General features: G+C 40.6%; 2 protein-coding genes across 3 annotated transcripts; one reads left to right on the forward strand and one right to left on the reverse strand.

The window, feature by feature from the left end:
- The first annotated feature begins 2,188 nt into the window (after positions 1-2,188).
- GNB4 (G protein subunit beta 4) lies at positions 2,189-39,455 on the forward strand. The gene is made up of 10 exons (XM_088132476.1): positions 2,189-2,498; positions 26,826-26,932; positions 28,809-28,847; positions 29,683-29,789; positions 31,005-31,068; positions 32,454-32,616; positions 33,196-33,262; positions 33,360-33,561; positions 34,175-34,391; positions 34,911-39,455. Exons 2-10 carry the CDS (start codon positions 26,876-26,878, stop codon positions 35,015-35,017), a joined length of 1,023 nt encoding a protein of 340 aa, XP_087988602.1. The 5' UTR covers positions 2,189-2,498; positions 26,826-26,875; the 3' UTR covers positions 35,018-39,455.
- A 1,932-nt stretch (positions 39,456-41,387) lies between these two features.
- On the reverse strand, positions 41,388-70,747 carry MFN1 (mitofusin 1). Of its 2 annotated transcripts, none has more exons than XM_007422796.3 (18): positions 70,369-70,747; positions 67,164-67,285; positions 64,941-65,076; positions 63,185-63,347; positions 60,168-60,292; positions 58,926-59,034; positions 57,442-57,549; positions 56,039-56,192; positions 55,799-55,866; positions 52,273-52,394; positions 50,856-50,982; positions 47,976-48,080; positions 47,629-47,731; positions 46,216-46,376; positions 45,556-45,711; positions 44,853-45,049; positions 44,550-44,684; positions 41,388-43,118 (listed from the first exon to the last, which is right to left on the reverse strand). In XM_007422796.3, the coding sequence occupies exons 2-18, from the start codon at positions 67,279-67,281 to the stop codon at positions 43,037-43,039; spliced, it is 2,169 nt and encodes a 722-aa protein (XP_007422858.1). In that variant the 5' UTR covers positions 67,282-67,285; positions 70,369-70,747; the 3' UTR covers positions 41,388-43,036. The 2 variants fall into 2 exon arrangements, with proteins under 2 accessions (XP_007422858.1, XP_007422857.1); XM_007422795.3 differs by having other exon boundaries at positions 46,147-46,376; positions 70,369-70,745.
- Between the last annotated feature and the right edge of the window lie 1,097 nt (positions 70,748-71,844).

Raw genomic sequence — 71,844 nt, forward strand, 5'->3', positions numbered from 1 at the left:
ACCATAAATTCACCAAACAGGTTCAGTTCACACCACAGGCTAAGCCACACCAAAACCAAATCAAGATAACGCTACCCAATAGCATGTAATGCAAATGCATCTGGAAGGTCCTGGTTATGAGTGGTGTGTGAGCACAACCATTTTCCAACCTGAAGTTCTGTTTTGCCAAAACCATTGTAATTGAACTGTTTTCGTTTTTATTTGCTGTGAAAACCATTTGATACCATTCTGCAATTCTTGAGCAACTTGAGCTACATAGTTTCAACAAACACTTATATTTTGAAGGCTGAAATCAGAACTTTTTTGCATATTAAGCTAAGATGGACGGGCAGATTCCACCTAGAGTAGTATTTGATGAGAATACAACTGGTGGGATTTGCACTGTTAAGAAACTTTGGTCAGTCTATTATAATCCATCCAAAGATCTCCCAGTACATCCAGATTTATGTTCTGCTTGCTTTCAGTACTGTCATGGTGGCAAAACTATTACTGATAATTTAAATTGGTTCTGATGCTTTTAATTTTTATATTTTATCGAGACTGCTAGGTGCTTTTAGCACCAAGTGCCTTTCAGCAGAATAAGTAGTAGATGCCAAGACAGTGAATAAAACTTGAGACACAAAATTTGGGGCAACATCTACGTGGTGTGCACTCCACCAGTATCTGTCAATAAAAGTAACAACTGTTTTGAGGGCATTTCTGTTCTTTTTCATCCACAGATGTATTCAAGACTAGATGCCCCAAGTCTCTACAACCTACAGTAGCACTTTCCAAGCACTTTGGGCTAGTTTCCAGAATTCCAAGCCAACGTGGCCGATAATCTGAAGGAGCTGTAGACCAGGGAGTTGGCACTCCAAAAAGGTTAATTGAACAGGTCCCCGTTGCTTGATATGTCCTTGCTTGACCCACACTGTCCTTTTATTTGTGGTGGCATGAAAAGCCAAGCCAAATGTGTATCACGCTGAGAAGAAGAGAAAAGCTCTAGTGGATCAGGGGAAGAGCTTATGCACTTCAAGCTTTCTGTGTCACAGAGTTGTCAAGCAGATACATTAAGGAAGTTCACATGAGCAGACAGGAAGGATACATGGCCTTTCCATTCAGCTTTTTCCAACAGCTGTTTCTTGCACTACTGGAGAATATCTGTAGCTCAGGATTGAACTATAGGATTCTTGGTGCTCTCTGAGCTTGCTGGTTTTCCTGCAGACATTTATTACCAGGCTAAGTAACACCATCAGTGCATGGGAGACAGGGGTTTGCTGGCTGTTTATATGTGGTGGCTTGTCCTGCCAGTCTTAGTCGTTTCCTCCTTGAGGGTTCCTTGATTATGGTATTGTTGCTTCCCTGTTTATTTGGTGCCGCTTCCTGCTAATCTGGGTGTTTCCAATGGTAGGATAACAACCAAGCTCAGAGAACACTAAGAACTCAACAGCTGTTTCTTGATAAGCTACTTCAGATTGCAAGCCTGACCCAGACTGCCCAGAGTTACTGCCAAGGCAGGGTTTAAGGGTCCAGGAGGCAAATGCCTCTAAAAAAAACAAAGCATGATTCATTTTGGAAGGTGTCCAGATGAAAGAAACCTTGGAAACCTAATGCTGTTTGCAAGCCACATTTATCCATATTTACACAACTACGCTTTGCTTCTCCCAGATACTTCGCCTCTGAATGCAAAGGCCATACGCTCTCTCTGTCCACTCAAGCAAGCTTTTTGAACGGATCTGGACAACCAGCTGGCTAAACCATAATTTCTTTACCCATTTATTTCGTTGGCACTAAAATGGAGATTCCACGCAGCTTGCTAGTTTGTGATGTAGCCTGTTGGAGAAAGCCAGCTTAGATACAGCCACCTTGAGTTGCCTGCTAGAAAGCAGGGAGGATATAACAGACATTGGATTATAAGCTCTAGTTGCCTGGTTGCTTATCTGCAGGATATGCACGCGGTAATTAATAAGATCCTTGCAATGTTGCCCTGCACACAACCCAAATGCCTTTACATCTTTGCAGAAAGAGGATTCTCCCCCCCCCCCGACCCTTTTCTCTTAGTGACCGAGGGAAGAGCTTTCAGATTTCTGGAGCAATTCACCCACCCTAATTACACCTCCGGCTCCAGTGAAACGCTGGGAGACTCTGGACTACGCCCTGCTAGACTCAGCTGGGGAAGAAATCCTCGCTCCTTACGGGCTCAAGTTATCCCAGCAGTGGGAAACGCGCGTCCTCTCCCCTCTCTCTCTCTCCCTTTAATGCCGTTGACGTCAGAGCCGCGAAACCATAGCAACTGTCCATCACGTTGGATGAGCACACGAAGGAAGTGGGAGAAAAACGGATCTAGTTCAGCCGAGGCTTCGGAGTGCTCGGGCGGCACAATGGGCGCGCTTGCTTTGTGACATCCCCAGCAGAGCCTTGCAAAGCGGGGCAACGCGCGGCAGAAGGCACGGACGACGGCGGGGGAGAAATCGCAAGTATCGTGCGCGGAGCTCTTCGTCGCCCGGCTTGAGAAAAAGGTGCGCGGCGCTGAGGGACCCCGAGCTGCCGCCGAGTCCAGGTCGGCGCCGCTGCAAGAGCCGCCCCGGGCGTCTCTCCTTGCACGGGGACATCCACCCACGTTGCCGCCAAACCGAAAGCGGGAGGAGAAGGTGGGGGTTTAGGGCCAAGCCTCCGCCGCCGCCTCCTCGAACAAAAGAGGCTGTCACGGCACGTAGCCCAAAGTCTGGCCACGGCCATTTTTTTTAACAAAACCTAGGTTCTTTTTCGGGGGGGAAGCCCCCGGACCCTTAATCTGCTCGCGCCTGACCGCCGCGGGCTTCCGCGCTGCCTGCGCGCGCTGGGCAGCGAGCGGAGGCGCTCGCGGGGCGCTTTTAGGGCATCGGATCGCCGCGTCCCTCCCGCCTCGCCCGGACTTTCTCCGCAGCCGCCGGCGTTTCGCGGAAATCCCAGGGGCGGATCAGAGAGGACAGCGGTGGGCGTGGCGAAGCGCTCTGCCGCAAGGGAGGGTGGCCCCGTCCTCCCTCCAGCGGGGCACCTGTTTCAGATTGCGGGCTGGGCGCCCTGGAACGAGCCTCTTTGCGCGTCCCAGGTTTTGGATTAGCAGAAGAGGACAGGGCAGACCGCTCGCTTGATACGTTGCTGCTACAAGTGGTTACCATCCAGCCTACCCCATGTCAGAAAACGGCCAGGTTCAGCTGTTTAGGTCCCCCCCCCCCCCTTTTTAAAAAATTATTCAGTGTTCGTCTAATTTCTTTTCTTGGCAACTTGTCCAGTGTGTCTTGAACATGCTTGCTCAATGCATAGCATTGCTTTCCGTCCGTTTTGGGCATTCCGTGAACGAGATGGCGGTCTGGGAAGCTCGCTCAGGCTGGATCAGAAAAAGAGGAGAACCCAGCAAACAGGTGCCTGCAAGTTGAGGCGGCTGCCACACAAAATCAGGGTGGAACACCGTCCGCATTCATCACGATCTGGAATCCCCCCCCCCAATCTAGAATCTTTTCTCCTTCCCTTTCGCAAAACGGGGGATTAACGCCAGTAGTTTCTGGCCATCTGTTGGTTGGGTCAAATGTGGCTTTCCTAGAATATCTGTAGAATTAATCTCTGGACTATGAACATTGCAGGGGAACCAGACCTATTACAGTGAAATGACACTAATTTGCAACGTAGCATTTGAAACACTAGTTCTCCCAACATGTAGTGTTGCATTCTGTCATTTTTGGTACTACAATGTTTTAAAGGTGTTCTCTTGGCGCTACCTAGAACGAGAATCCTGTAGAGCGTCCATGAACGTTAGACCCAAAAGTCTTGTAATGGGTATTTTTTCCCTACTTATCCCTGGTTATTAGGACTTAGCTCAGGTGTGAAACATTTTACAAATACATTTACATTAGCTGCAGGTATTGGCTTCTAAGGCACGCAATTAATTTTGGACATGAATTCTACTAAACTGATTGATTTGTTGCCCACAGATGGATAAACAAATAGTCCCAACACAACAGCCTTGTTTTTCAAAATGCAGATCTGTTTGCAGACAATATGGTGCCATTCTCCACCACTTCTGGCAGATATGATGCAGCAAAGGTGCTCTGCAGTGTAGTCTGTCAAGTTACTCCTAGCGTAGAGAAGCAGTTTCTACCATATTGGTTCCAGAGAATATGGAATGCAAGCTAGTGGGCATTATTAAGTCTTTATTGAAGCTTTGCCAGTAAGAGAGAGATGACAGTCTTCCACGTCACATACAGTGTAATGCTACAAGAAAGGCAAGAAGAAAATTATTATTATTATGTGTTACAAATGTTAATGGATCAAGGCCTTCCCAGATGATTCTTGCTTTGTGCGAGAAGCACACAGTTGTTGTGGAGTATCGAAGCATATTTCAGGGAACTAGCCTGTTGCAGGACACAGCATTTATTTACCTTGTTTAATTTAATTCAAAATAGTTTCCTCTAGGATCTAAGTCAGACCCCTTGGGTGAGCCAACACCCGTTAATATATACGTGCATAAAGTTGTTGATCCCCTTTGTTGTTAAATATAGGTCCTAATTGTTTATCAGTTTCCCCACTTTTTTCTTCTGCTTAGAAAACACTTGTATAAAAGGTAGCATTGCATTTTGGATGTTGCAACCTATTTTGATGCAACAAGACCAAACCTCCTATGAGGTTAAATGGAATACTTTTAGCTGTACGGTGGCTTTTTTGAAGCATTCGACTGCAGCATTAGACAATTTTAAATCATTTTCTCACATATTCCTTGGGGCTATGTGTTTTTTACTATTGTCTTATGAACTCAGGGGATTTAATTTACCTCTCATCAGGATGGTGGGGATATTTTTTGTTTAAAAGAAGCTTTGGCACTGTACATCCCTTCTCCTTTATCATGAAAACAATTTTTCTGAGATTGGGAAGGCTTAGTGTATGTGCCTGGCACCGGGTCATACTTTTATGAGTGTGGTGGAGATTTGTACACATATAAATACTTCCCTAAGACTTCAGTTTTAGCCAATAGCAATAAATGGGCCTTGCATCCAAGTAAACGTGCAAGACTGTACTGCAGCTGATTAAAAATACTTATTCCCTCCATAGTTGATTATGCCTTCCTTTTGATGGACCAATGAGAGCTCTGCCTAAGTCAAACATTTTCACACTCTTAATCTCTATTAACACGTTCCACCATGCTTAGGGCAACGAGTGGAAGACAAAGCTTGGCTGGTTCTCTCAGTTCTGTTCTTGACATTGGGCACGGTGCCATATTCTGTGCCAACACATTAAATACAGGTCTCCAAGGGAAAGGCTACATATGTACAGCTCTAGGCCTGATTAATTCTATTCCACACGATGAAGCCGGATTGATCAGGTTACTAACTGCCCAGAAAATATATGCATGGAGCTGTACAATACAGGTGTAGACTTATCCTTTGCAGACACCCGCTTTTCATGATTTCCTCTGTAAATACGATTAGACAGTCTCAGAAGTCCAACTTCAATTCAGTAAGGTACCTAGATAGTGTATGACCCATCCTGTGGATGATTACTCCCAACTAAGATTCATATTTATCTTTAATGGGTTAGATTCCCAAGTAAGATTTCAAACGTTTATACTCTTTCAGTAGAAATAGAGACAGGTATGGGAAACAAGCTATATACATCTATTAATTTTTTAAAAAATCTATTATAAACATTTTTGTTAATTCTCATATCAACCTGAATCTGCTTCTCTCTAGTTTTATTCTATTAGTTCTGCCCTGAGGAGCTGCAAAGAACAAGTCCATAACTTCCTTATGACAGTCCTTTAGATGTCTAAAAATTGAAGACTGCTATCATATCTCTCTTCAGTTTTCTTTTCTGCAAATTAAACATACATTTTTTAAAAACTGTTTTTCATTGGACTTTGTTTCTTGGATAGCCCTCATCTGAACTTTTTCCAGTTTATTGAAGTCTGTTTTAGACTGTAGTGCCCAGAATTTGGCTTAGTATTCCAAGTGGGTCCTGACCAAGGCAGATTAGAGTGAGATATTTACTTCCCATGATCTGGATTCTATGCTTCTGTCAATAATTTCAAAACAGCATTTGCCTTTTTAGCAGTTGCATCACACTTTTGGCTCCTTTTCACATGTACTACTGCCAAACCAAATCTCCCCCATTCTGTACCTGTGCCTCATTTTTTTTTTTTCTCCTGAGATACAGGACTCCTTTTTGAACCTTTTTTGTCTTCCCGTGTGTTAGCCACTACTCCCAATTTTGTGTCCTCTGCAGATTTTGTAATCATCCGCCTACCCCCTTTATCCAGATCAGTAATAAAACTGCACAGGGCTAAGAACAGAACTCTGCATATAACAGCACTCTCATTCATCCAATCTAGCTGTATCATCCAATATAGCTGTATCATCTAGCCCATATTCTACCATTTTATTAATGAGGGTGTCCTCAGGAGAGACTTTGTCAAATGCTTTGCAGAGGTCAAGATATACTGTTTCTACAACATTCCCCCAATCTATTAACTGTCAAAATAGGAAATAGTCTGGCATGATTTGTGACGAACCTGTGCTGGCTTTTGTTACTTGTTGGAGGCCTAAGCAAGTGCTCACAAACATGCTGTTTAATGTTCTGGTCCAGGACCAGAATACGGAGAGGTCTGTAATTTCTTGACTTTTTCTCCATCCCTTTTATGAAGTAAGGGACATTTTCATCTCTTTCTATCCTTGCAACTCATTCTTCCAACATACCTAAACGTTAATTCATATATGGCCTTTTGTTCTTCAAACTTTCTCACCATTTTCTTTTTGAAGACCTTATCTACTCCATCCAACTACTGTATGACTTTCTCTTCCTTTTCCCCTCTAACCTCTTCCTTTATATACTTGTTTTGCAATTCAATCCTCACCAAAGCACCTCAGCCTCCATTCATTTGTGATCCTCTCTCTTTTTCTTTTATCTCAAACACATTGCCACTGTATTTTGCATATGAGAAAAACGATTAAAGGAAAGGCAGCCTGCTTTGCTAAGATTAACCCAGCAAATAACAGTAACCAAAAATAAAAAAGCATTTCTTTTTCCCATATAGGAAAGGAAATACCAATTAAATGTGTAGATTTGTTTCATTAATAATGGCAAGACCTTTTAAATCGATTTAAATGTTTGGACTAATCTAACCATTTAAGGCTGCAATCTACAGAAAAGTGTTTCATTGCAAACGTAGCAATTAGGCTGAGAAAGAAGCGAGGTTTCATTAGCTTGGTTTATCCATGGCTTATTGAATAAATGACAGTTGGCCGGGTTTGCACAACATGCTGAACCAAAACCACATTATGGTTTCGTCAGTGCATCGCGTGAGACGAAATTTTACTGCCTTCCTCACCGTCGTAACCCAGTATATATATCCCTAGTTTATGCTTAATCTCATTTTGCGACCCGCGGTATCCGTCCCCGGGGGAGAAGCGGCATGCAAAGGGTTATTATATTAGCATGCATGATTAGCGTTACTAATAAAGACGCCATCAGCATTAGTAATTATTGGATACCCTGAATCGGTGCAGACCGATTCAGACACATTTCGGACGGCAGGAGAGGAGCCGGGCCACTTAGATCCACCAGGCAAGGCTCGCCTAGCCCGCCACGCCCCCGAGCCTCTTTTTCCAGGCTCTGTCGGGGAAGGGCGGGGTTGCAGAAGAGACGGGCGTCCCCTCCTCTCCGCTTCGGCTGCACCTTTCGGGTCTTTGTCCCGCTCCGCTCCTCTGTGGCGCGTTCCATTAGGAACCGCGAGGGGGGAGGCGCGCCTAAGAGCACAAACAGCGAGGCTGGGGCGGTACCACCTCGCGTAGTAGTGACGAGGAACGGGAGGGAGCTAGCCAGTCGCGGCGCCTTAAAACTTGTAGCCGCGGGCGGTGTTTTGATTGGCTCTTTCGCCGGCGGGGGCGGGGACGAAACCGTGACTGACAGGCGCCCGGCCGCGCCCCTTTCCCTTCCTCCTCTCGCTTCGGTTTGGCGGTAGGAGGCCCGGACTGGCCTGTTCGGCTCTTGGCGCCCTCCGTCTTCCTTTCGGTGAGGTGGGAGAGGTAGGTGGGACAGGAGCCGCGGCCGTGCTCGGCCCTGGGAGTCGCTGAGGCGGTTCTCTCAGGGCAAGGGCCCCTTTCCCGCCCTTTTTCAGCCGGGGGGGCTTGGAAAGGCTGATCGGCGGCGCCCCTCTCTCTGGGCTGAGGGGGGCGAAGAGGTGGGGCGTGGAGGGTGGAAAGGGATTCCCGGAGCCGCCTCCCTTTGCTCTTGGGCTGGACTACAACTCCCATCTTTCCCGGCCACAGCACACCCCTCCCTCTGCTGGGTGGGGATGATGGGTGATTTTAGTTTCTCAGAGGCCTGGGGGCAGAGGCCGGCATTGTGAGGGGAGAAGAGCCACCTTTAGAGGTCCTGGGAAGAGACGGGAGAGGGGTGCACGTGAGAATGAGGACCTACCCCAATGCGGATCAGCCCTGGCTCACAGACCGACGTTGAGCTATCCCAGGATCCGGATGGAGATCTCCCCCTGCAAGCCTTGAAGTTCAGGGAGAAGCCTTTCCTCACCCAGGCCTACCTCTTGGGTTGTTGTGTGCCTGGGAAATGGTGGAGGACAAGGGCCCTGCCAGCCAGACCCGTTGCTGTGGGAAGGTTGGGGGGGTTAGAAATAAACGGCTGCCTCGCCTGTGCAGAGCACACAGTAGTTGACTGTCGGTCCCAAGAAGAGGCTGGTGCGGGGTTGTGGTGTGCTGGTTTGTAAAAAGCCTTAGTGGAGACATTGTGAGCTGTGTGTCTTTAGGTCCTGAGACACCCTTGTGGAGAGAAGCCTTGGGAGTTAAACCATCAGTGTAACACTGGTTCCCTTGTATGTTTGCATTGGTTTCTTCCTTTTTTCTGTCATCATTTCCGATGTCATTAAAGCATTATTCATCCTTTCTCCAGGAAGACATAGGGTGGTCTATATCAAGTATACAGTTAAAGTGAGAATTGTAAAATATGTGATTGCGGTACTTGTTTGGATTGTGGCTGAATGAGTATTGGAACCTATTGAATAAGCTTGACATGGCTGGGTATGAGCAATCCAGCATGCTGTGCTGTCTTGAGACTTTCATAGGTGAATGCTTGATCGCAATGATGTATTTCTGTTAGAGCAGAGGTTGACTAGTTTCAAAAAAAGCAGAGTAGTCACCTGTCCATAGAAATACTGGCTTTGAAATGTTAGAGGGTTGCCACACACTTAAAATCAACAACTGTATGTGCAATGTATATTTCCTGACTTTACCCCATTTGTAGAAAGTACTGCAGTACAACAATGGTGGTGGTATGTGTGAAATTGTTGTTACTGTTCTGAAAAATCAAAGCAGTTCTTTGAGGCTTGTGGCCAGCCTTAAGGTGTGGGGTGGCTTATATCTGTGGAGTTTAACCAAAACGTATTTTATTATGAGTACCTGTACCCATTGAATTATGTAACACAGATTTCCCATCCCCTTAGATGGAAAATATTTGGAATGTTAAGATTAAAAAAAAAATGGAAATCTGTCCTATTAAAAAAAATCTCTCTTACAAAATGGCGTACTAATCTAGAATTGGAATTACATCTTAACCATTAAGTTATAGATAAATTTTAGGATTCTTAATGTTTCTATTTTTTATATTTTTGAAAATAATTTTATAGCAAACAAAACGGTATAACTGATGATAAAATCAAAAGAAAAATGTGAGTGTGTGTATAATAGAGATAAAATGTTTATTAAGTTTAAATGGCTCTTTTTTCCTTTTTTTTAAAGTTTTGGTCCGTGTTTTTCTTTTGTTTTGCAGCATTTAAAGCTGTAAGTACTATTTTCCAATAAAAATACATTTAAAAAATGAGCAAATTATTTCATGATTCCAGTAATTTGACAGTTTTTCATAGTTTCAACATGTTTTAAATTCAGTAGTAGTGTTGTCATGGCTTGTTGCAAAATGTTTGCTTTTAAGAATGGGGAAGGTCTGGTTAAATGTGCAAACACATATTTGCACCATGAAATTTTGGGTCAAATTGATGCTTAAAATATTGTACTCATTCATGTGGAGAATGACATCCTTGTCTGTTATGTGTGTTGCATCCATGCTGAGTCACAGCAGGCCATTCTGCACATAAGGGTTTTCTGAAGTTAGACAGAACATTTATCCTGATAAATTGGTACAAATATTTACTAATACTATTCAGATTGGCTTCCTTGCTCCCAAGGGCTTTCCATCTAGGCATTGCTCAGCATTTCATTTGTTAAAAAGTTTTTATTACACTTGCATGTCTAACAGGACTTAAAGATGGATAACAAAACATTAGAATCTGTAGTAGTACAAATTAAAGCAGTAATCCAGAAGAAAAGGATAACAACCAAGTAACAGAAACAATACTATAGTAAATAAGAAATGGGTATGTCATAGATGTTTAGGTGGTCACAGTGGCCTTTTTTAAAAAAAGAGCTCTTAATGCCTAAAATCCAGCAGAACAGAATGAGCATTTCCATCTTGATTATGCAGTGTTCTTCCTCTAGAAAGATAGCATACTTGAGTATTTCAGAAAACTTTTAGAAGTGTCTGACTAATTTTTTCCAGCTAATGTTTAGGAATGGCCTCCTTTGAAAGGCCAGAGCCCCTGTGGAAAACAAAATACTTTGCAATCAAATATGTTCTGATGAGTTCTGGGAAGATACTAGAAATAGAGAATGGCATTGTGAAATCAGGAGTATAAAACACAGCAATCCTATCAGGCTGACTGCAATATTCATGGTAGCTCCAAATCTAGGATTGGGTGGAGCTGTGGCTTAATTGTCAACTCAGGGACTGCAGGGACTGGGAATGAGAAACAAACTAGAAATAGGGAAAAGAACAAGCAAATCAGATTAAGATAGGGTTGTTTTTAGGAAATGGTGGAAGTAAGTAATATGACTTCAAGCTAATACTTGCATGCATAAATAATAGGATGATGGTATTACATTGTGTCAGACTAATTTTGAGTTCAGGGGTTTGGAACACTTGGTGCATGATGCCCTATTTAGGGCTGTGGGAAGGGATGCTATGTGCAAGATGGAGACCCATTTCTCTTTATTGCCTCTGACAACATGGAAGCTAGTAGTGCTTTCAAATAGTGTGGGTGTGGGTGGATGGTCTTATTGTTTATGAGGATAAAACAACAGACTTCTTCCTCTTTGGAATTGGTGTGCTTTTAAGCTTTTCTAAAAGGTATTGTTTGGCCTAATATTTGATTTCAGTTTTGGACAGTAGCCTTATTTAATAGGCTTTTATTAGCCTTTCTAGACAGTCAGCTAATTGCACTACAGCTGTACAGTTAATGATCTGTTAGTTTTGGGGGGAGGGTTGCACAGAGTCCAGACATTTTCTTTCAGAGAAGCACTTCAGTTTCAGGGACATTTTTTCTTTTTCTCCCTCTTCCTTTTGCCCGTTTTTTCCAGTGTTACAACATTACAGCTTGAGTGCTAGAACAAGGCTACGTCGTTGTCACAGGCACCTATTAAATAGATAATTCTTGCAATTAGAATATAGCATTTTTCATATATGTAGCCAAAAACATTATCACAGCTTTTAAAAAAAAAATCTATGTATTGAAATTGCCAAAATATACAAAAGGTTCCAGTCATTTTAGGCAACTATAATTCAGTCTTCAACCTTCACTTTTTTAGGGAAGATTGTTGAGAAAATGGTGGGGGTGGTAATTGCAGATCACCCTAGATGAAATAGTTCATCTGGATCCCTTTCAATCTGGGTTCACACCGGTATGGACCCAAAACAGCATTGGTCGCTCTGGTTGATGATCTTTGGTGAGATCTGGATGGGGGAGAATTGTGCCCCTCCTGGTCTTTTTAGATCTCTTGGTGGCCTTCAGCAACATCAACCATGGTATCCTGAACTGGCTGCAGATAGGGAGTAGGGAGGCATAATTATATAATGGTTCCGCTCCTTCCTAAGTGGGCAGTGCCAGGCAGTGGAGGCTGAGAGGTCAACCTAGTGATTGCACCATATAGAATATCACAGAGTTTAGTCCCTGTCACTCCTGAACTTTAATATTTACATTAAGTGATTGGAGGAAGTCATTCAGTTCAGGGTGTGGTGTCATCAATATGCTCATCTCCACCTGGTCTTTGCTGGAGATATTGTGGTACTATAGTCTTTTTCTCAGTGTCTGGAGACTTGGGGGTTTAGATGGAAAGGAACAAGCTGAAGTAGAATACTTGCAAGATGTAGAGGTGCTGTTTGTGCAGAAACTCATTTGGCTCTGTATTGGCTTTGTGGGCAACTTTGAACAGGTTAGCATTCCCCCTTGGAGGACTAGGTTTTCCTAGACTCACAATTATTGCTAGATAGGCAGGTAGACACTGGGCTTGGCAGGGGAGGGAATGTCCAGTGGCTGGTGCACCAATGGCAACAGTTACCTATGTCCTTATCACTTTAGGATATATTGTTGAAATGCACTTTACATGAGGCTGCTTTTGAAGATTGCTCAGAAGCTACCATTAGTACAAAATATAGCAGCCCATTTATTGGCAAGTGAAACCTGCCATAATCTTATAACCCTGGTGTTGTAGGCTCTGCACTGGTTGCCAGTAGGCTTGTAATTACAATTCAAAATGCTGACCATTACTGGTGAAGCCCTTAACAGCTTGGTACCTGGGTACCTACTGGACTTCCTGCTTCAGCTAAGACTGATCCATCTAGTATGTGTGTCCTGAATTGGGATATTGAAGGTCCCCCCATCTGAGACCCAACAGGGGAGGGAGGCAGTTTTATGATTTTAGTTAGCGGAATGGCCAAATCAAAGCCCGGATCTAAATCCCATTGAGATGCTGTGGGGTGATTTGGAATGGGCTGTGCATGAAAGAAACCCCTTAAATATCACATAGCAGAAAAAAATCTGCATGGAGGAGTGGGAAAAAAATCCTCCCAGTCAATGTCAGAGACTGGTGGACAGTTATAAGAAATGCCTACTAGAGGTTGTTTCTTCAAAGGGGATAATACCAGCTATTAGAGCCAAGGGTATACTTACTTTTTCCACAGAAGGAGATGGCATATCTGTTAATTTTTTGTTGAATAAATGATTGCAAAATTATTTTTTCATAGTTTTTTGTTCAGTTACATCACCTTTATCTTTCTATGCTATTTGAATGAAGATAAAATACTGATATGCCCACGTATGTTAAAAAAGAAAAAAACTTTGCATGGGGTATACTTATTTTTTCACATAACTGTATGTGGAAGAGTTCCCATTTAACATTGCCTTTTTCATACACTTGTAGGGGAGTGAATGAACAAATCCGAAGTAACAATAGCGTAAATGGGAGAAGTTCATGGAAACACTGCTTGAAAACATGTTCAGATTTGTTTGATTTGGGAAAATGTGTTATATGCAGGGTCATTCTCATTCAGGTGACTTCTTAGCTTCCTGGTGTTACTATACAAAGCATCTTACCAGGCCTGCTGTGTCCAGGCGAACACCCATAGTGCCCTTTAGTTACAGACAGGATATTACAAAACAGATTATCTGCTCATATGAGTACCTATTAGATATTGTGCGTGAAAAGTCTTTAATGTCTATTGCAACCATAATTCATCTGAAAGATTAATGTATAGCTGTTTTGCTGTGGCTACCTGCCAATCTTGTTATGAAACAGTAGGGTTCCATTTATCAGCGAATATAGAGTTGAAATGATTTGAAGAAAAGGAGCAATTAATATTCAAATATTGGAATAGGTTTCCAATAAGATATGAGGAAACGAAGTATTAGCTTCTTAAATTGACACAGCATAATAACGCAGCTGGAAAAAGATTAGGTGATGCCGATTTATTTTAATGCAGCTGAAATAGTGTGAATGGCTTAAAACTGTCATTATGGCTCATTTTTATAGTGATGCCAAGATATTCTTTAAGTGTTAGGTAAGATTATGAAAATGCCTAATTTATTGTAACATGATTATGATTTTCAGTTTAATGTTGTGGCCAAGAGACTGACCTATGAAATAGTAAATGCATGTTTCACAGTTTATCTTCACCATGAACTGCATTTTGGGCAGAATGCTAGTTTTTTTATCCTTAGCTTTTTAATTGCAATATGGGGATAAGTACCAGAATTCATACTGAGTTGTAGTGTAATATTGCTTGTGAAGTGTTTTAAATAACCTGCAATAGCAGTGGGTTCAAAGTGAAGCATTTACGCCCCATTAATTTTGGAGGGAGAGTTAAACATGAGCTTAACTTTTTTTACCTTTTCCACATGTAATATCATTCCAAAAATCCTATATGTGTGTATTACTTTTATACCATTCCTACAACTTTTAGGAATATAGCATTGTAGAATCTGAAGAAAACCACTCAAAGAACTTGCTGAAATTTGTAGGAAACAGATTGCTTTTTTTTTTTTATATACAAAGAATGGTGGCTTTGAAGTGAGTGACTTTTGATGCAGCTTTATTCTATTCTAAAATTCTGGAAATCTTACAGATCAATTTCATTAGGAAATATCTCCTGTCCAGCTCTGTTTTGTTAAAGACTACCTAACTGATCTTTTATTGTCAGTCTCCCAAGGGATCTTTGTATCTCACAAAGGACTAAAAGAGTTTTAGCAGCTGAACCTTGTATTTTTGATATGGGGACTAACAATGATGTACTGTACATCTTCTTATTCCTAGCAAACCACTGAAGGAATCTTGATGCAACTTAACACCATTTCTGTACCTGAACAGGACCTGGTTTGCAATGTGCATAGATAGTAACCTGGAACAGAATTGCCTCAAAATTAGCAAGGCTCCTTCCCTTGCTTGGTGGGATTTTTAGTAATTTTGGCTGATGAAGAATTATTAAACTGAAAACTGACAAGTAGTTTGAAAACCTTCAGTTGACTTAATAAAGGTATTATTGTCTCAATATGAATTTTAAATTATGGATAATGTTCTTGATATGCATCCCTGAGTTCAAAGGATGGAAGCATTACCGTGGTGACCAAAAGATTAAGATGTGGATCAGGAAATACTTGATTCAAGGATCACCTTGGCTATGAAATCAGTAAGTGGTCTTAGGCAAGCTGCATTCTCAGTTACCCTCCAACTACAATACATGGATAATACAGGCTGCTTTAGGAATTGCTGAGATAAAGCTGGAATTCATAGGTTTTTTAAAGCTTTTTTTAAAGGCTGCAGTATGTCGATTAAAAAAAAACTTTTAGCAGTTAATGCTGCTGAAATGCTTCAGCTCCCAATGTTAAAGAAACATGTCAAGTATTTTGTAGATATTTATGTACCTACTATAGTATGTTGCAGACATTCTTTAGTTTGCAGTAAATTAAAAAAGGCTATCTATGAAACAAGCATTTAAAAAATAACTCTAAACATTTTCAAAATTTTAAACAATGAACACACATTTTTCTAATTCACCTGTAGTAACTTCTTTTTTGTATCCTAGCCCAGTACAAGTAATTTACTTTGTTATATTGACTTAGTTACTTATTTAAAGAGAAAGAACCCTGATGTGCTTCCCTTCAGTCTGCTGTTTCCTCATCCAGTAATGTGGTAATGAGTCAACAGTGTGAAGAATACAAGACTGGGTTTTTGTCCTCCACCCACAGATAGAATATCTGACTATGGCAAAATCGGTTAGGTTCAGACTTGTGGCTAGATTCCTTACTATCTCAAGCTAGTTTGTGAGAATGGTTGAGTCATGTTGCTGTTTATATCAATAACATTTCTCCTTGTCATGTTTTAACTGTGATTCATTTAGAAGTGACTGACAGACTTTGAAATATAAACAGCATCCCCTTGTCCCTTTGAATTCCTAACTGGGTAAATTGTGGGCATTGCACTTTTAAATGTTAAAATCTTGCTTTTGTTTGCTAAAACTTAATCTGAAGGACCATAGGCTTTGGCAAAATAAATTGTAATTTGTTTTTAATGAGATGAAAATCATTGGTACAGTGTCATTCTCTTTAGCTAAAGAAGTTGATTGCAGAGTTGAACACTTCCTTTCCAATTTCTGCATAATTTCTTATTTCTTTTATTTAGCATTATATCTATTGCAGCACACTTATGCTATCTATTTTAACAATGAATGTAATCTGGACTTCTGGAGAAGCAATGGCTGATTGAATGACCATGGGAGAAAGAGGAGCCAGTGAATGGCTTGACTCCTTGGAATTCCTCTCCAGAGCAAGGAGAGGACCAGAATCATCCACAAGTGCTCCATACAGGCACTACCCGCAAGGAGACCATAAGACAGCAGTCTCTGGCAGGTTTTAGAGCTCTGGGAGCTGGGGGAAAGTCATCTCGCCTAAGCCACGATTTGGTGCCTTCAAAAGGATACTGGGTTCATATATTTCCTTTCTTAATCACTTTAGGAAATTGCTTGTTAATGGCTTTTTGGATGTTAAGAACCTTCAGAAGGGTAAGCTTCATTACACCAGGTGAGTTTCCTTCTCTCCTTGATGAAAGAAGTTTCATGCAAGTTAAGGACTTAAAAAAAATTTTTTTTTTTGAATAAACAGCAAAAGGGTGACTAGAACATTGATTTTGGAAAGTTATAAATGGATTAAGGGGCCAGATGGACTTGAAATAAGATTTTGAAATTAATTACAAGAATATTTCCTGTGGGTTGTTTAAAATTTTACAAAAAATATATATGAGGATTTTGAAACTAACTGTTAGAAACCTTCCCATGGCAAAGTGTTTTTGATTAGGGGGAAAAAAACATGATAAGAGGGGACTTTGAAAGCTGACTAGAAGGAACCAGAAAGAACTAAAGAATATAATTAAAGGAGAAGAGACTCATTAATACAGATTGGAGCAATATTATTTGACTGTGGAACAATTCAAGAATCTTTGGGAAGAATGCATTCAGAAATTACTCTTAAGATTGTCTGCTATTATAAAAATGGATTCAAAAGTTATGGTAGAGGAGTGATTTTACTGGATAAAACAGAGGCTGATTTGAGTGTAGATCTGGAAATGGATTTAAAAATGTCAGGCTACAAGAATGATAATGGAAAACGATGTTACACTGGATTTACAAATGAAACCAGCTGATGTCTTAATAATTAAAGGGGACAAACAATAAATCAGAAGCGTGACTTGGATAGCTTTCTTATCTTGGGTTTACAAAAGAGACGTGTTAAACTTGTGAAAGAGTTCCTGAGAGGAGACAAAGAGAAAATGATAAGAAATCAACTTGTGGGATGCTATTTGAAGGGATTAAAGATCAAGATTCTTAAAAGTAAATGGAAGGAATGCAGAGTGGGTTTATTTGATCAAGGTTAAAATATACATGTCGTTTCAGGTAGCTCTTAATGGGTTTTTCTTGAGTAGGTCTGAATGAAAGGCTTTAAAGATTTTTTTAGAGATAAGAGATGGGAAGAAGAGATTTTTTTGTATTTTTAGAGAAAGTGATAAGTTACTGTGTTAAAAGTAAAGAGAAGGAATATGAAACTGATTTGATTAAGGTTAATATATATATATATATTTATATGTATATGTTATTTCTGGTAACTCTTAATGGACTTTTGCTGATTAGGACTGAATGGTGAGGCTTTATAATTTGTTTATAGATAAGAGGTGAGATATGGGAAGAAGAGATATTTTATAATGTTAGAGAAGGTGATAAGTTACTGAAATTGTTTGTACTTGTCTCGATGAAGGGGGAAGTCATTTCTTTATATATCTTTTTTCTTTTTTTCCTTTTCCTTTTCACTTTTTCTTTTTATATTTTTCTTAGCTTGTATTAGTTTTTTCTTTGTATTTTTAAACTTTAATAAAATTATTATAAAAAAGCAATGAACATGATCTAAGTAGAGGAATTTGGTTTATATTGACCAAGAGTTGGCAACTATTTTAATTTAATTTCATTTATATTTTTGTTACTTTACAAGTTTTTGGTTTTTGTATTTGCTTTTAACATTTGTATTTGGTTATTTCTTCCATTTTTAGATTAAAAGCAACTATTTTGGCATCGTAGGAACTTTTAGAATTCTGAAGAAGTTATCTGTGGAAGTATCTCAAAAAACTGGCAAGGTGGCATGGCTACTCATAAAAAGCCTGTATCTTCATCTTTATAATTAATTTTAAAATTGGTTTCTCTCCAAATCCATGCTACATTTACATTCTCTCCTACATTTTAAATTAAATGTGTCTTTTCAGTTAACTTGGTTACCTGGGAGAGAGGACAGTTTTGGTGATATGAGATCTTATCCATTATTTGGGAAAATGGTTGCGGTCAGTGCAACAGCGAAGAACAGGCAGAGGAAGAGGAGAGCTATTGTATGCCTGGGGCAGCCATTTCCTGTTACTATTTAGTTTAATCTTAACTTAACCATGGATCTTTGATTGTATTATTGATTATTTTATAACATGTTGTTAACCACTGAGAGTCTTTTGAATATGGTGGTTCCAAACTAATACATAAATGTCATTGAAGGGGAGAGATTTGAAGCAGTTGTGAGGGGAGGAGTCAAGGGAACTGGTGAGTTGAGGTGCTGTCCATGGTCAAGGTGCTCTATTCATGGTAGTATAGTGGTGTGAGAGCAGCAGCATGGACAAATTGTATTGATTTGCTGGCAGGGGGAACTTCCACTACTAAAAACTGGCTGGAGAGGATGCAGCCTCCAGAGGGATTAACATGAGAAGACAAAGGAGTAAGTACCAGGATCATGGAATACTTTTCTCTTATCCCTAAATTAAGAATTTGGCAGTATGACTTTTTCTTCATGGGTCATACTTTGCAAAACAGCCACTTAAGGAACTTTCCATAAAAAATTTGTGTCAGATCAGATGGATCTGTTCAAGATATTTTCTCCCTGTTTGGAGGTGGGGAGCTAACTAACATTTGCAGGGGCCAGAAACCAAGCACTGGATATATTCAAGGTGTAGGCAGCTTAACTAAATTTAGTTACTGCAGTCCCCTAAGCTTCAGGGACACAGCTTTAAAACAAAATGAGACTCTTTGGAAACATCAGTCATTCAAAAGAGTATGTCCTAGTAACTCATATTAAGCAGTTGCAGTTTATGACATTTATTCTTGTTCTTCCCTCAACAGACACATTAGGTTTGCCAGTTTCAGGTGCCGTTGTTTAGCCAGACTCTTCTCTTTAGAATACAGTACTCCCTTTCCTCTTTGCCTTCCATTTCAGCTTGAGGGAATGGCTCAATATCTGCCTGGGCAATAAACTCATTCAAGGCCAGGCTACACTGAAGGGCAAGGGAGTTTTTGCCTTTCACCATATCCTGTGGTCTCATTTCTAGTTACCAGACCAGGCTGTAGAAAATGGTTTAAAAGTAGCCTAGTGCAGAGAGATTTGAAAGGTAATACTTTGGATTCACTTCCAAAGAAGAGCTTCAAAGCGTGTGAGGCATCATATTGCAGCAGCAGCTGTTGTTGTTACCATCATCATCATCATCATCATCATCATCATCATCATTTTATCCCACCCTTTAATATATAATTTAAGGCAGCAAACATACCTAATACTCCTGCCTCCTGTTTTTCCCCCAACAACAACCCTGTAAGGTGGGTTGGGCTGAGAGAAAGTGACTCACCCAGCTGGCTTTCAAGGCTGCCTAGAATTCACAGTCCCCTGGTTTCTAGGCCAGCAAGCAGCTGTGTTCTCTTTCAGGGGTGGTTGCCCAAGCTAAATATGCTTTTTAGTGTTAAAAGTCTTAAATGTTGATCTCCAAAACTAGTACATGTGTCTGTAATAAACATTTATTCTTTAAGAGCTATATGTTCATTGCTGTCACATGCACCAGTTTAATGCTTAATCCAAATAGTGCCTGTGTTGCAAAATCGTCCCTTCCTCCCCAATCAAAAAATACCATCTTCAAACTGATAAGTGGTAGTTATTTAAAAAAGCACTCTTCTTAATATGAATTTAGTGTTTTTTCTCAGAACTTACTGAATGTGCCTTTTGAGCTCTAGTACATAATGTGATAACTTGCCTTAAAGTATTTGCTGTCTTGTTTTAGTTGCTCGAGTGATGACATTTTTTTCTTCTCTGACCCTTTGTAAAGATGATAGACTTCATCTTGAATTTTTGAGTTGTCACTGTAATCACCAACAAAAGACAGCTCTCATGGGAAATGCTATGAACTATATTATGAAGTATTTATCTGAAACACTTTAGCAGAACTTCACATGAAGTTTTAAAATATTTTAGAAGTGCTGTTACAGTTTAAAACATTTGGATTCTCATAGCCTAATATATGGAGATACAGTTCCAGAAAACTATTAATACTTTTACATCCAAGTCCTCGAAACTTTCTTATGCACTATAACTGCACAGTGGTTTGGATTGAAATGGAAAAAGGTGCTTCTAATAGCATGTGGGTACCCACATAGGGCCTGTTGGCAACTCTTTAAAGCAACAGTGTCTTTACCCACGGGCTAAACTCTCCTTGGAAGAAAAACAGCCACTTTAAGGAGTTGCCAACAGGTCCTGTATGAGCCCACACACATACTCCAAAACATTGTTCTCCCTTTGAATCCAAAGCATTGCATAGCCTTATTGCACACTTAGATAGCTTTGTGGTTGATTGGCTGGAGAATAAAGTGTCCGGTTATATGTTGCTTGTTCAGTAGCATGTATCTTACTGAAATTAAGTTGTGAGGTCTTTATAAGTGTTAGAGGTCCTCTGGTATAGATTCCAAGTTGATTCTTACTGATAGACTTTTATTTTAGGTTTTTTCCAATGTAACAAAAGATCAGTAGCCTGAAATGTATTTTCTGAGTTGGCATAACAAAAATTTGCCTACCAAATATAGGTGAGTTTCTTTTTATAATGTTTAATAAGTAGGTCCAGTCAAAGGCCAATTTTGTGTGTTTGTTATATATTACAAATTTAGCATTCACATTGAGAGCAGTTTTTTATTTTATTTTATTTTATTTTATTTTATTTTATTTTATTTTATTATTTTATTTTACTCTTTGATTGCATTTTACAAATGTAAAAAGTTCTGTATCTTTGTGCTTCTGAGCTGTTATAGCTGTGCGCTAAATGGCTCAGCTCCATGTTTTTCTTGTCGTTTGGGGAAATGCATCTTATGTGCTTATATAATGCTTATATTCCAGCAGTATGGTTGTTACTTTCAGATGTGATACTGGTTGTGTTGGCTAAATTTCTGCCACTGGAAAGCTAGTAAAGAATTACTTCTTCACTACCTGATATACCATAATACAAATGTTTACATAGCACATCAAGCCAAATCAGCCACATTATGGCTCAGCACAACTTATGAACTCAACATTGGATGTGTATGCATCTTATGGCATCCCAGCGGACAGGCAATGTCGCATTTAGACATTAATTTAGACATCAGAATTCCAGCAGTACCTTGAAAAGCCCAAATACTTTTGACTAGAGAAGAATGATGGGTAAAGGAAAAAACAAGAATGAGATAGGATGATTTGCTTCCACAAAGATCCTATATATTCAGACATGCTGCCTTCATTTCGTAGGGGCAGTTAACAAAATGATGCTTCTTGAATTGCAAAGCGTTGCACTACTTTGTTGCACCATTTGCCTTTTGCACATCTGCTTGCTTTACAAGTATTGGAATTAAACATACCCACACGGGGTCTTGTTTATGGCTGTTGCTGGGATAAGATTTTAGTTCATAGATGGAATACTTCAGGACTAGAACTTTACTCTGCAGATCCTTAAGGCTGCAGGAATGTGTTCTGCTCATGTCAATTTGTGTCTCTCTTCCTCGGCCCTTAGATCTTACCAAGAAGGAAGAGTTCAGATAAAAATCTATCACCTCAAATGCTCTGTTCTTTGATTTTCTTTGTCTTTGCATTTTAAAGACATCTGTTACAAGGTCTGTTAACTTGTGTCTCATCTTGATGTAAAATAAAATGTAACTAAAAATTCATTATTTTTATTTAAAATCTGAATGCTTAAATCTTACATTTTATTTACCATTTCTTGAATTGGGCTATTTGTGGTAAATTCAGGATTTATCCAAAGTAAGAGTCTTCTGAATGTATCTCTTTCCAAAGAGGTTTGAATGATTTGGGGGCCAGAAAGGAATGGGCTTTGAATATGCAAGAAATGTATACCTTTATCTCCTTTCCTGAACAATCGATGTATGAAAAGTTTTTAGCAGCAGTAGAGTGTAATTGTGATTATTTCTAGCCAAGGAATAACTTCTAATCACAGTGCCTTGGGATAGGATTTGAAAGGAACTTTCCAAAAGCTGTGTTTTGTGGCACCGTGTCTTACAGCAATGCTTGGGGCTTCCAAGAGAGCCAGCATTAGTTGGAAGATATCTGTATGGATTGCTGCCCTATCAGTAGATGCTGCTCTCATCAATTTCCCAGCCAAGATAGGGAGTTCCATTGAATTCTCACAATCTGAGTATAACTAGCTCAGCAATTTCAAGGCTACTTGAACAAATCCTATTCACTGTATCCTGAAACCTATTGTCATATGGTTATAGTTGTTAATGGCTTTTCTCACTGTAGATCAAGGGGGGTTATATGAAATTTAGAATTTCCAAAGGAAGGTTTGGTTTTGTACTCAATCGAAGTTGGGAGCCTCTGAAGTTGCTGGAACTGAATGGGGGTAGGGGGTCAGGCTCTGGGTTGAATTTTGCTTTCTGGGCCACAGTTTCCTGTGTTTTGTTGTCTAGCTGCAATGGAGGCATGGTGCCACAGAGCTCTTTGAAAATGTGCACAATATCTTCAACCTTAAAGATCAAGGACACACCTAGGCCTGTTTCCTGTGTTTATTTTTGGAGAAACAAAGGCTTCGTCAAACAGTAAAAGATTTCTGTGACATTTTCCAAATGAGAAGTAATATTGACGTGAAGCTGTGGCATTTCTAATCTAGGCAGCCATCATTTCCAGGGGCAAACATTCATAATAAAGAGGGTGTATAGCGTTTGGTTAGGTGCTTTCAACCTGTATCCCTTGAAGTAAAACAAAACGTCTGGTTGTGGTTAAGTGTAAGAGTAGGAGTTGCATTTCAGACAACATGTAAATCAGGCAATTTTTTTTGTAGATGTCTAATTCATATGACTATGAATTAATCTATGAGTCTATAGAACCTAATTTTTCTACAACAAACTTAAATTATATCTCAAGAATTGAAGATGTTAGAATTTTCCTTAACTTGGTCTTGTTAAACAACGGGAAGGTAGAATCCTTTGTTCTGTGACATGGGGAGAAGTATTTTGGCTTCTAAATGCTCTTGTCTGAACCTAAATTCTCTCATGATTATCCAGGAACTTTCATTGATTCAAGAATCCAAGGTGGAAGGAGGAGAGTCAGTCTCTGTTGATCAACAAAGAATGCCTTTAAAGACATAATTGCTGGATAGATAAAGCTGTATGTGTGTGGCTAGACATTTTAACTTTAAAAAGCATTTTATAAATGCATATTTTGTTTATTCATACTTGCTGTGACTGTTATCAGAATAGTTTGCCGTGTCTCTGGATGTATGGGGAAAAGTAATCTAGATCTCTTTATGTAGAAGCAAAAGTTGGTTTAAACTTTATTGCAAGCACATGACCATGGCAGCATGTTGTCTTAATGTAAATAACTTTTAGTCCTTGGTTTCTGTGGTCTTTTTGAAGATGGGAAATATGAAAATATATTTCTTTTTAAAATGAGAAAATGAGAAAGTAAAAGAAAGACTTACATAGCACTCCCACCTCCTGTTTTTCCTCACAATAACCCTGTGGGGGAGGTGGAGCTGAGAGAGCAACTGGCCCAAAGTTGCAAAGTGAGCATATTAAGCATTTAACATTTCTCCAGTTACTAATTAAAATTAACATCTTTTAAGGTGAAGCAGGCTTAATACATAGATAGGGGATCATCTGAGAATTCTAGAGTAGTTTCCAGGGCAATTCCAGTCATAAAATATTTCAGAAGAAGGCACTGGCAGATCATTTCCATAATGCTGCCCAGATTCAATCATCAGGTTTGAAGTTTGACCAGAGGGCAGCCTTATTTGTTTTTTTTAATTGCTGTGGATTTCTTAAAGATTAGGGTCAAAGGTGGGAAAACATTGGGGTGGCCCTCAGAGAACTGCACAGAACCACCCCCTCCCACAGAGAAACTTTTACTACTGCCTGGACCTAACCATTTGTCACCTCCTGGGAGATCTTAATCAGCCAGGAGGAATTGGGATCTAAAACACAGCTACCATCCCATGCCAAAACCAGAACAGCAGCCTCCAAAAATCCAGGTAAGCCACATCCTGCTGCTAATGCAGTCCTGCCGAAGAGTCCAATCACAGCTCCATCCTCACTACCATCGTCACTGCTGCTGCCCGGGAAATACATGCCAGAACTGCTTCTGCCATCATGTTGCAAAAGAACTTTCAGCCCCTGAGCAGTGGAGTTGCAGCCGCTGCTGTACAGCTGATATATATATTTTTAATTAGAATTTTGCAATACAATAAAAGCATACAAAAAAAGATAAAGAATATAGAAAAGAAAAAGAAAAAGAAAAATGAAAACAGAAGAAAACATACAGTTATGCCTTCTGCCCTTCTTCCTATCCAGTAATTGCCATCTTATTCTTTTCCTTTCCTCTTTGAACCTTTTTAGTCCTCAAATCCAGAAATCATCAGTTCAATCTTTTCTTCTTTCAATGAAAAGTCCATATAAGGTTTCCAGTCTTTCAAAAAAGTCTTTTTTTTTTCCCTGACCAGACTGGTCAGCTTCACCATTTCCGCAAGTTCAGTCAATTTTATAATCCAATCTTCCAGTGTGGTTATTTCATTACCCTCCCATCTTTGTGTGTACAATAATCTTGGTGCAGTTACCTTATACAATATTAATTTCCCATATTTCTTTTCTTGCTCAGTGTCCATAAAACCCAATAGAAATAAGTCTGGTTTCATCATGATGTTAGACCGCAATATCTTTTCTATCATTTATAGATTTGCACTCAACATTTCTTTGCTTTTTCACAAGTCCTCAGCCACTGCTGAACAGCTGATAAGTGGCACGCCTGTAAATGTAGCTCGCTTGAAGCCTCTACTGCCACTTGAGTCAAAAGCAGCAGCTTCAAGTTCACAAATCCATCTGGCTCTCTATCTCCTCCAGGTGGCCAGACAGCTCTCCTTTGATCTTTCTGGAGGCTATCTTGAAAATGTTGCACTGCTATGAACTTCCAAACCACCAGCCCCCACAACTCCAGCTTATTGCACCCAACACAGAGTTTGTCTACACACACTCCACCACAGATGATTCCCAATTGGAGAGGAAGGAATTACAAGAGAGTAAGCAGGCACACAATGGAGAATACACATCTAAAGGAATGTGCTAGTGCCAGGAGCCACTCAGGAGGCAAACAAAAGCTGAAGATGTGAAAGTGATTTAAGTCTTGTCAGTTACAGGCAGCTGCAAGTGGGCTAAATTAAGGTCACAGAGCTGAGCTTGTTGATAACTGGAGGTTAGCACCTTTTGGGGTAGCACTGCACTCCAGATAAAAGCAGCTCAGGAAGTTCTGCAAGAGGGGGGGGGAAGCAGATCAGGCACAGGATAACATGTACTAACTGTACAGGCGATCCCCAGGTTATGAACTAGATCTGTTCCTAAGTCTGCCTTTAAGTCGAATTTGTAAGTAAGTCAGAACAGTTATTTAGCATCAGATAGTCAAATGTTTGTCTTATATTTTATCTTTCTATGCATATAAAACATTTAAGAAATGCTTCCAAATACAATAAAACATTTTGCATATTGGAAGGGGCATTTGTGATCCAACTTAAAATGGCGGAAGGTATTCTCCTTCCTTGAGCCAACAAACCGCTTTAATATAATAGGCTTTATGGAAGTGTGTTCGTAAGTACGAGTTATCCGTAAGCTGAACGTTCTTAACCTGGGGTCTGTAATGGTGAACATGTGACTCAGAGAGAGATGCTGTGAAGGTCATAAATGTGGGCATTGGTTGCAAAGTTACTTTTTCATCACTGTCGTAACTTCAAACGGTTGCTGCCCAAGGCGGTCACTAAGCAAGGTCTGTCTGTATAGATCACTATGAATATTGCTCATTCACTTTCTCTGAGGCATTTTGTGATCAGATGATGCATGGATTCAGGGGTCTTTTAAGTAAGTGTCAGTCGAGTCCCTCACTATGGGCCTCCCTCCAGTTAGTTATGTTAATTTTTTAAAATCAGAAAATATTTCAAATACTTTCTTAAAAGTAAAGAGGAAGTTGTTTTCTTATAATTCCTTTCACCCTTATCCTTTCTGAAATGTTGCACTGCATTCAAATTAGCACACTGTGGTAATGTGGAGGTAGACAAGGTTTTCTATTTATCTGAGTTTCTATCCCTATCTGTAACTGAGGGCCTGTGCTTACTTTCTTTTACAGGGATGATGCTGAGAGTGCAAGCGCGCACGCACACATACACACACACACACACACACACACACAGAGTTTAAGCCCTTTAAATGTATTCTGTAATTCTATGGTATTTTGACATAACACTGTCAGGGCACACTACTTTTTTCAAGCTGTTAATGTGCTAGATTCATGCTAGAAGACTAGGGAGGGGAAAGACAAATTGATGGGGCCAAGAAAAATTCCCAAATTAGATTTTAATTTAAAATACATTTAAATGAATTGAATACAATTAATATGATTTATTCCCATATATTTTATGATGTTGCCATTGACTGTCATTAATGTTTAGTTTGGCAGCAACTTTTGGAAAACCCTGGGGTCTCCAGACTTTTGGGGGCTGCATGTAGCCCTGGGGAGAATGGAAAGGATAGCTGTGAATTGTATTTCTTGTTTCCCTGATGTGTTAAATGTGGATGTTGTTAATTACAGGCACACAACTAAAGTGGTTTCTTTAAATTGTTTTTAGCAGATTTCTGTTCACTTGTACTGTAAGAGGGGAAAAGAGACCCATTCAAGAGAATGAGTGAACTGGAACAATTACGGCAGGAGGCAGAACAGCTCCGGAATCAAATTAGAGTAAGATGTCTTTCTAATATACTTCATGGGGACTCATGAAGATCTTTCCATGGGGAGAGAAAGGGGAAAGTTGTATGTGTCCCTGTCCTCTTTTCTCCAGAACCTTCTCTCCTCTATGGCATTGTCACCTGATGGGTGAAGGAGTCTTGAAAGAAGTTTCAGGGCACAGTGCTGGGCCTCTTTCAGGGAGCCCCATTGGATGGATCAGCGGGTTCAGGATTGACTTCTGAAACCTTGTTTAAACTTTTTGAGGCATTTGGAGCCAATGAGTGTGTGTCTGTGAGCCTTTCGCCCAGTGGCTTGCTACTTCCCACTAGATCAGGATTCTCCAGCTGCCTCGACTGAATAGACACACTTGGGAGTCTTCTTAGATTCACAGCTACAACTTCTTGGGCAGTGTTCTAGAGAGACTACAGTGATGCATGAAACCTAGGATGGATAATTTTAACTGTCATTTTATGGATGACATAGATTTTTATGGATGACATAGATTTTACAACTATGTAGTTTTAATTTTAGGTGTTACTCCGGACATTTTTTTTTTTAATGTTTTCATTACTGTAAACCACTGAGAGTCTTGGTAGTGTGGTGGGCAATACATTCAATAAATAATGACCCCAGAAAAATACACTCTCTTTCAAAAATTTTTGCCATCTTAATTCTCACAGAGCTGTAGTTTAAGCAAACAGCTGATCTGTCTAGGGGACCAGTGTGTTGTGGTCAGACTTTGTGACTTATCCCTCAGTTCAGTTCAATGGCAAGATGACAGGCTGTGGGAGGAGAATTATTGTACAATACTGGTTGATATGCACCTGAATGAGAGCAGCAAATTGCTGATATAGGTTCTTTATCAGCAGTTGAGCTGTTTCTTTTGACAAAGGGGTGAGGAAATGGATTTTCCAAGTACTTGTTCAAATTTATTGCCGTTATATATTTCATATTTCATGATCATCTTGCTAATTTAGACCATACAGTTTGATCATATTTGAAAGGCATTTAAATTGATGCTTGTCTCTTTCCTGAGTGTAATAAAGCAAAAAAGGGTGGTTTTTTTTGTTTGCTTCACTTAGAATGAAAAAAGTATTCAAATATGTTGATGACTCCTTGCAATTTGTTCTGTTTTAGGCTGCAAGTAGGGCCCAGCATATTTGAATACTTTTTTCCCAGAAAAAAAATGCCATACATATACAGAATAACTGGAGCCAGTCTCCCTGATAATATTAAGAGATTGTTCTTGTTCTTGGTCTCCATGATAAAACATTCCAATATGTAAGCAACTACTGCAACCTGGAAGAACTTTTATTACTGTATTCTAGTGATAATAAGCTGCCCTTTCTGCTTGTAGACAAACTACCTTATGCCATGAATGTGAAGGAGCACCACTTCCCAAACTCTATTGCTCTTAAACTGGATTTGGTTGCTGCTTGTTCACACAAAGCCTAAGTTGTTTATAGACTAGCTTCTACTTGGCATTCTTCAGCTCAGGGCAACCCAATAGGAAAATTGACTGATTATGTGCCATCAAGTCGGTGTCGACACTTAGCGACCACATAGATAGATTTTCTCCATCACAACAATAGGAAAATATAGTGGTAGTATTAACTCGTTAAAGAAAAGCCATAAGTGACATATAGATTTTTATGAATTAAGTGAAATGGACAGCAGAGGGTTAATAAGAAATGCTTTGGATTAAATGTGTTGTCTACCACTTGCCCCTGAATAAAGGAGAAGAGACCTGATGCACAGACACCCAGAACAACAGACATTGCCAGAATGAAATCTCTCTCCCCTTTAGTAAGCACACTGATCTGGTAAGGATGCAAAACTGATTCCAGCTATTGTTATATAAAGTAATCTTTTAAATTTTCTTTTAAAGGATGCAAGAAAAGCATGTAGTGATACAACTCTTGCTCAGGTATGTTACTATTTACCTTTCCTTCCTACCCTGCTTTCCTAAGCAGCCAACAGGTGTAAAACAATTCTAGCATCTGAAATGGATGTGCAGAATCTGTGATTTAGCAGAAGCTCCTTTCTTACACCCCTCTCCCTTGGCTAGGAAAAGAGAAAAGTTTTGATTTCCATTTGACATTGTAGTCTGAAGATCTGCTAGTATTTTTTCATGATAGTTTAAAGGGGTTTGAAAAAGGAATCAGTAAAGCAAAATCGTACTCTTGCCTTCTTGGACTTGTGAATTGGTTGCAACCACTTGCTCAAGCTGAGTTTGATTCATGTACATTGAACCATGTTTTTAAAATCATGGTTTATGCAGCCATCTGTAGCTGGCCAGATTTGAACATTGTACTAAGCCACAACGAATGGGTTGCACATCATGCAAAGTCCGAAACTCATCATACTATAGCTTAGCATAAGTAGACCTCTCCAAATAAAGAAATTGTAAATGACAATTGAGTATAAGAAATAATTTAATATTATATACTATTAGGTTTTTTCTTATACAGGTAGTCCCTGAATTAAGAACACCCAGTTTACAGATGACCCGTAGTTAAGAACGGAGCCTACTGTGGCAAAATTCAAGTTTAATACACAATGGTTCGAGTTAATTACACAGTACTACTTATATGGTGTTATATAATAATACTGTTCCAGCTTACATACAAATTCATCTTAAGGACAGACCTTGAGAACGGAACTGGTTCTTTAACTGGGGACTGCCTGTACTCAATTGTCATGTACTCTTAGGCTGTCCAGGAGATGTTTTTGAAAAGTGTCTTGTCCTTTGTCCTCCTCAGATCACCACAAGTCTTGATTCAGTGGGTCGAATCCAGATGCGTACCAGGCGTACCTTGAGAGGTCATTTAGCCAAAATTTATGCTATGCATTGGGGATCTGATTCAAGGTTTGTACAAACACTTTAGGTGGGCAAAAGATATTAGAGTTAAAAAAAAAAAGATTGGGATGTACTTTATTTCTTGGCCATATGAACAGTTACATTGGAAAAAAAACAGGCTGTAAATATGGAAACAAATAAAATGCACTAAAGAAAAATAAATTTAGATTCTTGGGAAGTTATTTTAAGCTTTAAAGAACCTCCTTAAACCCAGTAATTTGAAGAGTTTTGCTGTATTCTGGGTTCAGCTCTGAGACATTAGATTTCAGTGTATAAAAGGAAATATACTTCTGTTCCTAAAATAGCTTTTAATAAAAAAAATCATATGTATTTAACTTCTTTTTTTAAATAAGCACTAACATATTTTGTGAACTGAAACAATATTTGGAGGATTAGCATTTAAAGTAGAACTTTAGAAATTTATAGTAATAATTCCTTATTCTAGGCAGACAGGAAAGGATTGTTCCTTATTTTTTAAGAATTAAGCAGTATATATTGAGAAGTTTCATTTTTCAGGGTTTCCCTGTAGTTCTAGCATCCCAAAACAAAATGGATTGCAAATTTTATGTAGATGGAGCTGGCTCAGTAGGTTCCTGGGACTGTTGTGAGTTAAACAAAATTCTTAGTGTGTGAAAAACCTTTTCCCTTTCCCCCAAATAGTGTAATAGTGATGGAAGAAAGTAAGCTTATCCAACTTGAAGTTGCCTCCCTTTCTTTCAGGTAACTGAATAGTAATATGAGAAGGAAGCACACGTTATACCACTGTAGTGAACAGGACTTACCTATTAATCTTGGGTTGGGCAGTCAACCCTTCATCAACAATGTACAATATTGAGGCTTTTCTTGATTCCTCATCCTGCTGTCAGTTTGTCTGGGTTTTAGTCTTGTACACCAGCTTCAGCTTGGTGTTCTCCAATTAGGCTGGATTACAACTCAAAGCCAATATGACATTAGCATGAGGTTGGGGAAGAGTAAGCTAGGATTTCATAAAAGAAATGGCTTTTCGATGTGTGACCCTGGTATCTTCTGCTTACGTCTTAAGCTGTATGGTTCACAAGTGGAGAAAAGGAAAGTGGGGTCTTAGTGAATACGCAGGAATTTGACTTTGAACATTTCAATTTTGAAACCAGGAAGAAGGAGACACAAGGTTAACATATTAATATATACTTTGTGTGTGTGTGTGTCTTTTTCTTTTTCTTTGTTTTGTTTTATTATTGTCTTTAGGCTACTAGTGAGTGCTTCCCAAGATGGAAAATTAATTATTTGGGATAGTTATACAACAAACAAGGTACAGTTGTTTTTTAATATACTCAGTTTGGACATTTTATGTGCCTCTTGCTGGTGGGCTTTGTTTTTAGTTTCCACTGCTACTTAAAAAAAATTTTTTTTTGCTTTCAGTTGGATCACTTTTTCTGTCCTCTACCCCAACCTCTTTCTTGGCTCTTTTATTTCTTGACGGTTTTCAGATTTCAGTGCAATTTCTTACCTTGTTTTCATCTTTTTCTGTGTTTGGAAGTATCAGTCTGTTGTTTTCTCAAGCATGTCACTGACTGTTCCGTCTCATTAATCTCAACAATTCTGGCTCAAACGCTTGGGGAGGCAAACTGTTGGCTGTATTTTGAAATGTATATTAAAGTGCTTTGAGGTGTTAAGTTGTTCACGGGAAAGCAAAGAAGCTTTTGTTCTCCACAGCTACCTAGGTGTTCATTTAATGGTGAGCAAGAATAGCTGCCATAATCTCAAAGATATTTCAACTGAATCATTTAGTGTCACTTCAGAATGCAAATATGCAGGGTTCAGTCATCTTTCTTCTCCTCCCCAGAGGCAGTGAACGGAGAACCTAGTTCTGACAAGTAAAATAGGATTGAGGCTAGTTCTTGGGGAGGAAGACCCTTCTCATGACACATTTGTGGTTAGCCAGTAAACGCCAGCCAAATCATGTCAATCCCTGTAAACATGAAGCTAAAAATACCCCTACTTTGGCAGATCAGTTTTTTTCCTGTACTCATTTGAAGGGCCTGGGATAGCATGAGATTAATTATGTATTCTTATTATATCAGAAGGCACTGGAAGTTATTAGAAATCTTTTTAAAAATGTAGGCGATTTTGACATATGGTGCAAAATAGAGATTTTGCTGTTTGCAAAACATGTACTGTTTGCTCTCTTTAAAATTGGTAGCAATGTCAATTAATATTTTTACCTATTAAACTGTTGTACTATTTGTTCTATGCTATTGTGATTTTGTTAGTCTGTATTTTGTTAGAGGAGAAATAATTTTGCTAATTGGAGAGATAACTCCAGGCAATCAAATAAAATAGCGCTTACCAACAAAATATTGAAAATAGTGAGCAAGCAACCTGCTACAAAAATGATAGTTGCTTAGTTTGGAGCATGTCAGAGCTCCTTCTGAAAACTGTGCTGGAATCAAAGATGTTATATTTTAAAGGAAACTTTACATACTTTCATTTCATAATGCTGTGGTCCACACATTCAGTGTGCCATGAAACCTGGATACTCTAGTGAGAGAAAAGATTCAGTTAATTATCTGCTACTCCCAGTGTAATGGTAGTTCCCACAGTATCAGTTGATTATCCACCCCCAGTTTCTTGCAACTGATTTTTGAAGAGGACAACTGTTCATGGTGTTTTTTTTTTTTAATTCTGCTTTTAAAGATGCATGCTATTCCTTTGCGGTCTTCCTGGGTAATGACCTGTGCATATGCACCATCTGGCAATTATGTCGCTTGTGGTGGACTGGACAACATCTGCTCTATCTACAATCTGAAGACAAGGGAGGGCAACGTACGAGTGAGCAGAGAACTACCCGGCCATACTGGTCAGCTGCCTTTTGGTTCTTTCTATGTTTTCGGTCATTTTTAACGAAATGATAACAGAACTTTCTCCTACCCTCTAAAAGCAAGGAAGTCAAATATGAAGAAATAATGGAATATATTACCTCTCAGGGATTATTTTTCAGAGGAATAACTTTTCCAAACAAACAAACAAATGACATTTTCTAACATAGGATTTGGTCCATTGATTCTGTGTTAAATAACTGGTGTGGATGTTGTTTTACACACATTTGCTACTTTAATGTCCTATCCAAAAAGTTGAAAAATGTCTCTTATCGAGCAGCAGCAAGTGAACCTCCTAAGTACATTTTATGGACATTTATGGCCGGCAGCTTGTAACGTATTTGAATTAGATGCCGCTGGGCCATCCCATTTCTAATCTGTTTATTAACTCAGCTTTCCCCTGATCTTGAAATTGCTCCTCTGATTTTAGACATTTGTAGTTTTAAGTATTAAAAATGTTTTAATGAACAGTCTTCAAAAACTGGATTCTGTACTTAATTTGAATTACAGTTTGAAGCAGCCATTTTGAACAGCCATTTCGCTGTTGTTCTATGTTTTAGGGTACTTGTCCTGTTGTCGCTTTCTTGATGACAACCAAATAGTTACAAGCTCTGGAGACACTACCTGGTGAGTGTCATGGATTTTTGTTTTTAATGGGGGTGCTACAGCTCCCCTTGCTAAATATTTAAGCTGCTGAATTCAAATATTTTTATTTCACTTGTAGTGCTCTGTGGGATATTGAGACGGGCCAACAGACTACTGCATTTACTGGACATACTGGAGATGTCATGAGTCTCTCTCTAAGCCCAGACATGAGCACTTTTGTTTCGGGTGCCTGTGATGCCTCATCCAAGCTCTGGGATATTCGAGATGGGATGTGCAGGCAGTCGTTCATGGGACACGTATCTGACATTAATGCAGTTTGTGTAAGTGAGCTTGCTCAGAAGTATACGGAGAAGAGATGATGAATGCTTATTTGTATGCATTAAGTACTTCTCCTCTACCTCTGCTAGATGGTTTTGGAGTTTCCATCCATGTATCAGATGTGTGCTAATTCTCTTCATCTCTTTTATCTGTGGAAGCCAACTTTTCGTAGGCCAAGAGCTTCTTAGGGACGGTTAGTTGGGAAGAGGAGTTAGCAGAGCCACAAGTTTGTGCAATTTCTGGGGTGCCAGTCTCTGTGATGCAGAACTCAGTTCCTGGGTCATCCAACAATCCCATTAAAGTTTTAGATGGTTAACCGTTCAGTTATTTGAGAGAACTCTCTTGCTTGCCAGTGAAAAATAAAGAACGTGGCAAATTTTTAAGTACATGATAAAATAAGATTTCAGGCAAATTTAAAGCTTCAAATACCATGTAAGATGCTGTTCTAGGTCTTTTGTAAAATCTCATTTTTCTCATTTTGAGCACAGCTAGTCTAATAATAAATGAACTTTGAATTTTAGCATACAATTCCAGAGCCAGCTTCTTTCTCTAGCCCTGCTTTCTTCCCTTTTTTCCTCCTCTGTCTGCATTTTTATTTCTTGTTGCCTTTCTCAGTTCTTCCCAAGTGGCCATGCCTTTGCCACCGGTTCAGATGATGCGACCTGTCGACTCTTTGATCTTCGTGCAGACCAGGAGCTCATGATGTATTCTCACGACAACATCATATGCGGGATCACTTCTGTAGCTTTTTCAAAGAGCGGACGTCTCTTTTTGGCGGGGTATGATGATTTCAACTGTAACGTTTGGGATACCCTGAAGGGAGAACGTGCAGGTGAGTTAAAGCTACCATGTTAATAGGAGCCAGAATATTTGAGTGCATTACCTTTCTCTTGTGACTGTTCCATGGGGTGCCAGTTATGTGGAATACCAGTTCCTTGTTAAGCTGAGCCCTGGTTTTTGATCTTAAAGCCTTAACTGTTTGTTAACAGTTTTCCCAAAGAGCTACCTTTAAGAAAAGCTGGATTGATAAGTATGCATCAGGGATTTTCCAGTTATGGCCCTTCACTTCTGGAATTCCCTTCCATCTGTGCATACTTTGCATCTTTCATCTTCAGTGCAGGCTTTTAAAGAAGTTATTATACATCTTGCTTTGATTTTCACAGCTGAAATCAAACTGTTCTTTTGTAGATTTTTTTTGTACTTCAATCTATTCCCTGTATTGTTGTGAAGGAATTTTGTGAGAACGTATTTCTGAAAACTGAGATATAAATGTCTTGAATTGTGAATCTGTTTCTTAAAATAGGTCATCTCAGGGCCATTTGTTTAATTATTATGCTCTTTGACCCTTCAGGTGTTCTTGCTGGTCATGACAACCGAGTCAGCTGCTTAGGAGTGACTGATGATGGCATGGCAGTAGCTACAGGATCTTGGGACAGTTTTCTCAGAATCTGGAATTAACGTGGCATCTGAAACATACACAAATAGACACGCACACCTTCTCCACTGAGATCTGGAGAGAGCAATGCTGCAGCCTCTTGCTGTGAAATAACATTTCTACTTTGTATTTACAGGTGAAGTTTTTCTACTTGCTGATTATTGCATAAGTAGGCTTTCTGTAAATGAAGTTAAAACAAACGAAAAGGATGAAGTAGTGGTGGGTGGGAGAAATCAGTGACTTTCTTTCAAGGAAAAAGGTAGAGAGCGGCACACCTGTTCATGGTGAGTGAAGCTAAAAGAGCCAGTCTGTTAGCATTTGGTTTGGCTACATTGCCCTGAAGGGATTTCTGCTTGTGCCCCAGTCCTGCTAATTCTGTACTTTTTTGTACATAATTGAATATACACATAGCAGCCAATCATGTAACATTTTGTCTGTAAGTAAAGGAACAATGTTTGCGTTTTTTTTAAGGAAACTGCATTTATATAGCTCTACATTTAACCTAAGATGTATCTTCTGAGTTCTACAATGGATCAGCTAGTCTGCTGTTATAATTTTTCCCCCTCCTTTCTTCGTGAATTTACTGTAGATAAAGTGTGAAGTTAATGAGCTGTTTGTGAAATTTTATAACAGAAGGTGTTTGAGTGTCTGTATGAAACAAAACAAAACGGAAATGCCCTGATGACTCTTGTGACACTTAGCCCCTTTCCTGCTGGTGACTTTTTCTCCCCTTAGTGCCAGCAGATCCCAGATAATCCATTAGAAGCCAAGGGGCTCTGATATCCACAGAGTTTAATAGATGATCAGATGCATCCTTCAAACATAAGAACTGAGATGTTTAGGTATCTAGATTTTGAGCTTCCTTCTAACAGCCTCTAATGAGATTAGGGTCACTAAGTTGAAAGATAGGTAAATGCTTGAGACAGTGTTCGATGGATGTACTTTTGTGGGGACTGAATAACTGTAAATGAGAGAGTTCTCATCTCCTGTAAACTCATTGTCTATTTTGAGTAGCTTAAGACTGAATTTAGGGCTGCTTCCAATTGCTAGCAAAGGTACCTGAACCCTCATTGAACCATATCACTCCAAATGTATGTGGGGCATATTCTGAGTGCATCCACACATTATAATTCTCCTACTTTATATATTCCAGGTAGAAAAATGTTCTCACATATGCATCTTGCATATGCAGAGAAGTGTTAAAGTAGGACATCACTGCATTAGTATTGCCTCTTTAAGACTGTAGCACATGCCACGTCAATTTTAATGAGCTATTTGAAACTTCAATTGCACCAGTCACCCACTACAAGATGTGCAGAAAGTTCATTTTAAGAGCTGCTGTGCCAAGCTATGCAGTGTGTTTACCCAGACATTCCAGAAAATGGAGCTGCCTTTTTAAGTTTTTGTGTTTGTAAGTCTTGGGGAAACATTAAGAAATGAATTTGCCTTCCCCAGTCTTCCTTTTTTCTTAAAATAGATCCCATTTTGTAAAGACTTCCCATGACTTGCTATGCCTTCAGTCTTTTATGGGGCATCAAGAATTGTAGGATCACAGTAAATGAACCACTTCCTCTTGATTTTGGTCTCTTTAAATTTTGGAGTGAAGGTCACCTAATAATAGGCCATAATAACTGTCCTGTTCTCATAAATGTGTTAAGGGGTAATATTAACATGAAAATGTGCTTTAAAAAATCCCCGAAATTAGTTTTGTTGCTGTCTGTACTTGTAGCAGGTATGGAGTGGATCTGATCCTTACGAAAGTATTTACAGATTGGCCTGAAATGTAGGTTCAGTCCTGTGTTGTCCCATTTCATGGTAGAGGAAAGATCCAGTGTTACATGTCCCCCTAAAATCTCCACCGTCTGGACATAGGTTAGTAGTTCTTAATGTATTAAAACATATTTTTTGCAGTGCCATTTGTTTTGTCAACTTTGACCAATTTTTTATCCTGCATTCCAGCCTTTTTTACTGGTGGCAAAAGTACTAAAGCATGTGCCAAGCATTTTGGATGTAGGAACTCTAATAGTCCATGAATCCTCTGATGACATACAGAGAGATGTGTTCCAAAAAACGGGGAGAAAAAAAATGCTGTTGCATGTGTTAGGATACATATATGCAGTATTTACTATCTTTCATATGGTTCATTCTTTTTACATCTGATACTGATGTAATTTCATCCCAAAGGATTAATTTTTTTAGTGTTATGATACAACTCTTCACTATACAAATTACCTCACCCTTGATCCACTATTTGCCTCCTTTGTATTAAATATATATTTTGTAAGGGCCTTAATATTGCCTTGCATAAGTAAGAAAAAAATGCCCTTTTAGAGGAAAAATGTCCAGTACAAAAAAATTCAGAGGAGTGGATCATTCAGTTTGTTGAAGAGGCTGGAAGCTGTTATGCAGTCAGTCCTTAGGTGGACCATTTAGTGAATCGGTTATCCTACTTCATCAGTAATAGTTTGTATCCACATACTGGATTTTGGGAATGATTCTCCCAGGAAGCAGAGTAGCTTACATAAATGTGAGGCTGGATTTATAGTACAGTCCTCAGTGTAAATTGTAGGCATTAACTGATTCCCCAATATGATTTGCCAAAGTACGTCTGCCTGGAATGCATAAATTGAAATGGATTTTGCATGGATGCCCTGCAGCAGGGATGGGCAACCTTTTGGGGGCTGGGGTTGCATGTTTTCTTCCTGCCCTACTTGGGGGCTGCAGCGGTTATAGCTGGTGTTGTGTCTCTGGAGGAGACGGCTCAAATTTCAGACCTTGTTTTTGCCAAGAGGGGTTAAGGAATAAAAGTACAGATCCTTAAGGTACTTAGTTTTCTCCTTAACTCCCCTTCTAAATGGGAAAAATCAACGTGATCATTTGTTTTTTAAGTGCTGCTGTGGGTGCTTGAAGCCTCTGCAGAGTTAAGGCCCTGTCTTGCCCCTTGCCCCAAAGTGTTCTGACAACTTTGGTTCTGCCTATCCTGGAGTCTATAGGTTACCCATTCCTGTCCTATAGCAGAGACCCTTGATGATGTAGATTCCCGCTGTTTTTCCTTCTCCATTTCCCTACCTCCTATGAGAGTTTTGTGTATTGTGTTGATTATGGTTGATTATGGTTTGTGATCCATTGTTTATGCATTGGAGTGAATGGCAATAGTATTTCCAGCAGAATTAGCAACACCTGGAATCGATAGTGCCCCCAAAGATGAATTGTACAGTGACTGAGGAAGCGGGGTCTCGAATTGATGATTTAGAGAGCACGGTAGGCTTTATCAGAGTGAGCCAAGCCAGGTCACATAGTGCCTCCCGCTGCAATAGGGCTCCTTACCCGACCAATCTGTATATATCCAATTCCCCTTGTAGGTAGAATTCTTAAGTCCTGCATGTATAACTGAGTTGTTCGGTATTCTCCCTCATTTTTCTTCCCTCCTCCTGCCCCCATTCTTACTGCAGCTCCTCTTGACTCCTGGCAAACTGTCCCTTGAACATTATTTTTTGGAGAGGGTGGTGGGGCTCCTGAGTAGCATTTGCTCTAGCTGGAAGGGAGAATCCCTGGCCCTCCATATGTGGATGAAACCATCTCATACAGATACAGGACTTGTTCAGGATCCCAGTTATTTACAAATGCTAGGTGGCAATTTCTAACCTTGGAAATAATGGACTTGTGCCCCCCTCCCCTTGTAATTAGGCACTTGTGCTACTCAGACTTCTTCCATATTTGAGGCACTGCAAGTCTTACTTTTCTTTTTCCTTTGTTTCTTTTCGTGAAATAAAGATTGTGTAAAATACATGCAAGACTGTTAAATGCTTAGTGGTGTTCTGGTGAGTCTGTTCACAGTGTTACTAAATGATTAATAAATAAAATTTTTTGAAAAATGTGCCTGACTTTCTTTGTGCCACACAAGGTTTGATTTTGAATAATGGGCTTCTTAGATATTTCAGGCCTTTATTTTTACAACACAATGGTGCTCTCTTTGTTTCCTTCTTGCTGCAGCACATCTCTGTGTTGATCCTAGCATCCTCCTCCAGTGGAGTTGCGTCTAACTTGTTTTCATAAATGGACAGTCTTGTGCTTTTGCTCTTACAATTTATTCCAGGAAGCATGTGGTAGGGTTATTTTTAACCTTCACTTGTTACCATCTTCTCTTGAAGAAAACCTTCCAAAATATTTCCAGGTACCAAGTGACTCTGCACTGCCTCTTGGATTGTGTATTCAGAACATCTTAAATCCTTTTATTTGACCTAATTAATTAAACAAAAACACAGGGATTAGTGCCATTTTTCCCCCCTTAGTGCTATTGTATAAAGAGTTCCCTGTCGGGGGGAGGGGGGATGGACACTTGCTATGAATTGTTTATAGTTCTTCCCCTAATGAATCTTTCCTTTGTAATTGTACAGTGTCTCAGTGAAAAATGTTGCCTGACTTCACATTGTAACCAATAAACAAGTGCTTTTAACTAGGCTTTCTCTCTCCTGTTTTAGTTGATTTCATATATGCCTGTTATTTAGCATATTGCATCTAAAGTCCCACCAGTACTCTGTCAAAGAACCTGGATTACTCCGTGTTAGAAAACAAAAGCAAAAAACTTCTTTTCAAGGATATTATGGTTTTAAAGGCTTACTCTGTAGTTCTTCTTTATGGATCATGCTTGTTGAGAGCCATTGGAATATGGGACATTGCTATTCAACACATACTCCTTTTGAATTCTTTAGGTCTCGTTTTTATAAATTAGAAACGTATTTTAAATACATCATTGCTTTTTGACACAGAACCAAAAAGGCAAAGGTTCCCCCCCCCCACCCCCAAAATAGGGGTAGAAAGAATTAACTGCATGCACTGCAAACTAGGTATATTCGCTAATCTCCCACTGGTGACGTTTCTCTCTCTCTCTTTAAATAGAATTTCAGAACAGGATGGGTAAAATTTTTAGAGGCAATAGTCATCTTAATCCTTGTTACCTTCTCCTATCCTAAAATGCAGTACACATTTTAGCTTTAATTGATGTTATGATTCATTCTAACCAGTTATGTTTTTCCAGGAATATAATGAAGCTAAGCAGTTGAGTGTGACAAAAAGGATTTTTGTACAGCATGCCTCAGGCTGTATTCCGTAAATAGCCATTTCTTGCAAGTATTTGTAAGCTCGAGATAGATTGTATTGGTACAATTATTTTATCGTTTTCTTGTGTATCAATTTTCCCCAAAAGGATTTATATTGAAGCAACAATTAATGTAAAATAATCCTAATTCTCACACGGGTATTAGTTTTAGAAGTTGCCCTTAAAATAGATTTCCCTTAAAACAATTAAAATACTGGATTAAAGCAAGCTCCTAGTTTCAGTCACATATTAGGGGAAAGCAGGTAACATATCACTAAGATTTTTTTGAGCCTTTTCCTTATTTTAGGGAAACGGGGAACATCATCAGAATTACCCTGATTTTACTTTGTTTTTCACTAGATGCTGCTGCAGGAACAAAATGTGTATTACAGGTTGCCACTCCGTATATTCCTTTACAAACTCCACTTTAACAGCCATTATTCCACTTCTCAGTCCTTCTCGGTCATAGTTTAGTGGTAAGGTAATGCCTCCCTTGAGTTGAACTGGTGACCACGTGGGCACATTCACATTTTCTTGGCCACAATATGGAGTTAGTTTGTCATGGCTGCCTTCTAGGATGCTTTTTCCATTTTTCAGTGCAGCTGGTAGCCCTGCATTTCCTGTCCACCTACAAAGCAGGCGGGCCTCTGCTTCAGCAGGATGGATCAAGTTCAATTAGTGCTGCCGCCTGCTGGGACTGAGGCATGTTCTGTCGCTCCTAATGCAAGAGAAAGCCATCTGTATTCAACTGGAGCCTGTTCGTAACTTTACAGAGAACTCAGGGTGATCAGAAGTAGAAAGCATTGTGAAGGAAAATACCTAAATGCAAGGCTAGCCTGCTAAATAGCCCTGGATGAAGATCCCAAGACCATGACACATCACGCCCTACTTTAGAAAACGTGTAGCAGGCAACTGGCATTTCCATGGCATAGTCTCTTTATAGCGTTGGCATCTGCTACAAACCTCTTAGATGAAAACCAACTAGAGCAGTGTTTTTCAACCTTGGCAACTTTAAGTCTGGAGAATTCTGGGAGCTGAAGTCCCCACATCTTAAAAGTTGCCAAGGTTGAAAACACTAGAGTTTTTAATATCCCCAACCAGATATGTACTGAGCCTTTTCCATTTTAAAGAAGTTGTTGCTGGCAGCCCATACGAAGATGTAAATAATGCACGTATTATGTTTCTATGCCCTACGAAAGAGGCTTTCTCAGAAAGAAGGGCTATTCAGTATCTTCCTTGCTCATTTTAAATTTCTTCAACACTAAAATTCTGGAAGGAAACGGCCATTAAACAGCAAGTTTTTAATCAGTTTACTTGTGTATGTTTCAAGTCACTTCAACATTTCAGCAGAATGTCACTGGTTGCATCTATAATTACTGTATTGATCTCACTTGAGAACAGAAGAACCACATTAAACATTCAATGCATCAGAATAATACAGAGTGAACTTCCAGTCGCTGAGCAAGACAGGAATTTGAGAAGACTGCCAATGGTGTCATTAGCCCTTTGGATCTTATAAACTCTTACCAAGCACCACCACAACAGCAGACGTTCTTGTAGAACTAAAGTTAATTCTCATTTTGTTTTAAAAAAACATGCATATTCATATTTTCCTGGTTAAAATGACTTCCATGCCAATTATACTTCCAGAAAAGTAGTTCATAAATTAACACATTAATGATACAATTCAGGAGCAGATGGTGCCAACCGAAGATTGTCATGAGAAGATACAGCAGTGTTTCTCAACCATGACAACTTGAAGATAGGTGGACTTCAACTCCCAGAATTCCCCACCCAGCATGGTTGAGAAACACTGAGATACAGAGTACCGAAAACAGAGAAGCCTTGGTTATGTCAACCATTATAACATTCCACCAACATAGAAGGAATAAATAGACAACTCCATGTATTCGCCTCCATAAGTGATTGAGTCACTAACCCTGACAATCTCAGATATTTCAGCTGTGAAAGTAAGGAAAGGAAGGATACAAGAAGTACCTGGACATTATTTCCCTCTCTCTTGTCCCACGTCAAGCAGCTATAATCCTGGGAACTTTTTTTAAAAAAATACATACTTAAGAAACTCTGCAAAAATTTTAACTTCAAATTAGTGTTTTTTACATCTATTTTTTATTTTACTGTCCACATCAATTTTAGCTATGCAGGCATTACACCAATCCTAAATTAAAATGCTGTTGATAGATCTGTGACAGACTAATGTTAAATTTTTAAGGTTAGACACTACCCCCCGTTTACTACACAAATTGTGACAATACTCTGGTTTCCTGGAACCCACTTTTGAGAAAAGGACGCCTTCCTACCACAGCCATCATACAAAGGCTACATCCAGATTTTTCTGCTAAAGTCAATCTGTGACTTAAGCCAAGAACTCCCTTAGTAAAGACATAAAGCTTTAAATAGGCAACGCAACGTCGGAAAGTTTAATTTCTCTTTCAGCCAAACGAAAAACCTAGAATGGCATCAAGAAAACTGATTGTCTCCGCATCCAAACACCACAAATCTGTTTCAAAAATGGATAGTGTTCTGTATTACTGCTGTGTAACAAGAGTCTTCGGGGGAAAAAAAAACCACGGCTGCTCACTCCCACAGAGAATTGCGGTTAGCAGCAGTATGCTACAGGACCGGGTGGGAAACTTCTCCTGGATGTCAGAAAGAAGAGGTAACTCTTGGGGTAAACATTAATACAAAATACTATAGGTGTCTTGGTTTATTTAATATACTTTTCTTTTTACATTCCCAAATAAATTTCATATGCAACAGTAAATACAAATTAGTTCTCTTATGAAAAGTTGCAAAATGATTCAATCACTAGTAAATACTGCTTCCTTCCTGAGTTCTTAGGCACAATTCATAGCCAGGTAGCAATGGAGAAGTAGTCAAAGGAGCAGGAAAAATTCATGTGACTTAAAGGAGAGGGAAACTGCTAATCTTTTAAACTCTTCTTTTTCTGGAGAAAATCCTTTGAAAAACAGTCAAATTCATCTTCCAGATAAACAGCTTTCTTCCTACAAAACAAAGGAAGGAAATAATTAACCCACAGATTGTCTAGCGTACTTCCCCAACATTTCTGGCACACGAAATCAATGATCTGCACCCACGATGAATGTGTGGGCCAATGAGAGATTTGCCAGTGTGACGGAGGAAGGCGATTTTGGTGGCTCAAAACCCCTCTGAAACCCTTCTTGCTCACCAAGATTTTTGGGGCTGGGAATCTCCTGGAGTGGCATGCTTTTCCTGCTTTCAGTCAAGTTAATGTTCAGAACATAGCCCAATACAATGAAAGATTTATGTATACGGGGACCATATGTCCTTCATTATAAAAAGGACTTGACTTCAGAAAGCTGTCCTTTAGATTTATTTTTCAAAAACTCACGTCCTTTAACTTTTACTGCACAAATGGTACCACTTAATGCACAGTCTTTCCCATTCATGTGATAAACATGGAAATTGAATTATCTTCTTCAAATAAATTTACATATACTGTTTGATTTTAGATATTTTTATAAGAATATGTGTTTTTGTAAAGTTTTTCTTGGTTTTGCTCTTGAACTTTCTTTTGCAAAGCTAAGTTATAAACCTAAACAATTAAAAAAATTATCCTTATGAATCTCTTTCAGACTTTCCCCTTTTTCAGGTTTGTTCTTTATTATTTCCAAGAAAATATGGTCACTGTACTTATGTAACATAATCACTAACATTAAGAATGTTTATATGACTAACAATGCTCCATGCATAATGTAAGAACTAGGCAGTCATCAATAAAATAATTCAAGTATTGGAGTAATAAAGATATTTAAAAACTGGATCAGCCTCAAGATGATAGTTGGTTTCAGCTATTGGGTGGTAAAATGTGAGTGCTTATCACACAATGGGGTTGAACTTCTTGGTAAGTGGCCTACAGGTGGCAAGGGCTGTAATATTTGAGATGCACTCTTAAGATGGGAGAATTCATAACAGAAGCCAGACAGCAGAGAAAAATATACCTAGTTTCTTAATGGCTATGTTCTATGTATTCCCCAACTTGATTTCAAGAAGAAAAGGGAAAGAGTAGAGAAGGCAATAAGACAAATTAGCTACAGAAGCCCTGTGTGTGTCCAAGAATGGAAGAAGAACTACATTCTAAGAAGCCCTCAAGGGACCTCACACATTCATAACAACATCCAAGTCAATTTGACAAGAACTGGTAAAGTAGTGTTTGGAATAAAAAACAGTAATTAAAATAAAAAGGGTATCTCTAAAGGAATCCAAGTTAGACACAGACATCCATTTATTCTCATCATATGATATGACAGATAGACAGACAGACAGAGATCATGGATGGATGGATGGATTTAAAACCACTCCAAACAAACATGGAAGTATTTTTTGTCTGCTACTCAAACATTCCTGAACTTTCATCCAAGGCACGGACAAACACTTCTCCTGGGATTACCCACCGTAAATCCTTTGAGCTGTTCTGGATTTTTTCTAGCTGAGTAATTGTTTTGGACAATTGTTCAATCTCCTTCTCCAGGTTTTTCTCTGTGATATCAACCTGCTGGCAGAGGCGAGCAAACGTGGTAGCCATTTCCCTAGGAGAGAAAATGGCAGAGCCCAATCCATCAACAGCCCAGGGATATCGTAGTAAAGCCATCAGGACAAGGCTTGGGGAAATGACATTCCCACTCCACAGAAGAGCAAGAAGGCCCCCCAAGGAGCAGAGGGAGGGGAATTCCCATTATGAAACAGGTCAGACGTACTGTTGCACCTGATGGCTACAGTTTGCACTGGTAAGGTTGATGATCAGTTGTAGTTTTTCTGTAGCATAGTTGACAAACTGCTGCTTGAAAGCTCGTTCTTTGGCTTTCATTGTCCAAGTAAGCCTCTCATAGAGATACAGCAGCCCATACATACTCATGGAAAGAGAGATGATCTTCCAGCCAACAGTTCTCCAAATCTGGAAGAGAAGCACTCGATGAGAGAGAGCTTCAATCGGAAAATGTGAATATTTGCTAGAAACCATTTCTTTGGGTTGGAAAGGACAACGCTGATTTTCCAATCTCTGAGCTTTTATTCTTTAAAAAAAGCAAAGCTGACTATGTTTCACAAGTGCTCGATAGATGTTGGCTTCTTATTATTTTTAAGGTAATTTTTTTCTGGGTGTGTTTTTTTTTAATCTGAAGGTTTGCTACTTTTTTCTTAAAAAAAAGAATTGTTACTTTTAGGATTATACCCGTCATTGAATTTTGAATTTTGCAAACCATCCTGAGTTATTAACAATTTTAGACTGAAACAACAATATATAAAAGGTATATATATATTTTGGAAAAGTTGGGTCAGGCTCAGACTTGGGAAAAAAAAGGATCAGGAGAGCTGGGTTAAGAGTACCTGTCTGAACGGAAGGGGTTGGTATAAGGCAGAGCCCAGTTTTTTCACCAAGGCAGAGATGGTCATGGTACTCACCAGACCACCAAGGATGACAACCGTCATGGAAGTCCGAGATGTCAGTGATGCCAGATTGGTGACCAAGGAAATCATGAGCTCCTCCTGTGATGCAGTCTCTGAGGTTAGAGTGGGAGCACTAGTGGTGCAAGGAGTGGAGGCAAGAGATCTAGGGATCTAGGAAAGAGGAATGCAAACTCTGCAGTAAGTCTGTCCAGGGGAGAGAAGGTGGAGACAGCTGGGTTTTAAATAAGAACTCTACATTCGTGTACTCATGAGCCAGTCAAATGCTACCAAGGGTGCAACTGTAGTCTGAAGACATACAGTGCCTTAACTATGGGGAAGAACCTCACTAAAATAAAATAATTTATGCAAAATGATATCCTGCTATTTCATGGCAGGCATCCATCTGAACAGTCAAGCACAACCAATGGCACTTAGGAACACAAGTTTTCCTATCACTGTTTCTGGAAGCTGTTCACAATCACGAGCTGTGACTGGTGATGAATGATCTCCAATGTTCACATTGGATCTTCCATTTGCATAGAGGAAGCTCCATCTATACAAGCACTAGAACAAGCTGAGTCCAAAACCATCATCTGAAGCACTCACTGCCAGAGCTGGTTCTGCCATGCTGAGCAGAACCCGGTGAGCATGTTGAGGTCCTAGGAAGCGACTCACAAGAGACGTCCAGCCCAGGGAGAACCGAAATGTGATATCCTCTTGAAAATCTGAGCAGAGGCTGTGGCAGTTCAAATCGTAGCTCAGGTCAAATTGCCTGCATGGAATGAGCAAGTGGAGCTTGTTCTGGACTTCTGAAGGCAAGAGAGGTTGCAGATTTTCTAAAGAAGAAAAAGACATGGAGTGAAAAAAGCAAAATGAAACCCAATTCCAGAAACATATCACACTTTGTGTTGCGTTGCTTGTGTTTTGCATATACAGACACACGTATGCATGCATACCTCCCCAGAAACCCAGACCCAGAGACCTATTTGAGAAACACCAAATGTAAAAACTAAAGGCAAGAGTTGGCTGTGGAAATGAATTCAACATACGTTACTCCAGCCAATGCATAGGACATCATGAGCTCTGAACTGTTATAATTGGACCACGCGGCCATTTGGAACAGCTCTTTCTACTGTATTCTAAAAGTGGAACATTACATTGAGTTGGGCTGGAGCTTCTTACATGCTGCGCTAAATTTCTATTTGAAGGAAATTTCACTTTAAATACAGTGGGGTGACATTAAAGCCAAACCTGGCTGACCCACCCTGTTTAAAACCTCTGTAAGATGGGTGACACAGCAGCTCCATTCGTTGTAGCTCTAGAACCAACAGCAGCCAGCAACCTTTTCAGATATCTTAGCCTAGCCTGCTGTCTGATAAGAATGTTCACTATTCCTTAGCAGTCCACCAAGTATCTCCAGTGGCCTCTCCTATGCTCAAGTTTAATGCTGCTCTTTGGTGAAAGAAAAGACAGTTCTCAAAGTTATCCCAATTGAGCCACATAAAATCTTGCAACATACTTTTTCCCCCTTGATGTTTCTTGCTCCTCCAAGAGTCATTTGGAGGATCCCCAGACTGACACAAATCAAGCAGCTGCTCAGGGCAAATTACTCCAGAGAGCTGGCTATCTTAGGCATAATAAAGCAGCTTCTCTGGGTGGCAGGTCTGAAGGGCAGCAGGTGAGGAAATGTCACCCACTTGTCCTGAGTCGCTTTGCCTGATTGTAGGACCAGCCCTGTATACACAAAGCCCCAGAGGCCACCAGGTAAGCGTGTGACCTGCTGCGTGCACCAACTCCAGAGCTAGCAGCCTTAGGGAGAAGCTTGAAAGAATTCCAGGATCAGAAGACTTGGGACACCTAAGTGGCAACCACATTCTTCGGTTTATAACCAAGAGGACTACTCAAAGGAGGAGGAGGAGGAGGAGGAAAGGCAGTGCTAAGAACTGAATGCATATCTGAAATTGCACAAGGGGACCAGGATGATGCAGCCTCATTGTTTTGGAAACTTTGGATCTGAAGATCCATACCCCATCAACCCAAATGGAGAGGAAAGGAGTTGAAGGGCAGAATCTATTCATTCCTCTTTACCAATCATTTCTTGTTGGGATTGATGCATAGAGTTGTTGACTTCACTGGAGCAACGGTCGGCCAGATTCCTTCCCAATCCTTCCTCTAGGTGCTTGTTGAGTTCCTGGCACAAGGAAGATGATGAGCTTTACTACGGACCTAGATTTATTAATCCTTTTACTAAAAAAATCACCAGGCAAGTTAATGTAACTTTGACCAGTTCTGGACTCTACAGAATAACATCACAGAAAGTGGTGCATATGATGCTCAAGCAATTGATGCTTGAGTAACACACACACACACACACTCCACAGAAATGATCTATGACAACACTAGCCAAGGAATAGAAAGCCAATGGCAAAACTTACACTTTTATACAGTTTCAAAACTTGTGGGGATGGATGGAAATCAGAATTAAACTCATCTACCAAAACAGAAAGCCGACAAATTTCATCAGTCATGGCAGAAGACACCTGGAAAATATGACACATGCATGAGCAAGATCAGAAGTGTTTTTTTTGTTAATATTAAAAAAATGTATACAGTATTATATTAAAACTCTTTGCAGCAGGTGTGTCTGCAGGGTATAGCCAAAAAAGTTAAGATGGCACCCATGATGGTGCAACTGAACTGTATGTGTGACACACATGAGAAATGGGTGAAACATCAATTTGCACCATCATGGCCACCAACTTGTTTTTTTTTTTCTTTTTACCATATCCGGCAGACCTCTGTTTTGCCAGATGATGCTTTGGGTAATGTTATGTTGTCTCTTTTTTTGATAGGCTTTAATACAGAACTATGAATGTACAAAAATCTTGAGATGCAGGATCTTAGTAATCCTTCACTTAGATATATAACTTATACTGAGTCAGATCATTTCAGCCTTACCAGGTAGACCAGACAGGAAACATGACCAGTAAACTAATTCTACTTTATTGTAAGGTTACATTAACAGAATCTTGCAAGTCTGAAAGTACAACTCTCCCTGTCTCCTTTACAGCCCAAGAAACTAGGGAGGGTCCCTTCTGAGCCTCTTTTTCCACCCATTATGAAGCTGTGGGCTATGCTGTCTCTTATCTGACCGTTCCCTAGGCAGCATCTCTTCACTTTGTCCCCAAGGTCTTTCCCACATACCATTACAGATCCCTGATACAACCAAACCTATATGGTCTGCTTGCTCTAGCATTAAGTAATGCACAATTAACCTGTGGAACTCCTTACTACAAGACATGATGATGGCCACTCACTTGGATGGCTTTGAAAAGGAATTGGATAAATTCATAGAGAACTAGTCTACCAAAAACAATCAGTTAACATTACCTCCAGGTTGGGAGCTGCATGCTTCCAAACACCAGTTGCAGAGGAACCATGAAGAAAAGGGAGTCTATTCCCATCTCCTGCTTGCATCCACCCCAGAGGCATCTTATTTCTCAAGGCCACTTGAGAAATAAAATACTGGTCTAGGACAGGCCTTGGGTTGATGCAGCAGGGCTATTCTTACATCCTTAGGAGCTTCTGCTGCTGCTCTCTGGAGTCACAATTAGCTCATTCTGGTTATCTATCTATGAGGTTATCCTGATTATCTCACTAGGAGTCAACACCAACTTGATAGCATATCATTGATCAGTCAATTAATATGAAGACACGTGTCAGGTTCAGCCCAAAGAACTCCACGAGACAGTGCAGATACAGTTCTGTTGCGTTTATAGCTTCCACCTCCAGACAGAAATCACCCCAGACTGAATCTAACTTCCCAAGCTAGCAAGCCAAAACACTGTGAATTCCTTAGGGTGGTGCCAGTCTCATCTTCTTAACCGTCCCACGCTCCAGTTGGGGGCTAGGGGAATGCTTATCTCCTCGAGCGCAGCCTTCATCAAGCCATTCCTTCACAACTGGTTAAATCAGCACTGGATAACCTTTCTTATAATTTAGCTTTATGCCAGGGGCAGAGGCCCAGATTCCAAAGGTGGATGGGACCAATGGGGGAGGAAGAAGACGTAGTGAGAGCCAAAAAGAGGATAAAGATATCCCCCAAAATAATTTTCTATTTATTATTCCATTCTAATCATTGCCTAGTCATGCTGGCTAGGAATTTGGGGAGCTATAGTCCAAACACGACTTGAAGGTGCCAGCTTATGAAAGATTGTGCATGACCCCCTTATAACACTTATACACTCGTGGGGGAAGTATGAACAAATGTCTTTGGAGGATATGATCTGATTGGCATTCACCAAATGCCAACATGATTTGCTGTATCCAACTCCCAAAGGTAATTAGATATAGCCAGAACCTCTTGGACAATCCTGGTTCTTTTCAAAGTCATTGCTACAGAGTTTCAGGACAGGACTGAAGCATGAAGTCAAGGAGATCTTCATGGAGAGGCAGAAGCTATACGTGGCAGAAATATCAGCAGCAAATGAGGGAGGGGGGCTCCAGAGGCCACTATAAATTCACCATTTATAGAGATATATCAGGAGCTGAGAATCTGCCACCGGCAATACAAGCGTTCCAGACTTTGGGGATGGAATGTAAACCAAGCTCTGGAAAATGGGGAAGGCATTAACATACTGCTAAGGGAGATCACCTCAGTTCTGACAAAGAAGAAAGCATGAGAAAGAAACTCAAAAAAATCCTGCCTTGATTTTGATTGGTATACGATGTAGTAAAGAGAAACTTTGACAGGCTTTCAAGATTCTGTTATTATACCCTACAACAGCATTTCTCAACCTTGGCAGCTTGAAGATGTGTGGACTTCAACTCCCAGAATTCCCCAGCCAGCTATTCTGGGGAATTCTGGGAGTTGAAGTCCACACGTCTTAGTGTTGCCAAGGTTAAGAAACACTGCCTTACAACAATAAAAAGCATTCCTGAAATCCCAGTGGCTCCTGTTTCTTGGCCCTGCCTATCTCAAAGGGCTGACATCTTTCCACTACAATCTGCTATCCTCTTTGGAGCCCTGCAGGGTAGGCCAGTAATCACTTCCCAAATAAAAGGGAGGGAGGAAAGGTTTGGCTGCAAGATAGTAGCCTACCTCAAATCACTCAGAGACTTCCACTTCTTTGCCCACATTCTTTGTTTTGTAGTGTTTGAGCAGGTACTGATGTTGCTAAAAGCTTAGTCAGGTCCCAAAAAATGTTATTAGTTATGCATTCACACATCCGTGGCCACTGCTCTGGAAGGGTATGTGGAAAACTGAGTGTTATGAATGGAGACAGGGATCAAGAACAGAGCTCTTGGCTACTTACCTTGTTGGCAACTTCTTCTGTAACTTCTTTGATTTTTTTCTTAATCTCGTCTGTTAATAGGTTGAGCTGGTTTTGTACAAATTCCAACCTGTCTTTCTGCTCCTCTCTTTCTTCCATCGTATGGACTCTAAGGTGGTGGAAAGGCAGGCATCAGCCTCTGGCGGACATAATCTCAGCATAACAGTCTGGCTACCAACCCTGCTAGGTAGTTTCAAGGCAAAATGAAGGACAAAGAGACAAACTCAATCTGCAGCTCCAACCGACTTGGGAACCAACTTTATGACTGTCTTTCTCCTCTCTGGAAAGGTGGGAGAGGCAGATCAGAAGGTGGGCCTTCCGCACCTCTGACAATCATGAAAAAGCTACAGGGAGCTTCCTTTCTCTGCATCCCTAGCTGATGGCTCAAGGCAACGGTGGTGATTGCATTGGGGTGTCACCACTGGTCCTTTGAACAATGAGCTTCAAGTTTATGCTAAAGGGGCACATAAATCTTTTGATTTAGCTCGTGACCCAGATAACACTGCAGTTCAGTCCCTCTCTGGGAGGAGAAAGAATCCAGCCATCAGTGAGCTTGGAAGGCAGGGCCTGGGTGTTGAGTATCGAGTGCAGGGCCTTGCGTACGGAGCAACCATAGAATTCTTTTGCAAGGGAGATGTGGCTGGATTCTGCAGCCGTGCCTCTTCACTCAGGTATTTCCAGGACTAGGCTGCCTTTTTCTAAAAAGAACCTTGCTTTAATGTTTGTACTTCTTGCTTCAGGTCCTGATTCCTTCCTTCCTTCCTTCCTTCCTTCCTTCCTTCCTTCCTTCCTTCCTTCCTTCCTTCCTTCCTTCCTTCCTTCCTTCCTTCCTTCCTTCCTTCCTTCCTCCCTCCCTCCCTCCCTCCCTCCCTCCCTCCCTCCCTTCCTTCCTTCCTGTCAGTTTTTGACTCCTGGCAACTGCCTGGACTAGTCCCTGCAGGTTTCTTGGCAAGGTTTTTCAGAAGTGGTTTGCCCTTGCCTCCTTCCCAGGGCTGAGAGAGAGTGACTGGCCCAAGGTCACCCCGGTGGCTTTGTGCCTGAAACAGGACTACAACTCACAGTCTCCTGGTTTCTAACCTTGTGCCTTCACCACTACACCAAACTGGCAACATATTTTAAGGGTTTTTAAACGATCATTCATCAATAAACTACTTGAGTTCCCCTGAGGAAAGGGTGGTACAGAAACAATATTAACAATAAAGATGACTTGGAGACGGTTCGTGTTTCCCTGGGACTTTGGGAACTCAGCAACGGGCAAACCCAGCGTCATGGGCGAGGCTCAAAGGCTCCTTTCCTCATTGGCTCTACTCACCTCCTGCTAACAGGGAGAAAGGTCAGTGCAACCTGGTGGCTTTGTCCAGCTTTGGGCAACAAGGTAAACACAACAGGAGAGACCTACCTTTGGTGGGCTGCTGCCACATTTATGTTGTCCATAATGCTTTTCACAGTCTCAAGGATCTGTTTAGCTCTGATAGTGTGCTGCTCAAACTTGGTTTTCACAGCTGACTGCGAGATACACTCCTGCGAGGGGCCCAAGCCACAACACATTACTGCAATTCCATCACCAAAACACTTGGAATTTCTAGCTTTCAGAAAGCGCTCTGTTGCTAGTATAGATAGATAGATATTTAAAATAAAGGAAGAGAAACAAAATTCATAGAACAAAAAAAGACAAGCTGCAAACAAAACCCCAACTCTAGGGCAGTCAATTCCTGCCCTCTTTTGCAGTCCAGCTAACAGTAATGTGCAGAAAGCAAAAGAATGATAAAGGCAACAACTAACAGAAATCTGCTTGACTCCAAGTATTGTTTCAGAACCTCACAGGATGGCCTGATGCAGGTAATTTATATTACAGTTCACTCCTGAGAAGCTAATGGGCAAATGAGGAGAATGCATATATCAGAGGTGTCCGCAGGGTATGCAACACACATAAAAAGTGGGGGAGCTTCCAATGCACCATACTGGCTGCCATCTTGACTTTTTTACCATACACTGTGGATATTCCTGGCATATATCATACATTTATGAAGGCTGTGACCGGATAAGTGCATCTGAATCTCCTTGCGAACACATTCTTGAAAGTCAACAGCTACAAGAATCTGTCAGCTTTGGATCTTAAATGATATGGGCCATAGGAAATGCCTTATGCCTACCTATGTTTTGCATTAGATGGACCTAGATTATGTCCATCTAATGCAAAACTGTCTCCCTACCTCATTACTCCCACTGCCAGCTATCTGGGGTCCTTCAGTGAGGACTAGCCTACTCGACCACTGCATGATGGTCTCAAATACTATAGCAAGGGGAAGGATAAATGGGTTAATGCTTCCTGCATCCATACACAGCTGCTGGGGTGCCTACCACATGGCACAGGCTGAAGACATGTTGATCTAGCAGCCATTCTGGTATCATCAAAATCTGATTCTGCTCCGTGCATGGAAGAAAGCCATCTAGAAGTTCTATGTGTGAGGTTTTCAGCACCATGTAAATGTAACAAACAAACTTGTTTTGCATGATGCTTATGTTATTCTCATGAAGACAGGGTAGCTAAAATGTCTGTGTAGACACAATTGGGTTACCACTGGGGTGGAAGTCATCTAGTTTATTCCCTGGTTAGTTTAGGCTAAATGTCACCTTCAATTTAATGCAAGTTCTTATGGGAGCAAGAAGAATATAATCTAATCCTCTGTTGAAGGAATATGGCCTATTCCATTAAGGAGTTACAGGGTTCCATCTGAACAGTTACTGGCTGTTCAGTAAAACCTTAAACATAATATTCAACTGTTTACACAGAGAAACATTTGATTTTTTTCTTTATTGCACTCTCCTAGATTCTTGAGTGTATCCTAACACAACTCAAAATTGCAGGTCACGATCCCGCTCAACTTTAATAATGGTTATTGGCAAAAAAGAATAAGAAAAAAAAGAAATATAAAACAAATAATAGCCAAGAGCCATTACGCTCGATGAAGTAGATCTAGAAATCAGCAATGAAAAAGCAAGTGATTCATATTCAGAAGAGCACATTGTTAGAGCTAGACAAGATACGCAGGAATGTCCAATCCCAGGTCAGCAAACAGGCAGAAGGCAAAGGGATTATGAGTTCACCCTGCAGACTATACAACAAGAAAGTCCATAGTAGGAAGCTATAAGAAACATTAGCAATGCTTCAAGGATGAAAAAAGACAGAATATAATAAAGCCAATGGTTAGTTCAAACAATTCCACTCATAGACAAGGTCAGAACAGAGAGATGTCAGTATTGGAGCAGGACCAGCCTTCAACAAACGGTTCAAGGGCTCAACTCCAGCCAGGCCCAGTTAAAAGAGGGCAACTGAATAGCTGGCTGGCTGCATTCTTGGGCTTTTTGGGGCCTGGCGTAATACATGTGTTTGGCTGTCTAAGCTGACCCCCAATCCCAAAACAAAACAAAACAAGATGAAACATTTCTAAGTAACTCCTTCAGTGATGTCAGCCACAGGCTCCTTTGGGCCCTAGAGATGATAACCAACCACCTCTACTGAAAGACAGCTCTGCAGGCTGTTTGACTGCCCAGCTGGTTCGTTCTTCTACTGTAGGTGTCATCCTGACCCCCATGAACACATTCAGGCTGTTCTTTTTAAAATTTGCCTCCACACCACACCCTCCATCTTTCTCTACTCTTCTTAGAGATCCTGAGAATTGATTTTCATGCAAAGAGAAGATGCTGGGTTGTGCTACAGCCCAGGCATTCATAGAAAAGGTGTTAGCAAAGCACTCATAACACTTCAATACTTTTGAGAGAAAATTCAGGTTCCTTCTTAGTCAAGACTGAAGCTTGACAGGAGCTGAATCGGGGAAACGTGACTCTGGGGTGTCCCCTGCTCCTCTTTTATTTTTTAAAAGCGTTTGCAAACTATCACAGTCGAAAATGATGCTGGGTGGATTGCAACACAGAAGACAGGCAATAATATGACAGAGTAACGTAAGCAACAAGATCAGTGATAGTCAACAGTGCAAATACCGTCACATGGCCATCCAGCTTCCCCTTTTCAGCCAGTCTCACTGAAATAAAATGGCTTTAAGGGTCTTATAGAAGGTAAGAAAGATCAGGCTAGTTCTTATTTTGTGAGAATTGTGATGTTTCTTCATGATGTATCATATCTAGGACTGGGAAGGAAAAGATGGCCCTCCAAATTTTCCCAAACTACGATGAAGGGGATCCCTTACCATTGGCTGGTAGTTCAACAGACCCCGGAACCATTTTAAGAATGATTATTTAATATAAATTCACTCTTTGCTGCCACATACCGGGTACAGGAAATGCATCCATTGTTATCGTATTCAGAGCAAAACATTTAGGCAGAAGAACAGAGATCGGTTACTTTGTGTTTTTTATGACTGAATCTGAAAAAATGGAATTTGTGTGTCCCCAGGAAAAAAACCTCATCCCTGTGTAGCACAGAAGCTTAATAGCCCTATCCTAGGAGCATCTTCAGCAACCATCTTTCCAACTCCATGATAGAAAAATAGTTAAGTTCTCTTGACTTCTTGATGACAAGATAGTCCCTGGAAGAGAACGGGACTGCACTTTCAATTAATGCAATGTCCTTAGTAGAAGGATAGCTGAATGTGAAAGTTATTCATAATTATTTGAATACAAATCTCTCCTGACTCTCTTCTGACTCTCTAAGGGAGTGTTTCTCAACCTTGGCAACTTTAAGATGTGCGGACTTCAACTCCCAGAATTCCCTAGCCAGCTGGGGGATTCTGGGAGTTGAAGTCCGCACATCTTAAAGTTACCAAGGTTGAGAAACACTGCTCTAAGGAAACACACCAAGCTCAAGATAGATTTCTTTTTGGAGACAATCCTGGAATGAACAGACTTATGGACGATACCATATACATAGCTCCACTCGATCTGGTTTAGATACTCTGGAAGTTTACCTCAAATATTTTCTCAAAATGCTGAAATTCTTGGAACCGTGTCTGAAACCCCTCGGCGATTGCACCACCTACAAGAGCACAAAACAGAGCTGATGAACAGAAATTTTCTGAAATCACGTGAGTCTTTTTAAGCACTTCTTAAACACTTTCCCCAGTGTTTCTGGGGGAAAAAACTGCCAACCTTTTAAAAGTGTTAAGGACCATCACCACGAGGAAGTGGACCTAACATCAAATACACACCTCCCTCAGGCATGCCCTGAGCTTTGTGTTTCCTTGCACTGAGGACTTCCTTGGCTGAAACAAAGAAAATTCGATTTTGGGCTTCAGAATGATCCACAACTCTAAGCTCATCCACCAAGAAAGTCAGGCAACGCTCCATGTGCTGTTTGCGTACCTGCAGAATGACAACAATAGTGCATAGGACCAGGAATCAGACTCACATACATTTACAAAACACAAATCAGCAACTCAAAGCTACAAACAAACAGCCTCTCTAGGTGAATTCCTATGTTTGGAGGTTACCGAGGATACCTATCTCCATTTGTAACACATAGTCTGACTTTATGTTTCTCCCTAATTTGTTCATACTATGTATTCCCCCATTCCTGCCTGTAGTTAGTGATGTGGAAGATTAAAAACACAATAATGCCAATCAGTGGTGGGGCAAGTTTTTTCATTATTAGAACTGTGCTTCAGATTTGACCTCCATAAGGTGGTTCGGGAGACATGTGAGCGCTGTCTCTGATACCTCAAACCAGCTGCATGTTTTCTCAGGATTGCATGGCCCTGTTGATGAACCATGTTGCAGACAAGTGCTACAACTGTGCTCCTGCAACCACTGAAGCACTTTTTGGAGATCAAGGCTGAAGCACTGCACAGTCCTATTGTATACTGCGGGGTCTGAGAACTAGATTAAGGGCTCCTGGAGAAAATGGCAGCCTTGCATTACTCTGTCTACAGAAATATTGCCCTGAATCCAATTATTTTGCCTCTGATTAGACTGCAACAATACTAAAGGAGGTATCCTCAAACATTTTGATAAGGGGAAAAAAAGCCACACCAGCATATGAATTAAAAAGCTGTACTGAAAACTCACAAAAAGTGAAAGAGCTTTTCTCTCATGACAACACTTATCTTTTAAGGTTCGAAACATTTGGAAAGGAATGCAACATTCTACCACTCAAAGAAAAGTAATCACATCTTGAGATAGGTAAAGTAAATGCAGAAAACAAGAAAGAGGAGGGTAGAAAGTGAGAGTGCAAGCAAACTGAGGCATCACTTTTGAATGATACGGAATAAAATTCTTGTTCATTTATGGGATTGACTTCATAGACCCATGGCTGGCTGGGGAATTCTGGGAGTTGAAGTCCACATGTCTTAAAGTTGCTGAGATTAAGAAACACTGTCATAGACACTATGAACCACCCAGACTGGTGGGGACAAAAAAAAAAAAAAAACACCCACAAAAGCAACTTCTAATTTCTCTGTTCTCTGTACCACCTCTTGGGTGGCTTACCTTGGGAAGATAATCTGAACTCATGTCATTTTCTTGACTGTCACCTTAAATGAATGTGGATTCTTAAGTACTAATTTAAGCACCCATCCCCTGCTTTTCCCAAGAAAATTACAAATCTATAACTTACATCCTCCATGTATTCAGGTTCTGATGCAGAAGCATCCCAGCGGTTATTCAGGATGAAAATGTTTGGTTTAGAAAGTTTTTCGTTCACTTTGTGGAAAAACTGTTTCTCCTAAAATAGAGAGATACAAATATGGATACACACACGAAGAAAACATACAGGACGGCTCTCAAAATTGCACTAATTTTAAAGCTCTCGTATAGTGGAAGAACTTTGGGGAACGGCTAAGTTATTCATTATCCTGGCAAAGAATACATCTTTAGTTTCTTTCTTCTGCAGAACTACTTCTAGGGGGCCAAAAGAATAACTATTTAATCATTTTAAGAAATGATGCCTGAAATGGCATTTTATGTTCTCTTTTTATTTTATTTTGCTTCCTGTCTTTCAGATTCTAAGCCTTAGACAAGCCACCTGGGAGCTTCTGAACATTTCAGAAATAAAGATTGCAGAGTTTTTAATTGATTTGCAGATCCAAGCAGTCATAAATTCTGGCTAGGATCCAAGTGCAGAGAATACACTAACACAATCTCCTACTTCATTCACACTGATCATTCAACAGCAGGCATCTGATCGAAGATACAGTCATGCTGACCTTCAATTTACATTCTGTCCCAATGAATTTTAAAACCTCTGATGTTTTGCTTTGTAAAGATTATACTTTCCAACTGAAGTTTAAAGAACTTCGGTATTGCTTTTCCACTATGTAAAATCTTCCAAAGAAGCTTAACATTAGAAATAATCAGAAATGAAAAGAAAATACTATAAAAGATAAAACAGAAAGAAGCAACAAACAGGAGTCTGTGAAGAGCTACTGTCTACCCGGGTTCACACTCAAAGTTCACACTCAAGGTTGTTTTTTTTTTCAGAAGACAAGAAATGTTTTTAGACAAAGAATCTGCAGTCCAATGCACACCTTCTTAAGACTTAAGCTTCAATGAATACAACGGAATTAATTCCCAGGTGAACATTTGTTGATCAGCAAAATCAATAAATCTGTTTTCTGCTACAGTCGAGATGCTCCCACACAACTCAGAAGGAGAAGAATTCAGTCACCGATGTGGTATAGACAGAAAAAGCTTAACAAGGAGGAAGAGCATTAAAAACCAAAGAAGTTAGAGCACTCCCCCACCCAAAATAAAAATCCATGTAACATCAAACATTTAGTGGAAAATATTCTTCAAATGTCATGAGAAAAAGGTAATAATATTTTAACTCAAGCTTTCCCTAATCTGGACCGTACTTAATGCCTACTCACAGAACCATTTATTATGCTAGCTTAGAAGAGTGATGGGTACAGTCCAGCAGCAAAGCAGATAAAAGTCCTTGATGACAGAGATATTTTAGGCCTACAGTTGTACTGTTGGACCAGTTGCCTCAGACTTACAGGGTTCTTATGACTATTGAAACAAGATGTACCTTCCACTTTGGGAAGAGGAAGGTGTGACAACTAAGACAAATGAAGGGCTTACTTAAAGATCAAGACTTACTGTATTCATGAGGGTTGACTCCGAATTAGCAACTAAAACGAAAACATCAGCATCCAGGCAGAATTTGTCAATCCAGCTGTCAAGCTCTGTGGTGACATCAGTGCCCGGACTATGAAATGAGGGGAGAGAGTTAAAAAAAAAAAGGAATTTGAATAGATGGAGAAATATGGAAACATATCACACAGACCATACCAGGCAATCATATCTCAGCTTAGTAAGGTAAATTTTGAATGTGCCTTTTGGCTGTACATGTAGCCCTTTTGGGCTTCTCTGTTGCCACAAGACAGCAAAAAAGTCAATACTTTCATTCATTACAATTTCTTCTCTTTAGATGCTATGATTAAAAGTTTCTGAACAAGCCAGGATGTTAAGCTAAAATCTAGAGTTGGCTTAATCGCCTAGTCTTCAGAGATTGGTTCGGACAAAGTGGGAAGCTACAGTGAAGACAAAATTGGCATCTACCAAAGGATTTATTCATACCTTGACTCATTTTATATATACAATGAAATAAGTTCAGTAATCTATCCAAAATGAAAAGGTGGAGTTGCTAATATATGCATAAAAACCACTCACTTTTGTTTGTGCCATCTTTCTCATTGTATAAAATGTTTGCCATCTGGACCTGAACTCCTACATCTTTATCAATCTCTGATACACTCTTTATAACAACAACTTTGTAGTTTTAGTTACTTTCTACTTAAAAGAAAAACATCAGGAATTCAAGAACCTGCAACTTAGTTCAAGCTAAAGGCCTCATTTGGCTTATGAATGGCTAAGACAAAAACTGAAATTGATAAGATGTCCTGTGTGTGTGCTGTCACCAAGTCATCTTTTGCAACCTGCCTTAGCATTTCAGAAGGAAAGAACATGTCAGGCCCAGCCCAAGAACAACAACGAAGCAGTCCAGTCTAGTACAGTTCCTTTATTTGCTTACACCTTATAGACAGAATCTTGCCAAACTAAATCTATACTATAGCAACTAATGGATATACCCTGGGAGATTCTAGGGAGTGGCTAACCTGAATCTCTTCCTGTTCTCATGCTCCCCCTGCGGACTCTGCTGCCTCTTGCCTCCTCCCCCCTCCTGGAATGCACCCCCTCCTTCCTGATAGCCTTGATCTCCCACATCACTCTCCTCCTCGTAGATACATTCCATCACAGAACAGCCAAGAGGGAGTGCGTGTTTAAAAGGAAAAAACAGCACTTCGTGGCCCCTTTATAATGAACTCGGAAGAGTTATACCTGTCCACTAAGACCAAGTCGTCTCTCAGGAGGGCACATTTGGTTTTAGGCCAAAAGACATGAACTAAGCAACCAGCTTCTAAGTCTTTATCCATATGGAGCGCATGGGCAAGTTGATTAACTGTCTGCAAAGGAATGAACATGTTAGGAACATGGCATGATAACTTGAAGATACGTGTTCCTGATTGTTATCTGAAGCAGCAGCAAACTAAGTTTCTGGGATCTAATTTGTTGGTTACTAGAATTCCCGCCCCCCACAACCTGATGCAAAATATAGAATAAAAGCCAGTAGGATCCTTCAGTTAATACCACTGCTTCTTTCAAAAGAGCAAGGAGGGGAAGGGTCCCCCTTCCTTCTCATCCCTTTCTGTCTTCTAAATATGACTGGGGGCAGGACTTTAGGAACGCACAGGAAGCTGCATGGGAGGAAATATTGCTTCACACGTGGAAAATCAGCCAATATTTGGGGAAAGTCAAATTATGAGTGAGGATACAGAGATGAGCAAATAGATTCTGAACTCTCTCTGATAAGAGATTAGGCTTGCAATGCTCCAAGGCAAGCACAGGGGTTGGTGAAAAACCAAGCACGTGTGCTACCTGAAGCATTTTCCCAGGCACATTGGTAACAAATGATTTAATTCAAGTAGCCAAGCATATTGATTTATTTGATTTGAGGCACAAAGGGTAACAGAACACCAACTTCCAAATTATTCTTGCTATTGTACATAGTCCCATTTTTAAAAATAAAGTCATGCCTACTATGTAACTTCTGAGTCCTAGGACTTCCCTAAAAAGATTGCTTGCTTATTAAAGTAGTCTATATGCTATCTGGACAGTTCATATGAAACTTTGGAATCACCTTGGCCTGATAGAAACAGAATATAATTTTAATGCATACTATGCAATATGGAATTCTAACCTCTAATAGAAACTGGCTAAGTTCACTCAACAGACTAACCCATGATACGATTTGTTTAGTTTTGGCTTAGTGAGGTGTCTGATCCGAGTCAGTTGTGGCTTATTCATCAAAAAAACCATGGCTACAGTTTGCAAAAAGTTGTTCTACAAACTCTTTTATCTTCTGTCTATGGACCTTTCTCCAGTTCCACAATCACACATAAGGAGAATGATAATAAAGCCATACTAACTAGCTAATTAACTAACAAATGCTTGCACAGTTCTTGAATAACAGCATACATGTTTTTCTCTACATATTAAGCCTTGCTTCCCCAGATGCCTTAATTTTAGCATCATTTACATAAAATATTAAAATGTATATGCCAAACACTGTATTGCAAAACATCCTGAGACTGAAACAGCCCATCCTGAGGGTTCAATTGCTCTCTACACTATTATGTATTGCAGAGAATATAATTTTACAAATTTTGCACCAACTGCCTCTGATAGCCACTTTTTAAAAAATTCTCATTTTCTGTGATAGTGAGATACTAAGTCCTGCTTGTAAAAGAAAAAGTTCAGGTAAAAGTAAAAGGTACAGTGACCATTTGAAGTTACAGCAGCGCTGAACGAAGGGACTTAAGACCAGTCCCTGAAGTTACAGCCATTGCAGTGCCCCCATGGTCACGTGATCAAAATTTGGGCAGTTGGCAGGCTGCCCGCACTTACAACCACAGGGGTGCTTCAACTCCCCCCACCTACCTCTCTCCCCTCCCCATCTATGCCCTTTTGGCCTGCACTCTCTGGCTTTGCCGCCCTGCTGCCCCTGCCACCCCAGCTGTTCTTCACCAACTTCTTCCTGCCACTGCTAATGAGGGGCACCCGGCCTGGCCCTTTGCGAAGCAGCTGCTGACCATGCCAGGCCTTCTTCCTGAGGCTGTGCCTGCCCCTTGTCCAAATCATGCCTAGCCTTGTCTAAATTGCATGCAGCCTTCTTGCAAGGTTTTGGAAGGCAGGTGCATGAAAGAAAGCCCAGCTGTCTGGTGCAAAAAACCTAGCCAGGTCCTCCTTTCTTCCCACAAGGCTTTCTTCTCAAGGTCGAACATGGTGGTTTCCTTGTGAGACCTGGGGAAGATGGCTTCATGTGGCCAGCAGCTGCCTTGCAAAGAGCCAGGCAGGCATGCCTCAGCAGCAGCAGGAGCAGAAAGACAGTGAAGGTCAGTTAGGGTGGCAGAGTGCAGGGCAGCAGGGGCCTTGGTGTGCAGGGTAGTGAAGGTGACTGTGGCTGGACTAGGCTGGGGTGGCTGCGGCTTCCTGGGGGGGCTATGGCTTTGCACTGTGTGCTGGGGCAGTTGAGACTTTCAGGGGCAGCTGCAGCTTTGCGCTGCTCTGCAGCTCTCAGGCTTCTTCTGCCCCACAGCCGTGGCTCGCCAAGGAACTCCTGAGCCACAGTGTGGCAAGCAGCCCCACAGCCATATGGTTCTGGGGCTGCTTGCTGCCCCACAATGCAGGGTGCAGGGCGGCCAAAAGGGCAGAGATGTGGGGGGAGTTGAAAAGGAGTCAGTCTCTTACCCTACCAAGGCTCAGGGCTGGGAGGGACCAAGCCTGGAATGGCTTGGATTGGGGTGGGTCCTCGGCTAATGACCAGTGGAATTTGTTTAACGATGGCAACAGGGAGTGCTGGGATTACTGTCGCTGAGCAATGCAGTCATGTGACAACACACTTTACAACAGCATCGCTTAGCAACGGAAATTCTGGTCCCAATTACCGTCATACGTTGAGGGCTACCTATAAGCTGCCTTACAGGTATGACTAATGAGGTTTCTATCAAACATGGAGAGGAGCACTGAGATGACCTCGGAGAAGATATGTGACAACTGTTAGCAAAACATGAGCTCAGCCAGAAAAACAAGAAAGCGGGAAAAAGAAATTTAAAATTGCCCTGCCTTGACCCTTTTGGTATAAGAGGGATGGGAGAGGAAATGCTGTCAGGCTTTCAAGATATTTTTATCATAACCTATATCAATGAAGTAGAGTTCTCTTATTTCTTGTGGTGCCTGTTTCCTGACCTGGCTTATTTCAAAGGGCTACCAGCAAAACAGCCGTGAGAATGACTTACCTTAACACTCTTTTTTTCATCTGAGCCTTCAGTCATCAGGTAAGCTTTATCACCATCGGTTCCTTCTACACTGAGGAAGCAGTTAGTGGTGTGCCCAATGCCACTTGGCAGCACTTTGTCCCATAGCATGGCATTGATCACAGAACTCTTCCCACTGCTGGTTCTAGAGATGGAGCAGGAAGAGAAGGGAAATGTGAATTTTTAAACCTTGTAATGTAGCCAAGAATATAAATAGTCTGTGCAGGAAAAAATAAATCCAGAGACCAGGCCTAGGAAAGCCTAATTCTGAAGCAAATTGTGTACATTTGCTTGTTTTCTCTTATTTGGCAGTATCATTAAGTATATAACCAGAGAACAGACATATTTTCCCTACTGTCAGCCCTTTAAGGTCAGACTAGGAAACCAAAATCATCATGCATGCTAATCCTGCTCTTATTATGTGGTTACAGTAACAGAATTTTGCAAGTCTGCATGAGCTTCTCCCTCTCCTCCCCTGCATGAGAACTAGGGAGTGTCCTGCCTCAGACATTCCCAAATTACATTTCTGCCCCAGACTCAGATTTCTTTCATGTGACTGTTGCCTTGGTTGCAGCTCTTCCTCCTGTTCCTCAAGGTTATTCTTTCTTCCCATTATACCTACCTCCACCAATTTCTACTATTTTGATAATTTATTTTGGTTTGGATAATGATGGGGAGAGAAAAGTAGCAAGGAAAGGCACTGAAACCTTCTTTGCAATAATTGCTAATGTAAAAGATCTAAGCAGGCATTGCCCAGAAACTTTAAAACTTAGATAAACATATGTAAGAACTAGAAAGTTGCTTTCATTTTTAATGATAGCAAAGTCTCTGTGGAAACCCAACTGCACATGTTCCATTTTTTGGGAAACACATTACACCTTACAGAGGCAAGAGCATCTGTGGGAGTGGGCAGGTCAGAAAAGTCAAGATGGCAGCTGAGACTGAAGCCTCACCCCTTTTTCACTGGAAAAAGACCTGAAACTGACATCATCTGCTGAGAAATTATATTGTACAAGCATCAATAAAGTGAATGAGAATTGCTCAGGGAACAGCATTGGGGTAACTCTTAATTCTGAGCGTTAGCTTCCTCATGAAACATGATTTTAATGACTTCTCAGGTAATGTGTTTGAAATAATTTGAAATGTGCTATATAATAGCTAAGCAGTATGATCAGCATGGAGCAGCACAGACCAGTGTTTCTCAATTTCAGCAACTTTAAGATGTGTGGATTTCCAACTCCCAGCTCGCTGAGGAACTCTGAGGGTTGAAGTCTACACATCTTAAAGATGCTGAGATTGAGAAACACTGACCTAGATCTTGGCTGACCTTGAAAACTTACATAGGGTTGGAAGCTAATTAGTACTTGGATGGTAGGCTACCAGCAAATCCTTGATGGTTTACTTGTAAAGTAAACTGGGAAGTCAGAAAAAAAACATACTGGAAAAAGGCAATGGCAAAAACACTTTTGTATTGTTGCCAAGAAAACTGCATGGATGGACCCATGAAGTCATCAACAGTGGAGCTCAAAATGATAAGAGACATTAATTTTGCTGTCATCCTGGTCAAGAATTTTTGCTTTGTATGCATGTTGTTACTGCTATTTACTCACTTTATAGTGTGTTTTCCTACCCACCCAAGATGGCTAATTCACAGATGCCTGGCTAGGAATGATTCTTGATGGATTACTTCCCAAGAGAAGATCCTTATGTATTTATTCCAATGAACATCAACCCTTACCTGCCAAAAAATGCTACTTTCATATGCCGCCGTGCTAATACTTCCCCAATTATGGCCAGCTTGTTTTTATATGCCTCTATTTCTGTAAGTTCGTCCATGGTAGCTATACATTCAAGCTCTGAGTTTTTGTAGGTTTCTGCCATCAGAGGGAACAACAACACAGTGTTAAAACAGGCTACTGCAGAACAACAAGGCTTTTTCCATTTGATATGACACGTCAGTGTAACTTCAAGGGAAATCTTTTTGTAAGGAGTTGCCTTGTGCCAAGACTATGAGTTCTCAGAGGATGAAGGGTCAGGACCTGCCAGGTGGAAGGGAGTGGGGTGTTGCAGATTTTTCTAAACACAATCAGGCTTGCGCAGGCAAAGTGGGAACTTGTTCTGGCTTTTGTCTTCATTTTATCTCAGCTAGCTAAAGGACATAGCACATATACTATTTGATCACCAACTGTATAAAAAAGAGAGAGATCAATATCTTGGACTACTCATTAGATGAACGGCCTATTGGGATTCTTACATTAAAACAACATATTTCATGTGTGGTCAGAATCCAAAAATTACAAATAATGCAGCCCTTTATCTGAACAAAACAGTACAACTGATAACTGCATATGTGAATCTGGGCTAAATTATAGGGGTGACACAGAAATATGATTTGCATTTTGTTTTACTTATGTCTTTTATGCTATTTTCTAACAAATGGTCTTATTACTGTTCTGTATTTTATATTCTGATATGGCCTAATGGCTAATCAATAAATAATAATAACAACCTGAGATAGTCCATAGCGAGCAGCTGCTGCACTCCAAAATTTGAGAACTCCAGTGAAATACAACTTGCATTTAATTATTAAAGGTGCTGTATTTATTTTTTTACCCAACCCCAACACTAATAAAACTACTCATTTTGTTCATATAAGGTCAAACAAATTCAGTTTTTATTTTGGGGGTCATAGTACCACAAAGTTTGAGAATTATTGATCTAAATTATTGTGCAGCCGACTCTCAGGGTTCGCTAAAGGCAGCCTAGTGGCCTTTCACTGCAGAGGTTAGCAGATTAATTTTGGCCTGCTAAATCACAACTAATGATTCATGTGCTGCTGCGTCTTTCATCACAAAGAAAGGTATTGCCACTAAAATAGAAGCAGGCAAGGAACTTCTCCAAAGGGGTAAAACTGAATCTTTTTTTTTTTCCTCCAGTGGTGAAAAACATCAGAATTACATTTCAGTTATAATGTGTGTCAGACAGACAGACAGACATCTCCAATATTATTTATAAAGGCATGCCAAACGTTTTGATCTAGAAACATCCCATTCTGAGACTGGTACTGGAAGCAGTCTGAGCCTTTTCCAGCCTGACCAGAAGTATTCCAACCTCCAAATGAATTATAGGCACCTCCATTTTCCAGGTCAGAAACTTTTGAATTTTGAAATATTTTGTACACCCCTAATTATTCTGTATATTTGATAAGTAGCATATATCATCTACCAACTTTTAAGAAGCTCCTAATATTCTATCAGTAGCACTAATAATGTTCTCTGAGGAAGCACTATGTTTATCAAATGCTGTTTAGGGGCCTTAGAATATGAATCTGTTATCAAAGCCTCCCTCTGCCACTCAGCTTCATAACCTAAATCTATTTAACACTTCTGTGACATCAGAGCAGTTAACCAATCAAATGAAGCGGAGGGACTGTGTCATTCTCAAGCCCATTAGAACAACTCAGGAAATAATAGGCAGGCAAAGATCAAGGCACAGACATTATGAAGGGACAATCAACCTGGCATACTGATAGGCCCTTTTCCAGGGTTATAAAGTGTGACGAGCCCTCAATACAATATTTGTCTATTTCTTTCTTTATAGAGTAACCATAAAAAACAGAAACCCTGCCAGCAAATTATTGGCTGACCAAAATATATGGAATCCTGCATTCATTTTGTTACACTATATATAATAAAACACTCAAGAATTCTGCCTAATCATGGCTATGCGAAAGAAGGAACAATTGTCAAAAGAGCTATGCAATGCCTTCCAAAGAAGCACTTCACAAATATTCCGGAGTGTGAATGAAGCACCTCTCTTTCAGTCATTAAAGCTTTTGTGAGGTTCCTGCAGCTGCTCCAGCAGCCACTCTGTCCTGTCTTCACCTACATGGACCTGCGCAGCTGCCTCCCTTACTCTCCCCAAAATATGCATTCCCTGTTGCCCTCAACTTAAAACCAACCTTCAACAAAGTTTGCTCCTTCGGTAACATAATTCAGTAGTTCTTCAAAAATGGCAGTAATCTTCTTCTTAGCCAATACGAAGTGTTTGAGTGGGGAGGGATTAAAGTCCGCCATCATGCAACTGAAAAAGATGATACCAAAGTTTAGAATAATTGAATACTGACTTCTAATCCAACCCAGAAAATGTCTTCAGTAGCCATAAACAGAGTTTTAACTCCCATGATGACCTGGGAAAAAGCATGGCTGGGTTAATTACCTGTCTAAAAGGTGAAGGAATTCTAGAGGGACCCACAAATATATCCAAGATGCTTCTTCCAGCCCACAGTCACAAGAAAAATGGCAGGAGAGGGGACGGCTGAAACTGACATCATATTGGTGAACTCCATCGGTGTATTTCCCTTGATTGTGGGAAATGTACTGTATCTACAAAACTGTTTCTAAACTATTGAACTATTGAGTTCAGGTCCCAAGGTAATTTACAATGTGAGGGGGAGATTTTTCTTCCAAAAAATCTGGGTTACATGCAGGAATCTTGTTTTCATTTACTCCTTTTTTTATTATTGGGAAAGCCACATCAAAATGCATGCATACACCACTCACAATGAGCGGTTATATTCCTGAATTTTGACATTTTGAAGTTAGGTAGTGAATGCATCCAAGTTAAAAAAAAGTATAGCATTAATCACTTTTGCTATGTAATTTCTCCATAATATTACCTCAGAATAAAAATCTATTTTGTGGCTAATTGCAGTAACTCAAGGTGGGTGGGTGAACTGATTAGATCAGTTCATAATTGTAAAATATATTAAAAGTATATTAAAATATGTTATTACATTTTATAAAATCAAAGGCATTCATTTCATCCAACATAAATTTCAGCTTTTAATCCAAGGCAGACATACTGTTAGAAAAACAAGCACGTATTAATCATATTTATTTTATTTCATAACCCAACTGCTAATTTTGTTCACATTAGCAATGCAGTTTTCCTTCTGTAAATATTGTCAAATATTTTTGGGGGAAATCAAAGTAGCTGAGGTTTGGAACCCTCTGTTAACACCACCTTTTTGCTTGAAACTTGCAAAATCTCATTTAAAACTGTCAAATGGAGGTTGAAATTGACTAGCTTTTCCAGTCCTGGAAGAAACCAGGAAAATACAGCAGCACAGAAAAGCTTTAGTGTCTCATTTTTACTGTGCCACACTGACCTAGATACTTGGAGCGTGTGCTCCCTGCCCACTGGCACTAACAGTTTGCTGCAATACATGGAATCTGCTTTTCCCAGAAATGGACTGTGTTGCAACAGTGGCTACCATATGTTATTTGCAAAAATATCAGTGTCCTTAAACCTATTCAATGCACAGATTAAGATGCCTCATTCAAGTAGATGAAACTTGCATTTCCATACAGCCCAAACTCAAAGAAAGGCGCTGTCAGAACCTGCATCAACCAACAATTGTTATTTTGCAAAGAATTGCCTTCAATGGGAGTTTGATTTGCTTCTGCCAATTGTTACTGGGGAGGGGGGCTAGTAGTTAAGAGTTGTAATAGGAGATGGTGAGGAGCTTAACCTTATATGGGCAGTGAAGCCAGGTCGGATTGCAGGCAAGGCCAGTGGGGGCTGATGGCCAGGAAGGAGTTATGTGTCCGTGGGAGGAAGGGAAGAGGTCACCACCAGGTGAAGAGGAATTGAGGCGCCAGGGCAATTAGGGGAGGGGAGATAAATAGAGGGAAATTTTTCAAGGCTTTAGTTTTAGCAATGTTTTGTTCAAAGCTACATCCACCACAGAATAAAGGAGCATTTTTCTGAACCAGGCCTGGTTGCATGAGAATTCTTTGGGAGTGGGTGTAGACACTGTGGACTTGACAGGCGCATACAATAGCAAAGAAAAGCCAATACATTTATCAGGGCAGAGGCTTTTAGGCATCAGAGGTCACGTCTCATATAGCATAGTAATTCCTAACACTAGTGTGCTGTGATATGTGCAAAGCACAAACCAAAATTAAATCCAATCAGAAAGAGTATGAAATCCAGTCAAATGATAAGAGAACTACTCCCAAGTGGACCCGACCACAAAAATTAACTTGCGCACACATACAGAGCAAATTACTTCGTGGAAGGTTCCTAAGAAGCCCATATCTATTTTTCTTACTGTTACATCTTTTTTATAGATTTAACACCTACCCTGGGGTTCTCCAAAGTGGCCAATATTGACCCCCAAGGGTCAATGGGACTATCCATTATTATTATTAGTAGTACATTAGTTAAAGTAGTATTTATTAAATTATTTTAATATAATAAATGTGTGGGGGTCGATGAGCAATCTAAAACTTCGTGAAGGGGTTGATGAGCTGAAGAGTTTGGGGACCCCTGATCTACCCCATCTTTCTATTCTACTGGACCAAGTAGGCAATGCCAGGGTTAGAAGCTAACAAAGTACTGAAATCTCCCTCTGAAAGTTTAAAAAGACGTGCCTGGTCTTCTCTCCCACCCAGAGGTTTCCATCTGCTGCTCCTTAAAGCAAGAGCAGGCTCTGGTCTTGTGGCCACCAGAGCACCCGGCTCCCCTCCCCAAGGTGCAGGGCCCAGGGGGATCCTCACAAAGCAGGTTTCAAGTCAGGGCCGGGGGTCCAGGCCCGGCTTTTGGAAAGAGGCCTCCGGGGGCAGCTTTAGGGGGCAGCTTTAGGGGCCCCCTTTTCTCAGAGATGCAAAATTCGGAACTGCCCGAAAAGAAACGTCCCAGACTGGACCCTCCAACACCCTCTGCCCCCTTTTTTTCCGACATGGCCCTCCCACGGCGGCCCCTGAACTCCCTTCGCTTCCCCCTTAACTTGATTAGATAAAAAAGAAATAAATAAGTGGCTGCGAGTGGCTCAGCATCTTAACATGGAGTTTCAGGGTTGGGGCCCCCCAGAAAACGTGGGCGACCAGGCAGCCCCTGCCCCGAGGAAAAGTTTGGCCTGACACCTCCCAGCCGCCTCCAGAGGGGGGACTACAACTCTCGTGGTGCTCGGACAGCTGGGCACTGTAGTCCAACGCATCTGGGAAGCACGAGGTGGGGAGGAGGGCTGCCGAAGCGCCCTTCGATGGGCGGAAAGCGCCCCCCCCGCCTGCGCTGGGGTACACAAATGACCCCCCGCCTCATTCATTAAGAGGAGAGAGGTAATTCAACAGATAAAGCCTCCCGCTTCACCCCCACCGTACCTGGCAAGACGCGCGGGGCTCACCCCCCCTTCGGAACCTCAGCGGCTTTGCCCCGCCTCCTGCTCTCACCCAATCAGGAGGAAGCGGCGCGCACTTCCGCCTCCTCTCCCCCGCCGGCCGTGCTTCGCTTCATCTTTGCTCCGGGGCCAACGCCGGGCCTCGGGTTCTTCTTTTGCGCGTGCGCCCTAGGCTGCGAAACTTTCTCTCGCGATCCCCCTCGGCTCCTTCGAACGACAGCCTGAAGTGGGGCCTGGATCCAGTCTCTCCCTCTTCACCCTCTCCCTCGGCTCCTTCCTCGGAGACAAACATCCGGACGCCGCACCAGGTGGCAGTAAGCAGAGTTTTCTAGGTTTTGGTGGGCGCCATTCCGTGGCCGCCCGGATTTTGCAGCCAGCTAGCATAAGCTTACCTTAAGAGGCCAGGGAAAATACAACCGCAATCTATTTCAGGTTTCCGTTTGACTGCTGACTTATGCGGGGCAAAGGCCTTAATTAGAGAGTTTTCTCCAGCCTGATCCTGCCAGGGAGATATGGGAGCGGTCGTTCAGTCCAGTTAAAGGTTTATGTAAGGCAGTGTTTCTCTCTCTCTGTTTTTTGAAATATTTTTTCTTAAAAGATTTTAAATAGATTTTAAAAACGACAGAAACATAAAAAAAAGTAGGAAAAGAAAGAAAATATAAAAGGATAAAAGAAAAAGTGAAAGAAAAGAAAAAGGAAAGAAAAAGATATCTACAGAAGCGACTTCCGATTTTTTTTGTGCAGTTACAAACATAGCAATTATCACCCCCACCCTCCCAGATTACCTTCCCTTCTTCCCATAGACAAACCTTTTTAATCAATAAATCCGGAAGTCACCAGTTCATTTTTGTCCATTTTCAGCAAAAAGCCCATAAAGGGTTTCCAATCTGTTATAAAAGTAATTATAGTTCCCCCCTTAATCAAGCAAGTCGATTTAACCATTTCTGCAGACTCAGTCATCTGTAAGGCAGGGTCTCTCCACCTGGGCCATTTTAAGGTGGGTGGACTTCACCTCCCAGAATTCCCCAGCCAGTCCACCCATCTTAAAGTGGCCCAGGTGGAGAAGCACTGATATAGGGTCCAGTAGACTTAGGGATCTGCCAAGCAGTTGTGACTCACAACTATCCCTTAGCAATATAAAAGCGCTTGTCTTTTTCCATGAAATATTAAATCTGGCCTGAGAGAGGAACTCTGGATTTGTTAGGGTTTTTTTTCTCCTCTAGACTGAAAACAGCAGCAAAGGCCGAAAGAGCTTACGTCCTGAGTGGGTCTGGCGTTGTGGCCTTTTGCTCCAAATCGTTTGGAAACTAAGTAAGACAATCTTGGCAGAGAAAGTAGACACCAAAGTGTAAACGTGTTTTCTTTTCAGCGCTGCTTTGCTCCTTTGTGTTGTTTTACCCGTCCTGCCATTTTCTCTCCTGGTAGCTCCGCTTGCATGTCAGTGATTGCTAACTTTTAT

The sequence above is a fragment of the Python bivittatus genome, unplaced genomic scaffold (genome assembly GCF_059951505.1).
Source record: "Python bivittatus isolate LINGU-HERP-01145 unplaced genomic scaffold, Pbiv_v1 ctg000980_np1212, whole genome shotgun sequence".
Taxonomy (NCBI): Eukaryota; Metazoa; Chordata; class Lepidosauria; order Squamata; family Pythonidae; genus Python; species Python bivittatus.

Bases quoted from the DNA above. Each gene is read 5' to 3' on its own strand.
- MFN1 (XM_007422795.3), bottom strand. From the start codon at position 67,281: ATGATGGCGGACTTTAATCCCTCCCCACTCAAACACTTCGTATTGGCT. The intron at 57,550-58,925 runs GTAAGTCTTGAT...TCTCTATTTTAG, and splicing joins AGTCAACCCTCATGAATACA to GAGAAACAGTTTTTCCACAA. The intron at 52,395-55,798 runs GTAAACTTCCAG...GGCCCCTCGCAG, and splicing joins ATTTTGAGAAAATATTTGAG to GAGTGTATCTCGCAGTCAGC.
- GNB4 (XM_088132476.1), top strand. From the start codon at position 26,876: ATGAGTGAACTGGAACAATTACGGCAGGAGGCAGAACAGCTCCGGAAT. The intron at 31,069-32,453 runs GTACAGTTGTTT...CTGCTTTTAAAG, and splicing joins ATAGTTATACAACAAACAAG to ATGCATGCTATTCCTTTGCG. The intron at 33,263-33,359 runs GTGAGTGTCATG...TTTCACTTGTAG, and splicing joins AGCTCTGGAGACACTACCTG to TGCTCTGTGGGATATTGAGA.